General features: G+C 37.4%; 2 protein-coding genes and 1 pseudogene across 2 annotated transcripts; all 3 read right to left on the bottom strand.

Moving 5' to 3' along the window:
- Nucleotides 1-11,776: 11,776 nt before the first annotated feature.
- Nucleotides 11,777-13,207, bottom strand: LOC132065785 (small ribosomal subunit protein uS3m-like; annotated as a pseudogene).
- A 22,168-nt stretch (nucleotides 13,208-35,375) lies between these two features.
- On the bottom strand, nucleotides 35,376-36,178 carry LOC132030337 (UDP glycosyltransferase 9-like). Its single transcript, XM_059419923.1, has one exon. The coding sequence runs from the start codon at nucleotides 36,127-36,129 to the stop codon at nucleotides 35,413-35,415; it is 717 nt and encodes a 238-aa protein (XP_059275906.1). The 5' UTR covers nucleotides 36,130-36,178; the 3' UTR covers nucleotides 35,376-35,412.
- Nucleotides 36,179-42,653: 6,475 nt separating this feature from the next.
- Nucleotides 42,654-48,560, bottom strand: LOC132056556 (integrin-linked protein kinase 1-like). The gene is made up of 11 exons (XM_059448820.1): nucleotides 47,888-48,560; nucleotides 47,012-47,086; nucleotides 46,832-46,936; nucleotides 46,043-46,128; nucleotides 44,811-44,931; nucleotides 44,461-44,540; nucleotides 44,263-44,325; nucleotides 44,037-44,155; nucleotides 43,757-43,842; nucleotides 43,395-43,516; nucleotides 42,654-42,789 (listed from the first exon to the last, which is right to left on the bottom strand). Exons 1-11 carry the CDS (start codon nucleotides 48,326-48,328, stop codon nucleotides 42,654-42,656), a joined length of 1,434 nt encoding a protein of 477 aa, XP_059304803.1. The 5' UTR covers nucleotides 48,329-48,560.
- Nucleotides 48,561-72,089: the final 23,529 nt, after the last annotated feature.

The raw sequence follows: 72,089 nt of genomic DNA, 5'->3' as shown, positions 1-72,089 counted from the left end.
CGTGAAATCACGATTACAAGACAAAAGACAAGTTAATTCACGAAAATCACGGGCTTAGCCAATTATATCATGTTCATGTTTTTGGGAGTTGCACGAATTACCGAGAAGGCTCGTATAGCTCGAAACTACGTAGCCACCGTAGGAAAAGGATCGCCCGCCCCGCTAGGGACGATACCTTAATTTTACACCGAACGGATCCATCAAACACGATACCACCCTCATACCCCCGGCAAGGGACGGGGGCTGGCCGGGTCCGGCGAGGTACCTTCTCCTCGTACCCACGTACCCACGTGGTGATTTACTACCTTATACTCTGGCAAGGTATGAGGGCCTGCCGGGGTCCGGCGAGGGTACCGCACTCCACGTACCCACGCGGTGATATCACATGGCCTGGCGCATGAAACGCTCTCCCTACTTATCATGTTTTACGTATGTTATATCTATATATGTATCCATGCTTATACTCATGCTCATGTTCATGTCCGTGTTTTCGCCGCTCTATCATGTTATTTCATTCCGCTTGCTTTACATACCGCACTCCTAACGTCGACGTCCCCTTTATTAAACGGGGGTTCGCATTTCACGTACTTATGCATCGACAGAGGGCGTGACCACACATCCGCTCGCAGGCCGGGCACGTATCACTATTGGTGAGCCCCATCTCATTCGTGGTTTAGTCAACTTTTTATTTTATGATTAGTTATAACATCTAAGGTATACTGGGGGCCTTGTCCTGTGCATATATGTTTTCTCCAGTCAGACTCATGATAGAGGTTTCATAGACTAGACAAGTCGGGCTTATGTTATGTCAGACATTCGGAGTCGTATAGCTATTTTGGCTCATTCATGTTATTTCCGCACTTATGTTTAAACAAGTATTTTTATTAAGTATTATGACTTACTACGTTTTATAAAGGCTCATCATGCATTCACGTTATATTCGCTCATGTTATGCCTCATGATGATTCAAACAAGCCATGTGGTTCGCTCGGTCACATGCAAGTAAGGCACCGAGCGCGTGTTTTCGCCCTGTGCCATGGTTCGGGGCGTGACAAAACTTGGTAAGAGGCGATTCCTTTGGGAATGTGTAAAAGTGATCGCAAGGTCGCGGTTCGAAGCTTCAAGTAGAAAGTGTGCAAGCAAGCACCCTTTCACACAATACTTCAGTGTAACATACATGCATGGAGGGGCAACCCGCAGTGGGCCAGGTCCTAGACACCCCTGTGGATCCTCAAACACAAGCGCACCGCCAGACCTCCGCCGGGAGTGCGGTCGTGATCGCAGCCATGCCGGGGGTACGGCAGTTCGCACCTTAATCCTGCTCGGCTGCCGCTACGGGGTATCGGGCCGGAACCTCGAGGCTCCTTTACATACTCCACCGAGATCGCCTCTTACCAATTGAGCGGCTCGGTGGTAAGAGGCGATCTCCTTAGGAGTATGTAAAGTGGACTATAGTTCCGGTTCGAGACCCCCGTAGCGGCGCAAGAAGGAAGAGGGATTATGCGAATCATTGCATTCCCCCGGCATGCATAATACCCGAGTATAGCCGATCAAGACTTAAGTGAGTCGTCACATAATCTATGGTCGAAAGTACGTTTAAAAGTGTAATGAAAGAGGGGTTAACCTAAAAGGGCAACAAAAAAAAAAACAAAAACAAGGAACCCTTTAGCGCAAGAATTTCATCGCGCTAAAGACTTGATGGTGGTTAAGTGCTTTAGCGCGGTAAAACTACTGCGCTAAAGCACTTAATGGCTCCGTCACCTTTTTTTTTTGTTGGGGTATTTTAGTTCAAAAGGTTTTTTTGCGATCATTTTGGTTCCGGCCATTAACACACGCCGCCCCTCCCCCCTCCAGCCCCACAAACCCCCCTTCTTCTTCATTTCCTCCACCCTCACGCTACCTTCAAACACAAATTAGAATTCAGAAATATATAATCTCATATGTTTCTCCATAAGAGCATAAGTATATTAATCACTAAGACATTAACAAGTGAAAAGCGAACAACTCTATTTGTTTTTCCCTGTTCAAGAATGAAATAGGAAATAAGGTACACAAAATATAATAAGTAAAACACAATCTCCATAAGACAAAATTTGACCAAACCACATAAGTCAACCAAGTTCATTCATTTCTACAATCACTTGCATCATAATGTAAAATAAAAGAGAAGAATGATTAGAAACTAACTCGACATCAGTGGTTGACCATTGCCACCCAATTGGAAGTCAACGGCAGCAAGCATTCTACCGTGGCATCGACTATCATGTTCTTTCAGTTCATTCAATACTGTATGAACTCTACCATGCCCACCATATTTATGCTTCATATTAAACACTACATTATTACTTTTCCCTTTACTACCAATACCAAAACTAATAACAATATCAAACACCCTTTCCCCTCAGATCCATTATCAAGAATTGTCAAACAAAAAACACCCACTTCCCAAAATCCACTTTCTAGGTTGAGGTGGGAAATGAAGAAGAAGGGTCTGAAAATTTTATAGCGACGAAAAAAAATAGAAGAAATTCTCTTGCTGGAGAATGGTGAAAGAACGAGGAGCTTCAGTCCGGAGGCGGGGTAGACAATCTTCTCTCAAAAAGAGAGAGACCAGAGATGACAGAGGAAGGTATTCGGTTCAAAAAAGATACGGCCGAATGTCGGAGAAACCCAAAATTGACTAAGGACATTTAAGCAGTTACAAGCCTTAGCAACCGCTTTCCGCGGACCTTATGTAAAAAAAAAAGCCGCGAAGAAAACCGTACACTAAGTTGTTGCGCTAACTCGCTAGCGCTAGCGCACTGCGCTTTTCGACTCCCCGCAGTCCTTTCATTCCCTCCGCCTTACACGGACAACAAAGAGTACCTAAGGCGGATTAGTGGTTTTTTTTTTTTTTCAAAAGGGATTTTCATCGTAGCTTTTAGACGCCCAATGCCTAAGCCACTAATCATACGGCCTAATAAAATCAAATCGGTCACTACCGAGACAAATTTCATAAAAGTCATTTCAGTTCAAGGGCTAAAGCTTCTCTTAGGAGAATCCCTTCACTACACTCGACTTAAAGGCACCTACGAGCTCACTCATAAGGAAACTCATCAAGTAGGTCTTTCGAGTCTTTCAAGTACTGGCGAAGCTTTAATTGAAGACCTTTCAGTGCCCTTTAATTTAGTCCCCTGGGTACCTTCTACACACTTACAGGTAAGCATTTCAAGTAGATAAGATCATAAAAGAAGAAATGGGAAGGAGTACTGCTATTATGTGCTATTATTTTCATCCGAAAGTAAATCATTCCTAGCTTTGATATGAAGGTATGGGGGAGATCAAAAGGGAGTATGTTAGTCAAATAGAGGACTCTCACGGGGGTGTAGTCCACGGCTTTAGCCTTTAGCTAGGTTGGGTTGTAGTTCTTGCATTGGGCAACCCAAGCGTTAAATAGCTCCGTTTAGTGACGTGCAGGGAGTAGTCGTCTTGTTGCTGGTAGGTGCGACTACGTGAGTCAAGATATCTTTCTCTAAGGCTAAATAGCTAAATAGAAGGCCTATTTAGCGCCTTTCCAAAGGTAAGCGGTTAGGTTGACTTTGGAAAGGCTACCGAACCTGACAGACACATCTTTTTCCTTTTGGGAGGGTACTCGGAGTAGTGGGTACCTCGTAGGACCTCGACCCGCTTACTCGGGTCTTGTATGGATATGCAGGAAGGGGTGCTCCTAGGTGTGTGTAGGGGTTGTGTTTGTTCGCGAGAAAGGATTCCTTGTCAAGTAAGTTTGAGGGGTGTGGACACACTTGCGCGAATTCGGGTAGCGGCTACAAGGGAGAAATCGAAAGGAAACTATACCCGACCAGGGAGAACACGAAGAGGAGTCAGCCAAAAAGAAAGACCACCAAAAGTTAACCGACAGTCGATGAAGAAAAATGCTTCAATTATGGACATCCCAGTGGGGCCCCTAGGGGGAAAGAAGAGTGGGCATGTGGGCTTCTTTCACTTTTTGGTAGTCGAAGATAGAGTCAGGTTCCGAAGAAAGAGTCTTGATTGGTCATATATACTGACCAGATAATCTGTGCTTTAGTCTAAACTTTCTCGAAAGCTTGCTAAAAGTGATTTCCTCGAGAGAGCTTGCAAGTCCAAGATCAGCTGTTCAATGAAACTCTGCCTTTAAAGAAGGGCATGAAGCTTTGGCTTTGATTGGTTCCAGCCATCCCCAACCAACATGAATGGAATATGAAGGGGTCAGTCAAGCGGTTCGAGTTTTCGGTCAGTTCTCGTTCGCCTCTCCCCCCTCCCCAGTCCATTAGTGGGTAGGGTAGTTAACTACCGAGCAGGGGCGGTGAGCGAGGTAGGATAAAATGGTATTTGAACTAGGCGGGCTCAGGAGGCCCTATTGGGGATTCTTTTACGGAGCTTTGGGGGTGCAAATATTCGGCAATGTCCTCTGTCACATACAATGACGTCCCATATAATACAACTATCAATAGGAGGTATATTACCTATCCATCAATAATTCTTTTTTCCTTCTCTCTTTCTATTGCCTTAAAACCAAGACTATGGGTAAGAAGAGTCGTCGTCCTGATCATATACCCGCACTGAAAGCAATTAAGAAAATAAAAAGGAGCCCATTCATTGTTGCCGATATAGAGGCTGCTCTCCATGACGATGTTCATGTTCCTTGCGCAGTGGGGTTCTTAGTGGTTAAGCCGGGTAAAGATCTTGCTTCCAAGTCTGAATATTACTTCCTGGCGAGCTCTAATATGATCCGATTTATAAGTAAGCATCACTTGTAAAATATGAGCAACCCCAAACCCTTTACAGAGCCCAAACCTCCATTTCTCCTACCCGCCGTCCCCCCGTTCGAGAGCACTTTTTTTGTTGAGAATTCCTTTCCTTTCGTCCGAATTCAAAGTAATTCAAAACTCGTGTCTTATAGTGATATATAATCACCGAGCTCTCGATGCCTCTCGCCCATCCTCCGATGAGGATGGTACACACTCAAGAATAAGTGCCGTGCGGGTTCACTAGGGGTTGGGAGAGTCCAGAACGGCTGGTTGGCAATCGGCTTCGAATCGGTAGAGGGAAACTACTTCCAAATAAATCACCAAATAAATCGCCCACCGGCCGCTTCCTCCGCCCTCACCCGATCCCGGGGCTGAGTCCCCGCCACCGAAGTGAGCCATCATGTTTTTTATTAATTCGGCCTCGGCAGTGAATCGGGTCCTAACAAGCCTAAAAGAATGGCGAAGGTCGAGACCTCCGCATCCCGAGTGGGGGCGCAGAAAAGGAAGATTGAGCAAGGCAAAGCGAGAAAGGAGTTGTCCCCTCTTCTCCGGTAACCCGCCGCCGCATATGTAGAAAAGAAGGAGCGAACAGAAGAACAACCGTTTGACTTTTGGCAATACGAGGTGGCAGGTGTTTGGCTAGGTAACATAATGGAAATGTATCGGACTATAAATCCTGGAATGACGGTTCGACCCCATCCTTGGCCTCGAGGAGTGGTGAGCAGTAACCTTTGCCTCTATCTCTACTTCTGGGTCTCGATCTCGAACTCAAACTGATGCCTAGCTATTATTCTGGATGCTGAGATGCGGCGACATGATACTGACGGCCGGGGACCGCTGAAAGATCATCTGATCTATCTTCCCTTTACTTCCCCCTTATGCTATGGAGGTCGTTAGCGCTACCAACCAGTGTATTTGTTCTTCTGCTTGTCCTATATCCGGGGAGAGAAAAGAATGCATCGAGGCGGCGAACAAGACAAGTCTTTACTCCAGTACCTTTTCGCGAACTCGTGAGTTCCATTCTCTGAAATAATGGATTTAGACAGAGAAATACTAACTCCGAGTCTTTTCCAGTAAGAGGCAATACTCTCTGGCTACCAACTCATCGAGATGTCTTTGGGAGCAGCTAAAGAAAGTGTTTAAACGCATCCAGGGAAGATGGTTGGTCACCGGGAACTTCAATTGGTCCTTTCTCTCTCCTCTTTCACCAGTGAGTGGTGAGTTTCCCTTTTTTTTATAGGTAGGTACCTCTTGGATTCGGACTTTGTTCCAATGTGGGTACCGCCATACGTGAGAAATAGGTGCTTTTTCTACGTTGTTTACCTTAGTTACTGGGGGGTTTCGGGGAAAACCTATGTGGGGCACCTTTTGGGTGTGGGATGCTCGTTTAACCTCTGTATTCATCTTGTTCCTTATTTACCTGGGTAAGGTCCTGCCTTTAAGATTCAGATAAGAAAATAGTTTCAAACCTTTATGCTCCGTACAAGTGCTGCTTATAAGTTCCGGCCAGGATGATTGAGAAAGATTCAACCAATTTGAACCGCTCACATCACAATAGCAGTAGTGTATAGGCCGTAAGTCGGGGGGCGGCCATAACATAAGGCTATTACTTTCACACCTCTCTCTCTATCTATAGAGGGCATCGTTCTACTCCTTTTCTTCTTCCCCAAGAGCTTGAAAATGGGCTCGCAAAAGGGAGTGAGCTGTGCGATGAACCTGCTGATATCCGAATATATGATTTCTCCCATGCTGCTTTCTCGCTCGTGGTTCTGCAACTCGTCAAAAACCCATAAATCATAGTAGTCATCGGTTCCCGTAAAGTCGTTCATTCTTACCCCTACGAAATATATTCTTATGGCCGTTCTTTTTGTTTATAGATAGATATATAATATACTATTATCTATATATTATTATTATATAAATAATATTAACCAAGCGGCCCTTTCGCTACTCAAACAGCCGGTACGCTTTCCGGCTCAAATGGGCGAGGGCTTTCTATTTGCTTGCAATGCCGGCTGTTCGCCTTTAGTTGGACGGGGTCGAGAAGACTTAGTAGCTTTAGAAGATCAGCCCGAAATTCATTTTCTATTGATCTTTTAGTGCAACTGAGCTAGCAACTATGAAATGTTAGCTTCAAGCGCGAGGAAGAGAGAACCCCCTCATCTCGTGGCTAGGAACATCTATGTAGATGGGATTGGATTTATAGTGCCAGTTAGGGGTAGGTATAAACCTTTATTCATCTTCTTCGATCTTCCTTGGAATATCCATCATCTTGGTCTCGACCTTGTTGAGCTCTCCCTGATCGAAAGTTCCTATTTTGCTGTCCCTTTACTCCATAGGGCCTTCTCTAATAGGGAAAAGCCTTCCATTTCCGTCAAATGACCCAGCCTCCCTTGGATCTTCCACCGTCTGGGCTCTCTTTCGTCCCTAGCCGCCGTGCCCCAAGCCCCTCTCCCCCTTACGATCAAGCGGGTTTTCGACTCCTCGACTCGGCAACAAGAGTCGGTTATGGAATGTATTCTACTCGTATCGTAGCATGAGACCCTCTCAGAAGTAGTTGAAAATCTAAATTTGAAATCCCGGGCTAATTGATTCTGTGGTATGCTCCCCCGCTGCAGGCCTACCACGCTTCGCGCCTGCGGCATTTTCGCCAGATGGTCTTTGCTAGTAGTGCCATCCTCCCCGCTGGCTGTATGGGCGGAGGGAGTGCTCGTTATCCTGACTTTTCTCTCTACTGGGGCCCTTCCATTGCTATAGCCATAAGCTATGGCAGGCCCACCACAACCGTGGGGCCCGCCCTCGTGAGGTCGAGTGTCCTCTACGATACCTCCATTCGAATTATGTTAGGGGGTCTTTTCGCTTGCCGCATCTAGAAGGAAAAAGTTTAAAGAAGCACCGAGGGTATCCCCCTACAAAGAAGAGTAAGCGCACGGAACCCATCCTTTAACTATGGCGGATGAGAGCAGTAAGGACAGTATGGTCTACCACCAGCTGTAAGAAGTAGACTTCTTCAAAGACAAAGGAACTATCAACGCTCCACAGTTCTAGTAACCTTGTTAGGATTCTGGGCATTAAATAGACCTGTTCTCATAGCTATCTATTTGTGCTTTAGCCATAGTAACAGCTGATCCAGTCGATTCATAAGTTTGAAGCCCCTTACTAGATAAGGAGATATCCACCAACCCAGCAACAGACCTTTCAGACCCACCTCTACTAGATACGTCAAATCAACCAATGGTTGGATTGATAGCTAAAGATCGGGATAGGGACGAAAGAGTGGTCTTTCAGGATTGGTTGTTGTGTGTCACCACCTCCCACCTATCTTACACATTCGATTAAGGTTGTCACTGTGAAGATATAGTTGAGGTGCATGGGGTCTTACCGTCTAGCCGTTGGTACTCCGCATCTTCACGGAGAATTTAATTTCATCGGGTCCATGTCGGAGACAGCGGGGCAGTCGTTACACCATTCATGCAGCCTTGCCTAAAAGGAGAGAAACAAAGCTTCGTCTTTGTTTTTCTTCAAACCCCCAATCCGCTCTCGCTCGCCGCTACTAACGGGGTCTCGGTTGATTTCCCTTCCTTTAGCTACTAAGATGTTTCAGTTCGCTAAGTTTGAAAAGTCCAAAGAGTGCAGACTAGCCATGGAGCTTGGATATGGTTTCCCGATAGAAGATCCGTGGCTTTTCGCCTCTGAAAGCGTCCTTCCTTCTCAATGCCTGGGCATCCATCCAATGCGTTCCCTTCAGATAAGATGCACCGTAGGCCATCCTCAGCAAGAAGCAGAACTTGTCTTTCCACGCCAAGGAGGGTTGAAGGGATCGATCCCAATAGCCTTTCACGAGGGGAAAGACCCATTCTTTATAGCCGTTACGAAAGCTCCCGAAGAGAAAGAGGTCTTTGCTGCTTGACTGCGTGAACCAGGTCCAGGTCTTGCTTTTGGCATTCCCGCTGTTGACGTCCCATCGAGTTAGCTAGTGTTGGGTGAAAGGGATTTAGGAATGAATAGCAGGCAAAGTCCTTGCTAGGAATTCCGGGTAACTTTCTGTATTCCTTAAGGTTAGAGGTGAAGCTTACTTCCTGCGGTAGCCCCTTGGACCTTAGCCTCTTAAGGGTTGGGTTCTAGTGGCGGGCTCTTGGGTCGTCCGGACCCATATCTGGTAAAAGTGGTGGCCTGGTTGTCCCCACACCCCCTTATCATGCGTGTCTGTGGGAGCAGTTTGTGCTAGCGTTTTGTTTCTTTTTTGTATCGGAATGCCCGCATACTAGAGTGTTGACATTTCGCTCTTTCTTAGTTGTTCTTGTTTGATGATTATCTTGACCGTTGTTTTCGTTTTCTTTGTTGCCCCCTCGATCACGAGGAGAGAAGAGCGGACCATTGAAAGTCTCAATTCCTATCCGCCCAAGGTAGAGAGTTCGATTTCAAATCCAACGATTTATTGACCTACGAATCTGCTATTACGCAACTCAACCCTTCTTCGCAAACTCTTTCAGTTGTTGGAGATACCAAAGACAACAATCCCTACATTCTCATTCTCAAGATTCAAGGCTATTCCTTTCACACCGCTGGAAAATTCCACCATTTCCTCAGCTTGAATATCGTTCAATCCATAAACACATGCAATCCCATCTCCAACTGAGACCACACGACCAATTTCATCCACTTGAAAATTTGTGTAAAAGTTGCTAATTCGACTTTCTAATCGACTTGTTAGTTCAGCAGCTCGGGGATTGGATTGCCTGAATCACGAGTCTTATATATTGTGTTATGATCACCTTATATTGATAAAAAGTCCAGGGAACAATTTTGGTTGAAAATCAAGAAAGAATTTCTGGTCATAAAAACAGAAAGGCATGAATTGCGCAAGATTTAGATCGAAATGGAATCCCCAAAAACCAGGGCTGGAGTATTAGACTTGTTCTGCTTCGATAGAGGCACTGTAACCATAAGTGGAATAACAATCATTCGGCCAATTTCTCTTACTCATATCCTTCCTTCGCTGACACAAAAGAGAGAGAGCAAGAGCACTCCCCAAGCCAAGGATGAGTGCCAAAGAGAAGATGCGCAAGCTAGTCTATCAGAAGGAGAAAGCGAGGGAGTGAGATTTTAGGTTTCATTAGGGTAGACTGAAGACCAAGCCAATCTCGAAACAAAAAAGAAAACTTATTGCAACTACGAACGTGAACAGATGCTTTCTCATTAGACTATTTTAACCGATTATTTATGTCGACCCTACGCTATGATTCTTCTTCTCTTATTCAATTTCTAGTTAGATGAACAACAAGCTTTCTGTTGCATGACGGAGTGATCTTTCCCTCTTATGAAAGCCGGTAGATCTCACTTTGAAAGAGAGTCTCGACGTGGCGGTGTACCTAGCTCCAGGCCGGGCTAGTCAAGCAGAGGGCGCCCGACCTACCGGATCGTGAGGTACCGAGAATGTTATATAAAAAGGACCAAGGAAGATCCTATCCTAAAGTAGAAGGAAGAGGAGTAGGAGCTCGCTTTGGGGGGGGGGGGGAATCGAAGCGAAGAAATTCGTTCATGCCACGACAATCTATATGGGCGGCTTTGTTGATCGATTTCTCGAGAATGAAGGAAGAGAGATCTTCTTTTTCACAGGAAAATTTGGTCACGTAGATATTCTATTTCGCCGAAATTCGTTGATTGCTCCATACGAATTTACAATGGAAAACTCCGAGTCACGTAAGATTACTGAAGGAAAGGTTGGTCATAAATTTGGAGAGTTTGCTTCTACACAGAGACGAAGACCTTCGAGAACAAATATTGGGCCGGGAAAAAAAAAAGGGGAAAAAGTAAAGTCTAAGCGCATATGGCATGAAGAGGAAATCCTATTTCGGTAAGACTTGATCTGAATCGTAGTTCAGATTCAAGTTGGTCTAGTGAGAGCGACCGCGAAAGTCACCGAATGGGTCAGTCTTTTAGTTCTCCCAGATTAGAATATCAAATGAGGACGTTGCAGATGCGCAGGGCGGACACGACTTCTTCCAAGGCTAGAAGACCACTAGAAGACACCCAGGACTATAGCATGTCATGAAAGAAGCACACTGGACGGGCTTGCTTCGACTGTGTCTCCGGGACACAGTTGAATATAGATATCATGAACGCGAGGTGCAGGGTACTAGGCCGAGAAACCCGAGCAACCCTTCCCCTATGTGCCAATCGCTAGCGCATCCAGGCCCCGCGCCCACTTTCAACCGGGAGAGGCCTAGCCCGATCCGAGAAGTGCTAATTCGGTTCGGATAAACTTCATTCAAATAATGCCACCGCCCGGGAATCAATAAGAAAACAAGTGTGTCGTTTCGCACGTTGAATAAATCGAAAGGAAAGAAGAGACCTTTCGCTCGCCGTGCTTAAAGCGCACTATGCTCCGCTTCAACTTAGGAGAGTTTTCGGTGGAACCGGTGAACCACGCGAGCCGGTTAGATGCTTGGGACAGAGGGCTCGTAGTACTGCTAGCGCGGTACGCGGAAGGGAAGGAGCCTAAATCGACCCCCCTTCTTTTTTTTTCAAAGAAAAAAGCGAGGAGTAAGGAGATTAAACTCTCGGATGAGACTAAGCGACTACCGACCGTTCCGACGCGCCCTTAACCTATTTTGATGTTGACCAAAAACCTATCTCTAAAGTGGAGCCTAGTTTAAGTCGTCAAACAAGTAATGATTGAATGAAAGAAAAACCAAACGTGGGGATATGGATGAGTCTCACTCAAGAAAGAGAGTCGTAGGATTCGTAAAATAGGAGAAGAGCCTTTACTTTCAAATGATAATCAGTTTCTTCCTCGCTAGGAAATTGGCCTTGCACGAAACCAAACCGCCCCCGCCCGATCAAGTACTGTTGCTTGTAGGCCTACTTAGGTTAGGGTTCCAAAAGTTCTTACCAACCTCCGGTGTGTAATCTATATCTTTCTAGCTAGAACTCGATCGAATAAGAATCATTGATTCCCTCTGCTGTTAATTTCTTATTCATTGCGTTCGGCCGGTGCTCCTTTCTCATCTCAAATCATAACTAGTCTTCACGTTAGGGAAGATAAGGGAAGACCGCCTGAGCAAAGCGACCGAAGGAACTTGACTTATCTGAACCGAACGATAGCGGCTTAAAGCGTTGCCTCTCACGATCAGCCTCGCTCCTTGATCGGCGGGGAGGAGCATCTCAAAGTATGGGGCAAAGGATGTTGCGTTTTGACTTTGCCTCTCGGGATCCACCACAGGTTGGGTTTGAGAGCCGTGTGATGGGTGACTATCCATCACGGTTCGGAGAGCACTTTGATAAACAGATTTGATCTTGACTGATTCAATGTTGGTATTAGTGTTGGTATTATACAACAAAGATCGCATTTTTTTCACTTCATTCAAATAATAGTTGTACCCGTACAAAATTCTTCTGTTTCTCAGTATGATCTCTATCATCATATCTATTTCCCTTATCAATTCTCCTATCCTATTTAGGTCTATGAATTTCTCTATCAATTCCATTACCTTATCCTTACCCATGAGGTTCCAACATTTTCTCGCTAATTGACCTAGGAGTTATTCCCGGGCATCCTCAAAAAAAGGTTATTATACACCCCAACCCTATCCCTTGGAAAAAAAAAAGATAGCACTGAAGAAAGGAAAGAGTGAGATGGTGGTTTTTGTTGTTCCCGCGAAGCGAAGATCATTCGCTTGGCGAATAAAGTGGGTCACCCTCTTTTTGGCTTCGGCCAAACACTTTTTCTCGCTGGTCGAGCTTTGTACAAAAAAAGCCATGCAAGAATGTATTCTTTTATCTAAGCTTCTTCCCTTTGCATTAGCTCCCCCCATCGTAGCTTGTTCAGCCACGCCCGGTGCCACGAAATGATTGAGAACTACGACGGGGTCGAAATGCATTTTGTTCTTTGTATTCAATAAGTATTGCATGACCGAATAATTCAAGAAAGGGCGGACCGCGGGGAGGGTCCTTTAAGTAGATGACTCGTCGGGCGGTCGGAGCGGGACTTCTTTGGGAAAAAGAACTTGAATAAGTTTATTTTTCTCAAGGAGTCGTCATTTTCTATCGAATGCTATGTCATTTTCAATCCCGGCGTATTTCGGATGCTTGAAGGCCCCGCTGACACGAAGTGATTTATAAAGATTCTTCTTTATCGATGGTGATCGGTCATGGTATCCATAGCCTTGCTTCTTTTTTGGCCAAATTCGAATTTCGTTTTGCTTCTCCCGATCGTCAAGCCTGATCGACTTGACTCTTTTCCCTGCCCCCCTACCTCACACTTCATTTCGTTCTTCTTCTGTACCGTCGCTTGAATGAAGCCACCTGATCAGCCCGACTTTCCCAAATGCCCCCCACCGGTCCTTCTCTTTTGAGGGACTGGATTTTTTGCGTCGTTTCAGTCGTCGTGGTCGACGGGGAAGAAAGAATGAATGTCTTGCTTGAGAAATAAGCATTCAGAACACTAAGACTTCAAAGGGGGCTATGTTGATACATCAACTTATTAATTACACCGGTGAAACACAACCTATCCAGGAATCTGGACCAGAACCCACTTTCCCCATATCGAACTCGATAAAACCTATTCAAGATCACTGCAGTTCTTTTTCGAGCGGCTGTAGGACGGTCGCCTATAGGTGGTAGGGTAGGGTGGGTGGTACCGCTCTGCGGCCAATCTTCCTAACCGCGCGCGAGCCGGGCTTAGAGCGCGTGAAACTCATCAGTACCTCGTAAGGATGTTGAGACCATAGCATGTTACACGAAAGCGGCTTTAGGCTGTGCCATTCTACTTTCTTTGCTATCTATCCTTGATGAAGGAAGACAAGTCAGTGGTCAGGCTAGTGCGAATATATAGAGTCTCTCCCTTGAAAAAAATACGCTATTTTCATTCATTAGAAGTACTTCGGTCAAGGAAAGACATTTGCGCTGATATCTCCCCTACAATCAGAAAGCCTTGTGATAACCTTACTACTAATAGAAAGGGGAAAGATGCGCTCAATCCCTTGCTTCTTGCTCCAACTTAGGAGTAGGGGTTGACGAGCTTTTTCTGCAGGCTGCTATACTAGTTGTAGCGCGATAGCTCTTTACTAATATAAGGGGAATTCATGAGTATGAACCAGAAGAAATCAAAGAAGGCAAGAACTCGATTATCGACGCTCTGCTAATAGACCTCCTCCTTTGAACATAGATCCGAACTCCCACTCAGAATGGTTACTGGACAAGGATTGGTTGTCTTTCGAACATTGGATCTTGAGTACAAGCCAAGGAGCAACAAGTTAGACTTTGACACTTTCCCGAAGAGAGTTCAAAGTAATAAGATGAAAGATGGGATGAGATGCTAGCCTTAGCGCAGAAGATAAATCATTGAACCTTAGGCCAATACCGAGCAGCAATGTAGGATCATAACTGCCTGTACTGAAGTAATGACATCGTACCGTACCCCTACCCTAGAAAGGGTAATGTGATTAGCTTGCTTGAACGAATCCGCTCTCTTTGCTGTGAACAAGAGGAAGCTCTGCAGATGAAGCAGGCAATGGATAAATGCTTTTTTTGAGTTCGAATCCTACTTGGGGAGATTTTGGAGTTATCACATTTCTGACCTAGCGCTTGCCTCTGGTGGTGTCCTTCTCCTTTGTTTCTAAACTAGCATAATCGTGGGACATCAAAAGCGGTAAGTTGATTGTTGGTTTTTATTCCTCACTCTCGTATAGGTTAACTTGGTTCGTTCCATTCTTAGGCAAGGATCCACTGGAAAGACTGGAGTGGTATCTTCATTAGCCGGAAGGAATTAGTCTCCACTAGTGTCATTCGAAGAACGAACAAGAAAAGTCTTACTGTTTAGGATAGATGGATGTGGCCCAATCTTCGTGTTCTATTGATCAGAAGCATCCAGCAGCGCCACGCCAGTAGAAAGAGTGTTGCTTGTTCTCTTATCTGCTGTTGCCATTCTTGTCGGACTAACAGCTTTTGGTGGTACGATCTGGTACCGGGGATCCTAGTATGTAGCCGTTAAGGAAGTGTTTATGTTGTTCGCAGTGAAAATGTTAGTTATGCTAGCAGTCCCCTTTCGTTTAGTTGGTGAAAGCTAAGGTGGAAGTTGGTGGGCGCATAAGTAAAAGTGCAATCAAAATCATCATCTGCCCACATCAACATCAACAGACTAAGCAGCAGGTAGGTATTCAGCTGTGGGCCTACCTTAAGGTAGGAGGTGATTGAAAAAGGGGAAGCCGGTCCCCTTACATAGCCATGATAGTCAGTTTTTTCGAAGTAGCTGAACAACCGCTCTTGCTCGAACTGGAAATTGCATGAAAAGTGAAAGAACTAATGAAATACTGCATTTAAAAGCCCATTTACTCTGTAATTTAGACAAAAATGGAATTGTGATGCTGGGATCTTGGGTAGAGACGGGTGATAATTTCTCTCCCCGTAAAACCCTCTATCCGCAAGCTCCTTTACTAGGTTGGGCAAGCTTTGATGCCCCTACTCCCAAGAAGTTGCTAGTCGAGATCATGGAACTATCGCTCGAGAAGTAAGAAGCTGATCCCGGGCTCGATCTGGTTTAGTATCAAGGTGATTCTTTTTCTGTTCCTATATATATGGGTCCATGCAGCATTTTCACGATATCGTTATGATCAATTAATGGGACTTGGTCGGAAAGTGTTCTTGCCTCTATCATTAGCTCGGGTAGTCCCCATTTCTAAGCAAGTTCAGTGGTAGAAACCTCTGTAATCGATGGAAACCTCGAAGCTGTCTGGGGCAGGAGAAAACTAATATGTTTCATTGCCCCAGCATTAACTGGTACAAGACGATAGCGAAGATCAATCCATCTTTTAGCTTGTGTGGAGGCGAGATCGTCCTTGTTAGATCAGATCAGGACTCATAAGTTTGAGGATGCTCAGTTGAGCAAGATTCGAGATAGGGTTCTAAGAGGTAAGGCCAAGGAGGCCATGATTGATTTTGAGGGTACTTTAAGGATTAGGGGGCGCGTGTGCGTTCCTTGCATTGGTGACTTGATTCATTTGATTTTGACTGAGGCCCATAGCTCTCGATATTCCATTCATTTGGGGGAGACTAAGATGTATCGTGATTTGAGGCAGCATTACTGGTGGCACCTGAAGAGGGATATAGCCGATTTTGTGGCTAAGTGTGGTGATTGTCAGCAAGTTAGTATGAGCACCAGTGACCCGGTGGTGTACTTCAGAGGATGCCCATTCCCGAGTGAAAGTGGGAGAGGATTGCCATGGATTTCGTTGTGGGTCTTCCGAAGACCCTGGGTAAGTTTTATTCGATTTGGGTGATGGTTGATCGGTTGACTAAGTCCACTTATTTCATTCCAGTTCAGGTTTCTTATACCGCGGAGAAGTTAGCCAAGTTGTACATTCGTGACATTATGAGATTGCATGGGGTTCCCATTTCTATCATATCTGATCGGGGTACTATCTTCACTTCCCATTTCTAGAGAGCTTTTCATGATGAGTTGGGTACCCGAGTGGATCTTAGTACAACTTTCCACCCCCAGACCGATGGCAGTCCGAGCGGACTATTCAGGTGCTCGAGGATATGTTGAGGGCTTGCGTTATAGACTTTAGTGGTCATTGGGATCAGTAATTGTCGTTGGCAGAGTTTGCGTATAACAACAGTTATCACTCGAGTATCGACATGGCGCCTTTTGAGGCTTTGTATGGTAGGAGATATAGATCTCCATTTGGTTGGTTTGATACCTTTGAGGTTCGACCTTGGGGTACGGATCTATTGAGAGAGTCTCTTGAGAAGGTGAGGGTTATTCAGGCCAAGCTTTTGGCAGCTCAGAGTCGACAAAAGATGTATACAGACTGGAAGGTCCGAGATTTAGAGTTCGCCGTTGGTGATCAGGTTCTATTGAAGATTTCACCCATGAAGGGTGTTATAAGATTTAGGAAGAGAGGTAAGTTGAGTCCGAGGTATATTGGGCCATTTGAGATCCTTAATCGTGTGGGCGATCTTGCTTATGAGTTGGCCTTGCCACCAGGCTTGGCATGCGTTCATTCAATTTTCCATGTGTCTATGCTGAAGAAGTATCAAGCCGATGGTACTTATAGTATTCGTTGGGACTCAGTATTGCTTGATAAGAATTTGACTTACGAGGAGGAGCCTATTGCGGTTTTGGATAAGCAGGTCCGAAAGTTGAGGTCTAAGGAGATAGCTTCTGTGAAAGTGCAATGGAAGCATCGTCCTGTTGAGGAGGCCACTTCGGAGACTGAGTCTGACATGCTTAGCTGATATCCTTAGTTGTTTGCCGATTCATGTACTTTTCTGTTCCTTTCCCTTCGTCGCTCGGGGACGAGCGATGGTTTAATTGGTATATGATGTAACAACCCGTTTGGTAGTTATAGGCTTTTCGTTGCTTTTGGCCCTTCCCTGAACTTGTTTGGTTGTTATAGCCTTTTCGGTACTTTTAACCCTTCCCCAAGCTTGTTTAGCTCACATTTGACCTGAGGGGACCGTTGACACACTTCCCGAGGTCTTTGGATATGATTTGGGTGACTTTGTGGGAAATTTAGGCTTAAAGCGAAAAAGAGTTGACTCAAAGTACTTTTAGGTAAACGGAACTTTTTCGGGAACTCGTCCATTCTGAAAGGTCCGGATGGTCTTTTAGAACTTGTGTGTATATTCGGTTCGGCTCCCAATACACTCGGGCGCATTTTGGGACTTGGGTTGGAAAATTAGTTTTGAGATATCGGGGGTTGACTCGGTCAACGAGACCTCCGTTGGGAATTCTAAGGCCACGAGTGCGTTCGTAGCGTGTTTTTATGTAGGTCTGCAAATATGGCTTGTGAGCAGATGGTCTCGGGTGATAGTCGGGATTTCGGGTTGAGTTGATGAAACTTGGGAGTTTTTGGTGTCTGGTGCCTGCTATGGCGGCACCAGGACCGCGCGGTGGTACCGCTTAGCGGGTAACCCTTCCGCTGTAGTGGTATTGTATATTGGGCATGGACGGCAGAAGCGGTCATGGGACTGCGGAATCGGGACCGAAGCGCCGGAGGGGCGGAAGCGGTGACGGCGATTAGATTCATTAAATGTGTGTTAAAAGCCCTAAGTCCTGCATTCAATACCACTCCGAAAATAGAGCTATTGGGAGCATTTCAAGGCATTTCTTAGGGGAAAATCATTGTGGTAAGTCCTTCCATCTTCATTGCTATTCCATATTCCATTAATCACCTTAGGAATCCATTAATCATGCTAGTTTCATTAAGAGCTTGAGGATTAAAAGAGGGTTCAATGGGTTCTTCATTATAGACTATTAAATCTTGATTTATTGATTGGGTTGGCTTCATGAAGCATGGAATTAATGATTAGAAACTATTATTGCATGTTTCATTCCTTATTAGTGTGTAATTTATGAAATTGGAAGTTAGGGTTTATACTCTAATTTAGGGGTTTTGCCTAGAATCCAAATTTAAGTAAATTGTTAGTTCTTCTAGCTTATAATTGGTGGGAATTGATCACCTAGAACATTAATTTCATGTTGAGACCTATAGATTCCTAATTTCATCTTTTTAGTTCATAAACCCCATTCCATAAGTTGAGATTTGGGTCTTGAATAGTAGTAAGGTTGAATGATGTTTCTTCTTGATTCTAATTTCATGATTCGGATATGATTCGATTTCCATTATCTCGAGGCTTAAAGGAAGGGAAATACTAAGGTTTGACTATTGGAGACTTTCTTTGTTCGGCTCTCCAGGTAGGTTACGGTTTACCTTATGGTGAGACTTCGATTAGCGAAGCGTAAGTTTAGATGATATTTTCAGAGAATGCATGTAAACCTTCGGGTATGAAATTGGGTTGGATATTATCTTAGGTTGGGCCTTGTTGTGTGATGTGGGGGCTAGCCACCCCGTTGCGTTAATTGACTTATCTTGTTCTATTTACTTATTGGCTCGTTGCCACGTTGAGACATCGGATATTGGTGATTAGTGATATATCATGGCTATGATATTGCGGTACTTTACTTGATTGATACTGAGATGAGAATTGTGATTCCATTATGGATTATTTTGTAGCTTTATTATTGATATTACTTGTGTGCCATGTGTGGTATTGTTTGGGATTGAATAGGTTGTTGATATTACATTGCATTGTATTCATACTCATTTCCATGATACATTGATATTGCATGGTTATGGTACTGATGATGATAAGTGAGAGAGTGTAGCCTCCGAGGTCTTTGCCGAAGAGCATAAAAGAGAGATGAGAGTCCGTGATCCGAGGTCATTTATCGGAGCGAAATGAGTGTATGTTGCCCGAGGTCTCTTGCCGGGAACGAATGAGTGCTCGATGCCCGAGGTCTCTTCCCGGGATCGAGAGGCTGCTTGTCGTCGAGGTTGTTGTCGGGATGAGTTGTAGATGGACTTCAGGGGTCTCCCATGGGTCATGATCGCCGAGATGTGGAGGTATTCCGTTCGGGACATGTTATACAAAGACTGCATTTACAGTGCATCCACATTACAAACTTCATTGAATTGCATCTTATTCTTCCATATGCTCGTTGTTGTGATGTTGATTCGTGATTGATTATTCTTGAGACTTGGCAAAGTTGGGCTTAGCTGCTATAACATAGGTGATGACTTGTTGTGATATGATTAGAATATCTTTGGTTTGGAATGGTTAGAACGATACTTGGCACAGTTGGATTTAGATGCTCTTGTATGACCAGACCAAATACAGGGATGGATTTCATTTACTTCCGCACTTATTTATATTATATTTGTGAGACTTACGTTATTTTACTTTCTTCCAATATTTTCTGTCTTTTGTGAATGTTGGCTTAAGGGTTCGCCTACCGAAGTGGGAAAGGTAGGTGCCTGCACGACTTAGTGAAATTGGGTCGTGACAATTATGCCCTTCATGTAAAAGTAAAATGAAAATTTTGAATTATATTCTTTTCTCAATCACTTTATGTTTCCAATTCAAAAAAGTAGTAAAAGTTTATCTCTCTTGTGACAACATTTAGTAAGTTGTCTTTCTAAAACTTTGACTAGCAAATTCATTTTTTATTTTCTTATTCATATCTACCATTAAAAGTTTTTTTTCTTAACTAAAAAAAATTGACTATCTCATAGAGTAAGTTTTTTCTCAGAGGAGAGAGCCTACCTTGATTACTTGTATTTAATGTATAAAATAATTTTTACTTGATGTAGAATAAATAATGTGTTAAATCATATACCATATACACCTTACCAGTAATTTTATTCAAGAACTGTAAATGTAGAAAAACAATGAAAGGCTAACTTGATTACGCGTTTACATATATTTTCTATATTTAATAACCTGTTATATTAACCTTTAATGATATATGTTTAAACATATTTAATTTTTTTAAATCAGATAAAATCGTCTAAAAAATATATAATTAAGCTTTTTCATATTTTCCTCACAGTTCATTAATTAATAATTATATTGAGTTATGGATTTTTCTAAGAAAATGAAAGAAATAAGATTTGGTTTGCTACCTATACTATAACAAGAATTATATATGGAGAAAATAATTTCGTGATAAAACTATAGCATAAGATAGTATAATTAAATTAGTTGAATGCTAACAACAAATTTGACTTAGCTAAACATACATCATTAAAGGATAATATAAGGAGTTAAATTAAATTTTATAAGTACGGTTTTAAACATATTTAATTTTTAAAATTGGATAAATTCATCTAAAATTTGTGAAATTAATCTTTTTAATATTTTCTCACATTCCATTAACTAATATTTTTTTATTTTTTTCTAAGAAAATTGAAGAAATAAGATTTGGCTTACTGCCTATACTATAACAAGAGTTATATATGTGTAGCTTCAATATGTAGAAAATAATTTTATGATATAAATGTAGCACAAGATGCTATATATTTTATTACTTGTATAATTACATTATTTTGGTTGAATGTTAACCAAAATTTTGACTTGGTTGATCCGCCGAATGCAATCATCTGATGGTCAACTGAGTCAACTATAAGAATAGGAAAAACTAAAGAATCAAGACTATAATACTAACTTTTTTGTGATAGAACTACGACACAAGATAATATATTTGATAACATGTATAATGACATTATTTTGGTTGAATTATAACAACAAATTCACAACTTACCCACATTTACTCACTTACGTAGCTAACTCCTACACACAAATTTGTTATCCTATAGTAGCTTATGTCTCGTGCAAATAATGTAGTTACATTATATTTGCTAAATCATTAATTTTTTTTTCATGTACATTTGCGTAAATCATGCAATGTCCTATATTTTTTTTATATTATCGGTTGATATAAATTGTTTCTTTATAAACTTAACTTTGTTAGTCTGCACGTCTAATTATTCAAGCAGATAACTATGATTTTATTAATCCCACTCGATAGATGAAGCTATTCCAGCCCAGCGATAACCAACCCAATTGTGATCACCAGTTCATGTGTTTGAGTCTGGCCCGCGTCACAAAATTTTGTTCTTTATTTTTTTTTTTCAATTTGAACATACATCGTTAAAGAATAATATAAGAGATTAAATGAAATTTTGTAATTAATATTTTAAACATTTTTACTTTTAAAATTCGGTAAATTCGTCTAAAAATATGAAGGTAATCTTTTTTATATTTTTCCGAGGTTCCATTAATTAACAATTTTATTAAATTTAGGTTCTTCCTTAAAAATAATGAAAGAAACAGATTTTGGTTTATTACCTATACACAAGGATTATATATGTAGAAAATAATTTTGTGGTAGAACTATATCCTAAGATAACAAATTTGAATACTTGTATAATTACATTTTTTTAATTAAATGATAACAATATTTTAACTTGGTTGATCAGTCGAATGAAGTCGTCTGATAGAACTAAAATATAATACTAGCTTTTTTATGATAGAACTATGACACAAGATAATACATTTGATAACATGTATAATTACACTGTTTCGGTTTAATTATAACAACAAATTTACTACTTACCCACATTATTCGCTTACGTAGCTAACTTCTACACACAAACTTATTATTGTATAGTAGCTAATGTCTCGTGTGATAATGTAATTATAATAATCATTAATTTTTGCATATACACTTGTATAAATCATCCAATGTCATATGTTGTTGTATATTATGAGTTGATTTAATCCACTTTTTTTATAAACTTAACCTTGTTAGTGTGCACCTCTAATTATTCAAACGGATAAATGCAATTTGATTAATCCCACTCGACTAATTATTCAAACGGATAAATGCAATTTGATTAATCCCACTCGACATATAAAACTATTCCAGCACAGTGGTAACCAGCCCAACCTTGAGACCGCTGGTTCATGTGTTCGAGTCTAGCCTGCATCACAGTTTTTTAAAACTATTTGAACATATGTCATTAAAGGATAATATAACGGGTCAAATTAAATTTTGTAATTAAAGTTTTAAATATATTTAATTTTAAAATCAGGTAAATTCATCTAAAAATGTGAAACTAGTTTTTTTTTTAAAGATTGTTTCTCACATTTCAATAACTAACAATTGTAATAAATGTTGGTTCTTCCTTACAAAAATAGAAGAAATACATTTTGATCTACCACCTATACATTATTAAAAAGAGTTATATATGTAGAAAATAATTTTGTACTAAAATAGTATATTTGAATACTTGTATAATTACATTATTTTTGTTGAATGTTAACCAAAGATTTAACTTGATCTTATCTTATGTAGAGTGATTTTTCTCCTTTATGTAGAAATTTCTTTTCTTCGGAAATACACATCAAAATCAGAGGAAATATTTTCCTAAAACATTTCTTTTGCTTAATGGGTGACTAGTGATTTTTCTCTCTTTCAATTTCTATTTTTCCGAGGATCAATACTTCTTGTATACGTAATTGCGTTGTATGCATAAATTTAGCTCGACATGAACAAAATTTATATTTAACTAATTTTATATTTTTGACATGACGAGAATAACAATTTCTTCAACAAGATAACAACAACATACTGTAACGACCTGTTAGGTCGTTATGTGCCTTTTGACCATTTTACGCCTGTTGACCAATTCCCGAGATTATAAAGCGATTCTAGTGCAAACTGAAGGATTTAGAATCCTTAAGCGAAAGCGTTTGACCAATAGTTGACTTGTGGGTAAATGGATTTTTTTTTAAAATTTTCGTCAATTCCGTGAGGTCTGAAGGGTCGATTATGATTTGGTGGGATGGGTGGTTCGGTTCCCGAGGCATTTGGTTGCGTTTTGGGTACTTGGTTGGAAACTTAATTTTATCCATTTGGGGATTGACTTGATCAAAAAGACATCTGTTGAGAATTTGAGGGCACGGGTGAGTTCGTAGTAGGATTTTAAGTGTCCGCATGTTTGGTTTCCATCTGGAAGGTCTCGGATGAATGTCGGGTTTTGGGAAGAATTGATGGAAAAACCAAAAAATCTTCTGGTGTCTGGTACTCGCTGCGGCGAGGACCAATGTGCCACAGTGGACCCGCCAAATCGTGGCCTGGTCCTTTGGCGCAGGACTTGGGAAGTTTTGGGGCATCCGCTACAGCGATAGTCTTCCCACTGGAGCAAGGTTGCCATAGCGGACCACCACTGCGATAGCAGGTCCGCTGCAGCGGAACTTGGACCGCTGTAGCGGATTACGCGGACCAGAATCATTTACTTAAGTCTAATTTTCGTGTCTTAAGTCCTATTCACCAAAAACCTAATTCTAAGAGCTTGCGGAGGTAAATATTGAAGAAACTTGGTGATATCATCTTTGGGGGTAAGTTTCAACCCATTATCTTGCTTATTTACCTTTCTTCTTTGAGTTCCATGGTGGTTTAAGGTCCAAGAGTGACGGGTGATGAGACCTAGGCTCTTAATCATGAAACCCTTAGTATAAATTGATTATTGTTGATTAACTTACTGTTTATATCATCTAGAAGTGTAGATTAACACATTCTAGGGTTGAATGGCTTGATAGTCCAAGAATCTAATTATGAGATTTAGGGTTACATCCAAATTTGGGGTTTGTGACAAATTGATGAAATGGAAGGGTCTAATGTGATTGGAAACCCATGAATTTAAGGATTATGATTGTTGAGACTATGGCTAAGGTAACTTCACCCTTAATTTCACGTTTTTCCCTCGTGACTCATTAGGGGTATTTTGGGTATTTTGAGTAACCTTTCCCGAATTGATTTCTCGTTCGATTAGTTAGTTGTCATGGTCATTTACTTACTTGCGATGTTATTTACTAGACTACCCATCGTTCTGAGGCATTTCGGAAATAGAAGACCCGTGTGGAGTAGTTCGTGGCTCTTGTTCTGCATTTGAGGTAGGTTACGGCTTACCTTAGTTAGACTTTGATTAGAAAAATGCATATATTGTGCAGAATTGACGAGAGAAAGCATGATTAGGTCTTCGTACATGATGTCTGGTTGGATATTACCTAGGTTGGTATGACTTCTGACCATGTGGGCTTGTCGCCGTTATTTACGCATTGTGATGGTGTATTTGTATTTGTACTGTGGTGATTTGGGATGACATTCTATTAGGTTGGTTGATTGTGGCTTGTTGCCCTGTTATTGTGATTAGGCTTGTTGCCCTAATTGCTGTGTTGTGATACGTGTTGCACTAATTTCTCTCTTGTTGTGTCATTTATCATCGGAGAAAGGAAGGATAATGAGATTAGGCTTAGATCGTGTTGTATAATTATGATGATATCATACATGGCATACATTCTCATTTCACATGTATATTGATATCGAATTATGACTTGGTACTGATGATGATACATGAGAAAATGGAGCACTTTGGTGACACAAGACTTAGTTGTGGGGTGTACTTGTTATATTTGGAAGTAAAGGGTATCATAGACTCTTTATGTTGATTGAGATGGTTTGTATGATTCATTCCATGGTTGAGCTAATTTATCTAAGTCCTGATATGGCTTGTCACGACCCAACCCCGTAGGCCGTGACTAATGCCCGCCTTTTCTGTTTATATTCTGCCCTATGTCCCTATTTCCAATCTCAAATTCATCTGATCCTTTTTCCAATTCGCTTGGTATACTGTACCATATCCATGTCTTTTCCTTATAATTTATGACTTGATTATCCACGTACGAAACCTTAACCAAATCACAAAGCGACGAGAACCTTTCTATATATAGTACAAAATCTCGTCTGATAATCTGTACTCGAGTAATGCGACCAATGTAGCAACTCATCCAAGGCCACATTTCCACTTACTCCAATCGATAATTAATTAGTACTTGTAGTCGTTCCAATCTCAATTAGGTAGCACTTATATTCCGACGATAAGTGTCCAAAGTCCTCTTGTAACATTATCTTTATCCCAACCTATATCATCTGTTTCCTTTAATAATAGCTACCATTCTAGTATCCAGATGGCACCGTATGAGGCTTTGTATGGCAGGAAGTGCAGGTCGCCTATTGGTTGGTTCGATGTTGGTGAGACTAAGTTAATCGGCCCAGATATGATTCGACAAAGCCGTTGATAAGGTGAAGCTTATTCAGAAAGGTTACTAGCAACCCGCAGTCGACGGAAGTCATATGCGGATAATCGACGTCGACATTTAGAGTTCCGGTTGGTGATTGGGTATTCTTGAAGGTGTCACCCATGAAGGGTGTAATGAGATTCGGCAAGAGAGAAAGCTTAGCCCGAGGTATATTGGGCCTTATCGATTATTCGTAGGTAGGCAAGGTTGCCTATGAGTTGGACCTACTATCTGATTTGAAAGCAGTGCATCCAGTCTTTCACGTATCGATGCTTCGCAAATGTATTGGTGACCCTTCTAGAGTATTCCCCGTGGATAATGTCCAGGTAACGGAGGAGTTGTCTCACAAGGAGAACCCTATAGCTATACTTGATCGGCAGGTTAGAAGATTGCGTACTAAGGATGTGGCTTCCGTCAAAGTATTGTGGCGAAATAATAATCGGGAAGAGATGACCTGGGAAGCCGAAGACGAGATGAAGAATAAGTACCCTAACTTGTTTCCTATGCCGGCAGGTAATTTAAATTCCTCACTTGATTATATTGATTGGTAGATGAGACTACATGTTATAGCAATGAAGGAGACTTCCCTGAAATTTTTATAAGACCTTATGGGACTGGTTTAACATTCGAGGACGAATGTTCAAAAGAGGAGAAGGATGTTATATCCCGTATTTTTGTACGATGAATTATTCGTAAGCTACTCGAGATAAGTTCAAGGACAAGATTATTTTGGGATATGAAACGAGGACTTTTAATCCCCGATTTTAATAAGTGCACGACTTGCTTGCAAATTTCTATTAGTGTAGAAATATTAGTGGAGATTAGGGATTAATTAACCATGATTAGATTATTAAGTGGGGATTAGAGATTAATTAAGATTAAGTAGCACTAAGTGGGCCCCACTACAACATAGCCAAATCTGATTGGTCCATGCCATAGTGGGACACATGTCATGGTGGCTGGACACATATCAACATGGTAGGTAACATATATATAGATATGTGATGACTAATAAGTCATACATATTCATCTTCACAAAACACATTTGAGAGAGAGAATCAAGAACAGCCATGGATGCTACTGTTCACGACCAGCTCCAAGCCCTTTTAATTTTTTTTTTTTTTGTAAATCCCCAAAGTGTTCTAATCATTCAAAGGAGGCAGCAACATAGGGATTTAAATTGAGGAAGAAGAAGTGGTTCAATTGGTGCAAGAAATTGTAGAATCTGTCCTAACTAAGTTGAGGTAAGATTTCTTCCTCTTGTAATTTAATTGGAGTTAATGGTGTTGTAATGGAGAGATTAATTTGTATTAGATGAAATTGGAAGTAAGAAAATTGCATGATTTCGTTGGTGTTGGGAATTGGACCTCGAATTGAAGTTGTTTAAATTAGATTGGGTTGATTGTTGTTGTTATTGTTATTGATTATGTGTTAAAAGTGAAGGAATCTTGATACTTAGAGTTGTAGTTGTTTATATGAGGTTGTTGGGCTCTTCTTGTTGAGTTAAAAGATTAAAGGTGTAGTTATAACTAAGTAATTGTATTGTTGATGTTGAGGTGCTGTTTGGGGCCGTGTAGGGGCTGTTCTAGTTAATAATGGTGGACTAATTTTAATTAGTGTTGTCGTGTTGTTGTCATGGATTATATGATGGAAGTGAAGGAAATTGATGGTTAAAGTTGAAGTTGTATTTGTTTTGTGGGCTGTTTTAAGAACTTGTTGAATAATTGATGTTGTTGTCGTGTACGAATAATTGATGTTGTTGTCGTGTGTTGCTGATATGATTCACAAATTTGGATAAAATAAGCATCTAAGATATCGTATATGAAGGTATGTGGTTTGCTTGGTATGTTCTTAGGTGTTCGTAAGATTATCGGGCATTGTTATGTTAATTAGGGGCTGTTTTGGGGCGTGTTGTTATTCTTGTTGAATTGGAGGATTAAGTATAGTTAAGACCTTGCATCGTGTTGTTGTAATTGTTGGACTATTGTAGGGTCGTTTCGATGAAGTGTGCTATAGATTATTAAGAGTAACTTGAATATGTCGTAGTCGTTATGTTAACAATTATTGAATGTCGTAATGTGTGGGCTGATTTGGAATGTTGTGCGAGCTGTCTCGAGACATTCTTGAATCTCGTTTTAGCTAGTCTTGATATAGTACTTGAACGTGTGGTTGTTGATGTTGACTTGGTTGTTATGTAGTTGGTTTGAATATAAGGGAAATGCCGCCTAATCTTCTAGAAATGAGCTACTAATGTTGGATTACGTTTTGAACCTTCCCGTAGCTTAACCATAGTTTTTGACGTCTTAATATAGGTTGAGACACTTCGGGCCGCATATACGTATTGTGTTGCGGATAAGCGTTAAAGGTATGTAAAGCTATCCTTTCTTTCTTTTGGCATGATTTATATGAAACGAACAAACGACGAATGCATAAGCTCCTATTCTTAGAGACACTAGGATGGCTAATGTCCTTGACTTCCATAAGCTATTTCATGTTATCTTGATACGTGTCTATGATTCCTGAGGCTCTATTTGATATAGTCCATGGACGTTCAAAGGGTACTTAACATGACTATCGCCTTTGATACTTGAGTGTTAGTTTATTCTACTTATTCTATTGAGTCTCGGATGATGATTTAGTTTACATATGGTTGCTCACTACTCTGCTCGTGCATACTGTTATTGTATCTTTCACCGAATCCCGGGCCAGATATGTTATCGTGCACAGTTTTACTGCATTGTTCACCGAGTCCCTCACTAGAGGGCCGGGTACGATATATATATATGATGATATGATGATGTGATGATGGCACCGAGTCCCATGATGGGCCGGGCATGGTATACATGTGTACGACTTATTCACCGAGTCCATAATGGGCCGGATATGGTATATGATATAGCTATGCATGATTTTCATTTCATAAGGCATGTACGGTGATTCCTTGATGGTCATACTTGCCTCCCGAAATCTTTATTTCGATTATGATCTTCCTTATTGTATTTCATGCTTTATATATGCACATATCCCGTACCGACCCCCTTTCTTCGGGGCCGCGTTTCATGCCCGTAGGTACGGATACTCGATTTGGTGATCCTCCAGCTTAGGACTTCTACTCAGCTGTCTTGGAGAGCTCCATTGTTCCGGAGCCTAGACTTTTAGTACAGATCTTATGATGTATATTTATGTTATACAGGGGTACGACGGGGCCCTGTTTCGTCATATTTCACGACTGATACTCTTAGAGGTCTGTAGACATATGTGTGGGTTGTGTATAGATGTTGTGCAGCTGTGTCAATATGACTTATTTTGGGATGTTCCCGTACATAGTGGCAGCCTTGTCGGCTTGCGTATATATTTGGGATGTTCCCGTACATAGTGGCCGACATTGCGTATATATTTGGGATGTTCCCATACATTGTGGCAGCCTTGTCGGCTTGTGTATTATGTTATCTTTGATTCACCGTGACTCCTCGAGACAGTTATTTTTATATATATATATATATATATATATATATATATATATATATATATATATGTGACGTTCTAAGATAACGTCTTGTCTTTGCAAGCTTCCACATTGTGTTTAGTTTCGGGTTGACTATATCTAACAGGTACGTATACGAGTGTCCAGCTCGGGCACTAGTCATGGCCCATGGGGTTGGGTCGTGACATGGCTTATGGCATTTTGACTCGTACTTTCATTGGCATTTGATTTCATTGATTTATCACGCTTTCTTTTGAGTTGATTTTTCATATTGGGGTTCTATACTTGAACCATATTTTGAATACTCATTTTGCATACAATATATGTATATAAGACATATCTGACAGGGGGTAAGGATGTGGCCTATCTTGTGATATATATATATATATATATATATATATATATATATATATATATATATATATATGACACATTTGACAGCGGGTGAGGATGTGGCCTATTTGTGAACTCGTGATCCGAGGTTTGTTCCGGAACGAGTGGACTCGTGATCCGAGGTATATTCCGGAGAGAGGGGTACATGGATTTCGCAGGTCCCCCATGGGTCATGATTATTGTGCGAACAATGCCTTTAGCATGTGTGTACAGGTTGTAGACATGTGATTTTTGACCCTCCTAAGATTTTTTCGCTGTCTAATTTTCCTTTTTGGGCCAATCATTGACATTTCTCACTTAATTGTTTTTCTTATAGTAGGTTTTATTTGTGAAAATCGACAAGGACAAAAAATATTCACCATTGTTTAGAGTACAAGTTTTGTGTTTTAAAGTAAGAAAAATTACAAAAATAGGTTTCTTTCAATCTAGCTTTTTTAAGTTAATTATATCTTTTGGATTTTTCCTTAGTCTAGTTATTTAATTTTTGCTTAGTTTCGGTTTAAAAGTAGTTGATTAATATATTTATTATGGTATTTTATATATCCTTTTAATGGAAAAGAAAAATAAAAAAAATGGAACCAATGATAGCCCGCCGCTTGGCAACATGCCACCCTATCCACACAAAAAAGTACATTCCATTTTGGGAAGAGAATATTCCTTTCCTCTTTCAAGATATTATTATTCGTATGAGCATTTTGAGAAAAAAAGAAAAGAAAAGAAATAACACACTCAAAACCCTATACTAGACACCCTATAAAAAGCTAAATATAGAAATCTAATGGACTAGACAACTAATACACTACATTCAGCTGTAAGACCGAGACATACTAATCATCCTAACATAGCTACACATCAAAAACAATCCTAATTCCCCATCTACACAACTCAGCCGTAGCCAAAGATGAAACAAAAAAAAATCTAAAGAGCAAAAAAACCTCGAGGAACGAACAGCTAAGAGAAAAGATAGCCGCAGCTAAGAGAAAAGATAGCCGCAGAATCTTTTTCATCTTTTACCACGTAAACCAGCCCAAAAACTCCATTAAAATAGCCATGTAACTCCATTAAGCCTCCATAGATATGTCAAACCAGCCATGACCACCACAAAACTCTATCAAGACCACCCTTTTCCGCCTTAAAAATCAGGTCATAAATACCATAAAACGACCGAAAACAACAGTGTCAAAGTACCGTTGGAGGTTGCCATCGGATTGTCGAGTAGTATAGAACTGAGCTCCGGTCCGGGTTCATTTCCAGTCGAGGTTGCTTGTAAAGCTACAGTCTTGTTTCATTTCTCAAACAACTAGTCATTTGCTGGCGGTATTTGTTAAAGTTGAGGTATTTTTCTAATTAAAGGTCCATTTTCTCTCCTTAATTCTTAATTCATTATCTGCTCATGAGTGGTTTACATATCTTGCTTCTCGTTAATTTCCTTAACGTTTTGGTGCTTCCATTTTCTGTTGAATTTGAGTTAATATTCCATTGCAATGATTAGTGGAACGTTGTAGTCTTTTGTTACTCTGTTTTGGGAGTAATTGGAAATACAAATTTAAGATTAGTCTGCATTGTATATTGGACTAGAGAACAGTAGATGATCTTAAATCATAAGATTGTGCATGATATCATGAATGAATGCTGAATACACTTGAATGTTAACTGATAGGATTAAACAAACGGTTCAGTTTGCTATTCTTACATTTTTGGTTTTTTTTAATGGACCACCTGAGTTGAATAAAGAAAGGCAGAGAGATTTGAGCGAGTTGATTTGATTCAATGGGTGCCCTTGGTTTAATATATTGTATTGATACTTTCGTTTTAAATTTGATAAATTTTTAACTGTTGATCTTTTTCTTATTAAGATGTTAGAAATTTAAGATTTTGAGTGTAGCAACTAAAATAAATTGGGTCTCGGATGGTTGCTATTGTAATGAAATTGGGCCGACATTAGTAAGCCTGATTAGTTAACTGATTAATTGAGAGCTTGAGCGAGGGATGCGAATTTATTTCAAATCCCATTATAAAATCAAAAGGAGGAGTGGGAAAACCAATTAGTGAGGGAGCGAGAGTTGATTGCGAATGACTCGAAGACCCGTTGTCAAAAGAATTGCTCGAAGGAGAGTTTGTTGGGTTACGGCCCAAATCAAAATACTTTAGAAGTTAATTAATTAATTTAAGTAATTTTCAACAATAAATTCGGAAAGCGTTGCTGCCAATGAGTCATTTCAAATAAAATTACTTACCATATTCGGAGCCGTATTAATTGGGGCGAAAATACTTCAAGTACGTTAGATGCTTATCTCGGCACGGGAAGCGGGAACGTCCATAAATGCCTCAAAGGCGCGAGAAACAAATTCAAATTCGTGGTAAGGCTAAAAAGTGCTGCTACCAGTATACCATACATTAATAAAATAAAACAAGTTCAAAAGCGAATAAAAGGCGGGCCATAAGCATTTCGAGGCTCACAAGCATAATTTTATCCAAAAAATTAGTTAAGCCGGATATTAGCCAATAAAAGCAATCGTGCTAAAATCATGGGACTCGGGGAATGCCTAACACCTTCTCTCTGGTCAATAGAATTCCTTACCCGAATTTTTGTTTTCGTTGACCAATAATAAAAGAGTCATTTGCTTTTGATTAGGGATTCATAAGGTGGCTTGAAACACCAAAACTCAATTTCAAGTGGCGACTCTGTATAAATAATTAATCCCTTCTCAAAATGTCACTTCAATTGGAAAAACCCTTTAAATTAATAAAATCCTTGTGCATGTTTATCGCACGGACCCAAAAAGGGGTGTGACACAGGTTTGAGGTATTTGGCCAGTGCGTTGCATTGCGCATCATTATATTTTATTCTGCATCATCATACGGCTCTTCCCATCTGATTTGGTATGGCTTGTTTGTATCGTTGTTGTGGTATAGATCGGATTATGGACTGGGTCAAATTGCAAATTAGTGACTCTGTCTAGGTTCAGAACTTGGACTTGTGTTTATCGTTTGAGATTGTTGAGACTTGACGGACTTATGGTTTAGAAGCTTCATCTTAGGTTGTGATTAGGTTATGGGATACTCTGTGACCATGGTTTGAATATTATGTATCTATCTGCTTATCTTATTGATTTTATGCTTATATGCGTGAACTAATCTTAGTCGGCCTATGATGCTTACTCAGTACTTATTGTTTGTACTGATGCTACTCTTGTTGTACTCTTCTTTGAGTGCAGATTCTGTTAAAAGTTCCAGTTCCCTTCCTCGAGGGTGATCCGAGTCTACTCGATAGAGATTCCAGGGTGAGCTTTTGGCCTAGATCCGTATTCGGAAACTCTTCTTGTATTTAACTGTCTACTTTGTATTTTTGAGACAACATTGACATTTGAGATTTGTACTCCCTATCAGACTTGTATTTATGTAATAGTGGCTCTTGTACTAGTCCAGATCAGATCTTTGGGGTTATTCTTATTTCCGCACTTATCATTTATATAATTTGAACCTGTTAGCTGAATCATTGTTTATTTCCGCATAATTCTTATACATGATTAAAATGATTTGGGAATGGTTCGACTACATGGCGGACAATGTAGGTGGCATCACGATTCCCGAATTGGGTCGTGACACATACCAGTATAATCCTACAAGTGGGGTCTGGGATTACATAACAACTACTTTCAATTTCTTCATTTACTTTCAACTATATCTCATATATTTAAATATTTTAATTCAATGTTAGGTTCTTGAAGATCTTTTTCCGTGAAAAATATTTAGTTTTTTGAAACTTGTCCTCTGTTTAATTATTGTTAAACTTAAAGAGAATAAAGTTTTTTTTTTAATGGAGGAAAGACAAGAATATGATGAGCAATTAGATTTAATTGAGTTCTTTTAACCATCTTGCGTCTATTTAATTTCTTTGGTATCTGTTATAGCAAGTAAATACGCTCGAAAGTATGGTTATAACCAAAATTAGGTAATTCGGACCGAGATAATTCAAGTAAATGAGAGTCGGCCATTTGAAAAAGTTCCAGGTGTGAATAAATGGAAATACAGGTTTTGAAGCTAAAAATTAAGAGCATTCAACAGTTAAAGTGTACAAGCAGTGCTGTATCTGTGTAACATTCTCTGGTAAATCTCCCATAAATTATCCCTAGGTGAAATAGCGGCAACAAATTCCTCAGGTAATTCCCTAGGTACATATAATCCCCAGGTAAATTCTCATGAGATAATCCCCAAGTAAAATCGCAGTGACTAAATCCCCAGGTAAATTCTTAAGTAATATAATCCCCAAGTATATCTCCAAGAAATATTCCTTAGATAAATCCAAAAGTTTCGTTACCTGGGAAATTTTCTATGAATACACAAAGAAAATAAAACTTTCATATTTTTATCGCTTACCTGCGGAATTACCTACGAAAGTGATATCTGGGGATTATTTTCTCAAATAAATTCCTAATTAAATTTTTGGCGCTAAATTGCGCCAATATTACCTGTCAATTTACCTAGGGAAATCATATCCGCAGGTAGATATTCTACAATTTAGGAACTTTTAGATTTTCTCTTGAAAATCCATAGGAATTACCTGCGGAAAAAATCCCCATGTAATTCAAGCTTTTCTAGTAGTGATGTGGATAAAGTTTTTTTATAAGAATTGATATGTTTTGATGACATAACATAAGGAACCAAATACAATTAGGTTCACCTGTCTGAACTTGGTTAACCTTACGATATCTCATATGCTGCTATTCTAACATGCTCCTTGAAGGATCAGATGCCTAGAGGATTTGCTCATATATGATAGACTAGATATGATTTATTCAGAAGGACTAGATGGGATTAGGTCTCCAGCCTGCTCAGCCAATGGCACAGCTGTAGAACTACTGACAGTGTAGCCAGTACTTATAACTTGTTCGAAGAATAGATGAGGGACCAGGTTCCTCCAGATAAAGGTCCTGGTCACTGAAGCATTGAAAGTCCAACTCCATATTTGTAAGTGTGTCTTTCTTGAAAAGTACAATGAAATGACAAGAACACCTTACAAAGGCCAATTGATTAACAGTTCAGATTTCATGAGTTGTCACCTCTCTCTCTCTCTCTCTCGTTGCTTATAAAGACATCATCTTCCAAGAGAAGACTTATTCTTGCACAGTCCGAAAATTGCTCCATCCTAAGTGCAAGTCTCCCCATTTCAAGGTGTTCCTCAAGAACAGAGCCTCAGCAACCTGAAGGATCAGATCCAGTACTGAAGATGCTTTAGGTCCTTAGGTTATTGAGTCTTTGTTCTTTTGTGCTTAAACTGTAAACCTACTCTTCCAAAAAAAGAAGTTGATTGTAGGTGTTTTGAAGTCTTAAAGGGTGCTTGTTGGAAGTGTGTTTCCTCAAGCCTTTGAGTGGTACACTAGGCTAGAGTTAGCATAGTTGTATTACTGTATGGGTGGCTAGTGTTAGTCACAGTGGTGAATTCTTAAAGAGTGCCTTTGAGTGGTACGCTAGACTAGAGTTACTCTAGGCGTATTAGTTATATTCTCAAAGGTTGCTTGTTGGAAGAGCGTCTTCACAAGAACTTTGAGTGGTACACTAGGTTAGAGTTAGTCTAGGTGTATTAGTGTGCTTGGCTAGGGGTAGTTAAGGGCGAGGGTTGCACAAGCGTTATTATAAGGGTGAGGGGTTATGGGAGTTAACTTCTAACTTGCAATAAAGTTGTAACCTGAGTTTGCTCGGTTAGTGGAGTTGAAATCCTACTGGGTAGGTCGTGGTTTTTAATCCCTTGAGCAAGGAGTCTTTCACATAAAAATCTTGTGTCGATTCTCATACTGCACTGCATAAGGGAACTCGTACATGACCAGATCCCTCCATATACTGTGTTTGGTGGACGCATAGCCTGAATCAGTTTTCTCTAGACATTTCTGATTTATCATGTCTTTCCCTACGTATGTATGTCATCGACAGCGTACCATCATAATTTAGATCTTGAGAAAGGGTGTTCTTGATGCAATTTTATCAATTTTCAATTGAGGACGATTTTTTCTTACTCTTTCTGTCTCAATTTATGTGGCACAATTTGAATTTCGTGAATAAAATTTCTTAATTTTGACCGTGAAGACATAGCATCTTTAAAAAAATTTAAAATAAAATTTACATATATGAAAATTGCATAAAAAGTACTATACTCACAATAATTAACAAATTAAAATATTTAAAATAGCATATGAACAAATTGTGGTCAAAGAAAAACTCAAGCTACCACAGAAGGGATGGAGAGAGTAGTTAGGTACTCAATAACACGTGCCTAAGTTAAAGAGACGTGACTTTTGAAATGAATTCTTCTATATTCTTACGAGAACTTCCACCTTCAAACATTGATTGTTTGGCTAAATCTTTCCACTTAAGAGCATTTCTCTTAAACTCCTTTCCTCTTTTCCCATGAACAACTTCATCAATACAAGTACTAATTTCTTCTCTTGTGACAATTTCTTTTTTGTTCAATTTAGGTCGTACTCCAACTTTCCACACATCTTCAATAAACTTTGCATGAGTCATTTGGTCAACAAATTGTGGTATAGCTATCATTGGCACCCCCATACTTAATGCTTCGAGAGTAGAATTCCATCCACAATGTGTCAAGAAACATGCAATTGCCTTATGATTCAAAATATCAAGTTGATTGCACCACTTCACAATAAGACCTTTTTCTAATGACTCTGACTTGAAATCTTTAGGAAGTTTATGTTCTTCAGAATCTCTCACAACCCACAAGAAATATTGATTGATTTCCTTTAAAGCATATGCAAGTTCCTCCATTTGTTCTTGTTCAACTCCAGCAGCGCTCCCAAATGATACGTAAATCACCGAGTTATCGTCTCTCTCGTGTAGCCATTTCATGCAAGATTCATAATCTGGTTTGAATAGATGGATTCGAGAGTCTTCTTTGCCATTATCATTGTGAGTTTTGGTTAAATATGTTGAGGGAATCAAAGGTCCTATTGTCTTGATTGGCCATTTGCTTGCCATCCACTTTACCACCTAGCAATATGTGCAGAAAGAAGATTTATTTATTTATAAATTGTTTTGTGTTACAAAACTATATTATTGCTCCACATACATGAGTTCTTTTTTAGGAAGGTGCTAATTTTTTTACTTGTTATTAGTATTTTGCTTGGAGTTTATTTTACTGAAATCCAGGGGCAGCTCAACGGATCTCGTGGCCTAAGGCGAAATCATATTGAGAGGCCGTTAAATTTATTCTATAAAATTTATAGACTAACAAAAAAAATTGCCTTCTTAACAACAAATAAATTTAAGGTAAAAAGAATAGCAAATTTAAGAAAAATAGGAAGAAGAGAACAAAGAATAAAGTGGTGGATTTTCTGATGTTGAGGTCCAAACTCAAAGTGAAAATTTTGATTTGGCTATCATCACAGACAAGAAAAAGAAATGAACATATATAACGTAATAGTTTATGTTTTGAGCATTGGATGCCAAAAATACTTACACCTTCTGATCAATTTTAACGATAAGTGTAGTTCATTCTATTAATTAAGTAGCATTCATGGGTGAATATCAATAAATTGTAAATAACCTAATATATTAAATTACACTAAAATAAAATCCGTTTGTGAATGTTTTTTTGTCCATGCAGTTTCAAATAAGATTTTAAAAGAAATTCATTATGTTGTCTATATAACTTAATTCCTATATAAAAAGGATAAAATTAAAATTGATGAGTAAAGAAAATATACAAATTAATGTGTGAAGAAAATTATCATAATTTATGAACTTATTGATATAGACTAACCTTAATCAAATAACAAAAAATATACTTTAACAATTTATTTATAATAATTATTTATATAAATTATATAGTATGTAATGATAATAATAATAGTTTTTTTTAAAAAAAATTGGGGCCTTCAAAATGTTGGGGGCCTAAGGCAACGACCTAAGTGGCTTAGCCTTAGAGCCGCCCATGACACAATCAGGTCATTAATGTATAATTACAAGAACATTTCCATGATAAGCATTAACTGACAATTTGATAAAAATGATAGCTAACATGCTATATCTTGTTATTTTACGTATAATAATGATGTAAAAAGATCTTGACACTATCGGTGTATATAACTTAAATATTTTTCTGTCCATTTACTAAATATTAGCCCATTTTAATCTGCGGGTGACCTTTTAAAAGGCTGGTTAACCCCGTTAAAAAAATTGTGTACGTTTGCTAGGAATTCCTTCCCCCCCTTCTCTCCATTTTTTTTATATGTGTACTAGAAAACTGAAGACTCATTACTTATTTGTGATTATTTCCGATTGGTTGTCGAAATTTTTTGAAGAACACCATTGTTGGGTCTATTGACGTCTAAAAGTTTGTGTTGAATCTAACAATTGAAAATTCTTGCCGACTAGCACTAAAGGCTGAATTAACAAATTAAATTTGGAATATTTGGAGTTGATTTGGAACAATTTGAAGCAAAACTATGTTGCCGGAATTTCTACACAACAAGATGGTGATGGTCTGGATGTCTGGCAAAATCCTAACGAATTGCCAGAATTTTCAGCCACATACACAGAAAAGATCCTCCTCTTCCGGTTGGTCAAATGTGTCACATAAATTGAAACGAAAATCGTTTAAAATTAAGTTAAATTACCTCCTCTTCCAGCTTGTCAAATGTGTTAAACAATGCCCAATCTACCTCCTGGATATTAGAGAACTGATTAAGAAGAAGCAGCATAACATCTTTTGAATAATCCTTAAAGTATGAAAATGAAGGCAAATCTTTAGTTCCCATCAATGGAAAATTAGGCACTGATGAAACTAAAGAATCATCATTGTTCATTGTTCCTAGCATCATATGATAATAAACAGCAGTAACAGAACAAGATTGAGTGAAAAATGAAACTCCAAATAAACCATATTCTTTGGCTATATCCAAAGCCCATGGAATAACAGAATCATATAAAAGAACATTCACAGCTTGGCTAGAATTTCTTTTTTCCTCAATAATTTCAACCAAGCTAGGGGAAACTTTTGATTGGAATTGTTTAAAAAATGCCACGACACTATTATCTTGAATATTGCTTTCTTCAGTGCCATCAGAAATTGTTTCAATGTTAATTAAACTGTTGGCTGGAGCATATTCCATGGATTTGGTGATAGTATTTGTAAGAAGTAGGGTGATTTTGATGCCATAATTTGTGGCTAAAATTGTACAGAATTGTAACATGGGATTTATGTGGCCTTGTCCTGGTAATGGGATGGCTAGAACATGAGCTTTTTTTGGAAAAACTTCTTGTATTGTTCCCATATTTTGTTTCTTGATTCCTTAAAATCCCTTTCCCACATATGTTTGAAAAATGTGACACATTGAAGTGGAAATTTATAAGGGAGAGAAAGCATAAGAAAACGTTAAAGTGTCGATACTGAAAATTGCAAAAACAGAGAACGAAAACCAAAAATTGAACAATTTGGACAATTAATGACTAAGAATTCAATGGCTTTGGACTTGGTTATTTTCGCTCTATATTGTCTTTGGCAAGGATAGTCACAAATTACAAGGAAACCAGCTAAGACTTTTCTCCTTGTTTCTGTTATGAAGATTCTAACAAGAATATGAGTAGAAGGTCAATTTTGAAAATATATGATCTTCTTTTATTCTTTCCATTCCTGACGAATCCACAGAATAAAGTAGTACCCTACATAACAGCACAATACTTTTGGATAATTGATCTAAGTTTACAAAATAGCCAACAAATGTATAGGTTTTGTATATTTATACTTGAATATACATATACTATACATATAATATAGATATAATATACAAATCAGTGCCAGTAATTAAGTTTGGCTGCCGGTACATTTAACCGTTCATATTACTAGGAGTCCACAAACGTTAGTTTCTTATCCTATAACATTGTTCTAACTCTTTCATTTCCTTTCTAGAATTTCTGGCTGCTGACAGCTAATAGTCATTTAGCCTTTCACTTGAGCTATCCTTCAAGGTAGAGATATATTTGTTGATGATACATGCTGTATTGGCTTGGTGATAGGACTTACTGTAACACCTCGTATCTTAGAACTCATGTTAGACTCGTAACGTTAGAGTTTTAGAGAAAATTTGAAAGTTTGTACGTATTACGAAAGTGGTTGACCAGCCTATTTATTTCTAAGACCCGTGACTCCTTTATTAGTTGATAATTTGAGAAAACTTAAAACATGAAAGTTGTAGCCCTTTGGAATAGCTTTCCAACGGTATCTTATGGAGCTCAACGGGCTCTTGTCCTAAGAGTTATGCCTGTTTTACTATCCTTTGGTCGGAGCAGAATTTTCGATTTTGAGTTACGTTTTTAGCCTTTTTCCTACTCAAATTGGGACTCCTTATTTTATAATTGTATGAAATAAAAACGTCCCTAACACTATTCTAAACACTAAGAGACTATTCTTTTTCTCTCTACCTCCATCCCTAAAGAACCTGGACACTTCAATCTTGCAAGAAACTCATTCTTGAAATCAAGAAACTTTCAAGAATTTAGTTTCCTAAGGTTTCCTCCAAGGTAAATATTTTAATGAAGAACCTTTGTATTCTACAAGATTTATCATTTATAAAGATTAGAATAAATCCATCCATCCGGTTACCCTATAAAAATCAAGATTTGTAAAAAGTTGGAGAAAACTCTAGTATTTTTCTATTGAGTTTCATTCCGACCAGCCATATTAATTTAGTGTTTCCCGATAATCTAACCGTTGGATCAAGCCCAAATTTTAACTGAGTGTTCATAACACATAAGTCTAAAATATGAACGGTGGAGATTGGATTTTCGGTAACAGTACCCTTTGAGCCACGAACAGTAGCTACGAAAATCAGTGAAAATCCTCTCAAGGTTTCCAAATTCAAAGCTTTTGGAATTCTTCTTCAAAGATTCAGACTTTTCTTCAAGTTTTGGAGCGATTAAGGTATGTAGAGTTACTATCTACGTGTGGGAACATCATTATTCTTCCCACGCCTCAAAATCCATAAATTATGATTCTCTGCGAAAACTAGGGTTTCTATACCATGTTCATGATATCCCTAGGTCCATGTCCATGATTATATTATGTATGAATTGTTATAATTCCATCATTGAGTTCTTAATATTTCTTTATGATTATTAAGAATCGTCCAGTAATCCATGAAAGCCCATATATCTCATTCCATGGGTTCATGCATGCTAGTTTATGATATAGTATGCTATTTTCAAGAAAATACTATACATGTTTTACAAGTTCATGCCAGCAAGCTATAATTCATGATATCCATGTACAAGCAAGTTATATTCATGAAAACCATGGGCGAAAGAAGTGCCACTTATTTTACATGTTCAAGTTTTGGGAGTTGCTTTAATTGCGGATAAGGCTTCGGATAGCCCGAAACTACGTAGCACTTAGTAGGATGAGGATCGCTCCACCCATGTCCCGGACGATCTCTCATAATGATCGGATCCTTTCATATTTTATTAAATCTCATGTTCCCCTGGCAAGGACCGAGTGTTCGCGGGCGGGACGCAAGCACCGATCATGGATCGGTTATAAGTTATTGCTCTCCCTACTTATGATATTTTTACTCATGCTTTATATATATATATATATATATATATATATACCCATGCTCATGTTCATGTCCAGGTTTTCAGTTTCACTTTCAGTTCTTATCATGTTATTCCATATCCCATGTTATTTCTTTCAGTTGCTTTACATACCAGTACATTCAATGTGCTGACGTCCCCTTTCTATTGCCCGGGGGCCTGCATTTCACGATGCAGGTATTGATTGACAGGACAGCAGATTTGCTCATTAGGACATTGCTCGTATCAGCTTTTGGTGAGCCCCATCTCATTCGGGGTTGTGTCTTTACTTCTATTTATGTCAGTTATGCATTTAAGGTATGCCGAGGGCCTTGTCCCGGTGAAGAAGGTTTACATGATTCGTGTCGAGGTTTCATAGACTAGTCAGTTGTCATGTTCAGTTGAGTTGGCCTTAATGGCTACATTACCATAATTCCGCATTCAAAATATAATAATAATAATATTTTCAGACTTATGATTATTGAACTTCATGTTTTCACAATTCATGCATGTTTACTTTATATTCCGCATCAGTTCATGTCCCATGTAGACTCAGCAAGTCATGTGGTTCGCTCGGTCATATGCAGCAAGGCACCGAGTGCCGTGTTATGCCCAGGCCATAATTCGGGGCGTGACACTTACTCAGGTTGAACTTCAGATTAAGGAACTGAAATTCTGGATTCTAAAGTGAAGGAAACCATAAACTAAGGAAAATTAAATTCAATGGGGAAAGTCAGATCAGTAATTACTCACTTCTTTTGGTTTTTTATGTGTAGGTAGCAGAAGTGCAGGAGATAATATAGACGAACAGAAAAGGCTAAAAGTGATACATTTATACAATAGTTGCAGAATGAATTCTCGTCAGTTCGCTTAACATATCAAACAAGAAAAATATAGGATAATATCTTTCCTTTTTCCTTATACAGCCAGATACAAGTTGGTCCAGTGGAAGCTTATAAATAGACTAAGAAAGAAGCTTAAGAGATGATATATCAGAGTTCCAGCTTACTCAAACTAGAAGAAGCACTGTGCCTGAAGTTTCAATTCTTATTCCGATCACTCACACCCTGCGATCTTCCTTTATTTGGTCCAACAACACGATCAACGATTCTTGCAAAGACTGCACAAGGCTTACTATGATATCATAATCTGCCACACATCCACATTATATCGAATAGTCACAAGAATCTTGTGGCAATATTCTCCACCGGATCTTAGCTTTTTCCAAGGTCAACGTAATTTGTTGCACTCTATAACCTGCACCAAGAAATTCATCTAAGGATGTTCCTACGATGGAAAACCAATCTTGTAATATACCTTAAATGTCTCATCACAAGGTAATGCACTCAGTAAAAAAATGGTAAAAGAAAATAATCAAGACGAATGTGCAAAAGTGAACTAAAATATGAAGTTTGAAGTTGTTCAGCCAAAGTTTAATTTTGGCAGAACTTCTATACAGAACTAGTACACTTTATATTTCAATGGGTGACTGGTTTGATAAAGTAAGACGACATAGTATGCTGGAGTAATAATTAAGAAAATAAATGTGTACTCTCTCTAACAACTTAAACTTTTAGACCAGATTATCATACATTTCAACTAGCAGAACAAACTTTCTGTTGTCGGGTTTCTTGAAAGTCAAAAGCTGCTTTGGTCTACAACTTCATAAGCTCGTTATATAGTTCACTGGTCGCCACTCAAGTCAGTTATGCTTTGCACATGGATATGTTGTTACAATTTAAATTAAAAACAGAAAAACTGGAAGTGTGTGAGAATGTAAAAATTCTAATGCTTGAAACACCGGGTGGAAGCAATTTCAATTCTTGCAGAAGTTATCCACAGTGCTAAATCTTTTCTTCTTGGTCCAAGGACCTTTGAATATTGTAAACAACTGAAAAAAGATTCATATTACGCAAAATAGTGCAGTGGAAGCATTACCAGGGAAGCTTTAGAGTATCTTTCAACCATCCGTGTTTTGAGCAGTTTGCAACAATTTTATTCATGCGCACAATGATCTCCGAAAATGTTGGCCGTATAAAAGAATCCGGATGCCAACATTCTTCAATCAACCTAGACATTCAGCAAATTTAGTAAAAGAAACACGAAAATCATCACTGAACTTATCCTAAAGTAATAAGATCAACAAAAGTATTTTAGATAGACAGAGCCTTGCAAAATTATGGTGGGGGAAGAAGGCCTGATTATGCACAATCTTCTTGTTATATTCTTTAAGATTGGTAAAATATAAGGAAATCTAAAATAAGGTAATGCACATTTGTAAAGTTGGATATTTTATCATCAGATGGATGGACAGAGGAAAATAAATCATCGTCCACTTAGAAATGCCAAGATCTTCAAAGAGCTCTGGTAGGAAAAGAACGTCAAATCGGAGAATGCAAGTTTAAAGACAAACGATAACACATAATACTGGACTAAGCAGCCAGATAGAAGAAACCAAAGAAAGTTGCACATTACTTCTGTAAAACACAACAGCTAACAACAATCGTTTTCTGAATCCTTTCACAAAGAAGTCATATCCGTTAGAACGGTTACGACTATGACATGGAACATCTGCTGCATTAGTACGTGATGTTGCTACTCTATAACTGCATACATACTGCAAATGACCAGATTGCATTCAAGAATTAAAAATAAAAATGAATAGCTGCGCTTACTCTTTAAGGTCCGGCAGATACTTAGATTTTGACTTGAATGATGGTCTTTTACCCTCTTTGCACATCAACCTAGCAGCCTCTTCAGGTGACTTAGGATGAAACGGTAGTATTCCCTCAATCATCTGAAGCATACAGAACACAATATTTGAGGAAGACTGATCATTCATGTTTTAAGTGTGCCAGCAAAGTGGAAAAACAAGGAATCTACAATAGTTCTGATATGGTAGGAAAAATTGACTAGATTTTAAAAAAAAAACCATATAAGAAAAGAAGAATGTTAAAATTTACTTCATAAAACACATGTCCCTGTTAGCTAAAAGAAATGCAGCCATAAGTTAAATGATATGAAATTGAATCTTTACCTCATAAATTAGAACTCCAAAAGCATATACATCCACACTTCTATCAAAAATTTCGTCCTTATAAATCTCAGGTGCTATATAGGGACCTACAAGTGACAAGAAAGAGAATGCTGTAGTCAATAGGTATTGTAGTTACAACTGCTCGTCTCATGAAATAAGAACACACTTAAGTCCATCACCTGAATTTTGAAGTGGTCACTAATTATCAAACTAGAAGGCTCTTTTTTTGTCTATTATTAGACTGTGATTAAACTGTATGTGCTTGAATTTAAATGCTTACTTGCACGGTCAATGGCTTGAGGTTGCAGCAACTTTGCTTTGTCAGGTGAAATGTTTGACAATCTAATCAAACCAAATCCTGCAACTTTCAATAGACCACCATTGTCCAGCAAAATATTTCTGGCACCTTACAAAAATTACAAACATTAAAAGAAGTACATATTGGGACGATTACATTGAAATGGTCATTTAATATATGAGAATCATGAAGCATTTAGTTTTCTTACTTTGGCATTAGAAGACAATGGATGATTGGGTCCGGTTTACATTCATGAAGATAATTCATTCCCCTGAAAATAAGTTCATATGACGGAAACAGGATGCAACCAAAGAAATTAGAACATCTTATCAGCATACACATAAAAGATCTCAGATGTACTAATAGAGATTTTGTTTTCGGTAAGTATGAAAGAGATCAGACTTGCCTGGCAATATCCAGAGCGAATCTTAGAACCTTAGAAGGAGATAGACGTCCCTTCTTCTGAAGATAGCTACGTAGGTCACCCTGAAAAATCAAGAATACATGAATACATTACCCATTGGAAAGCTAAGCCAAGAAACAATAGAGCGCATAAAATTGATAAGAACGAAAATACATCAGGAGAGAACTCACAGCACAAAATTGAATGTTCTTTTCATGTAGGAGCTGATTGAATACTTCTCAATATTTTGTATGCATAATAACATACAATATTGACAATAGCGTATAGATGGATATGAGTGAAGAAGGGAATTGGGGGGAGGGGGGTGAGATGGAAAAATAGAGAGAGCTTACACTTGGATGATACTCTAGTACTATCATCATTGGTATATTTTGTGTAACAGCTCCAACAAACTGAACCACATTAGGATGCCGTACTTTCTCCAACAAAGTTAATTCATGCTTGAAAGAATTTCTGCATGTCAAGGAAATGGAATTAAGGCGATCTTAGCATCAAGAATAAAAACAGTTCACGGAAAAATAAGAATTGACAATCCTAAATAACAACAAATTGATTTGTTGAAATGAGAAGCCAAAAGAACATAATGAAGGAAAAGAAGGTTCTGCTAGGAGAAAAATGTGAATTATGTGCAAACAGCAGCTTTAAGCATTCGATCTCAACTTCAAAATACTCTCCCCACTTACCAAAAGTTCTCATCAATAATTAAGACAAAGATACACCTCACAAGATAATCTAAAAGATCTAATAATCTTGAAGTAAAACTAAAGTTCTGTCCCCTCAGGAATCAAGGCACTTGGAAATAAAGCATCTCCCCTGAATCACTTCAATGACTGAGCGAAAATTTGCGGCAATCGCACAAGTGAAGATTATAAAGTTTTTTAATTTAGACAGGCACCAGAAAAAAAGATATAGGTATCAGTTTCCCTTCGAAGAACCCTGACAACCACAGCAAGTGGTAGTAACTTAGGATGCACAATTATGCATCGTAAGTTAGGATGAAAGAAGTAAACTGCGCGAGGACGCTACCACAAACAACAGATGTGAGCATCGACTTATTATGTATTATACTACAAACCAAGGTAGAAGAATCCACGTCTCCTTAACTAGGGAGTAGAAAATTGCAAAGAAGCTTATACAATTTTGCATTCATAAATTCTGGTTTCAGAGAAATGTTAGGATGAAATTGGGGGAAAAGCCTAACAAGAAGGCCTCCAGAAGGACCAGGTGTGATCCTCAACTTATTCCATATTACTACAAATTAAAGTTCAACATCCGTCAACTCAATCTTCCAGAGAGGAAATATATAAACCGTTGTTTTCTTCAAAATCTGACAAGGCAACCTAAGCTGCATAAATCATCCACCAAAGCTGCACAACTAATTCAATATCCAGATCAATGTATCATGACAAAGCTTGCTAGTCACAGCTAATCAGGCAACACGGTTACTAGTTGAAGTCCAAAATACGCATGTCCCTCTGATAAAGCATATTTCTAAATCCAATAACAGAAATGTGGCCTATGGTCAAGAATTAGGAGATCAAAAGAAAATACACTGACAACATACATCGTTTCAGGGTCTGCATAGCTATCCTTGTCAAGTATCTTGACAGAAACTTTTGTCCCATTCCATTTAGCAACTTGATACGAACCCTGTTGAAGGCCAAAAAAAGAGTCGCAGCAAAGTTGTTAAGAGAAGATTGAAGAAGAATTAGTGCGAAATCAAGCACAAATTGCTTCCGGGGGGGGGGGGGGGGTAAGTCAGTGCAGATGTCTCATAGCTTTCTTCAGGAAGCAAAGCAGGAAATAAAATGTTCAAAAGTTTGCAAAAGTTGAAAATTTAAGGTTAGGCCTCCTATGAGGTAATGTTGATTTTTGTTAATCTTAACTTGTTGCCAAATGAACTACAGTTGGTGACATAATTGAATTAAGAAGTTTCACCAATTCAGCAAACTGAAAATATAGAAGTATACCTAAAATTTAGAGTTACGACAAAGTACTCACTGCAATCATCACAAGTTCAAGAGGAGAACTAAAACTGATTTCAGATAAATTTGTGCCAAGATGATCTCCTGGTTATGGATAGATATGGACCGAGCATAGTAGCAGTAGTCAATCTTTTCTATAGAAACATCGGAGCACTGTCCATTTCAATTTTGTTTCACGGAAGAAGGTTGTATCTTTGAATATCGGTTCTAACGTAGTGTATAGTTCTCCTAGTGAAGATCAAAGAGCTAACTAGTATAACTTTTGAATTTTGCTTATGCTGACTGCAAACCTGGCATTTTAATGCTTTCATCATTTACCAAAACTGAAACATCCCAATGCTTATTTTGAAAACATAGAGAGACCTTACCTTCGAGATTCCATCCCGTTTCCGGATTTGAAGCTCCAGTGGATTTAGTTCGTATTCTGGAACTTCTCGAGGATTTGCTACAGTCATTGGTGTGTTTCTGAGTTTCTAGCAACGTGACAAATACTCAGCGCCATAATATCATAAAGCTCACTTTAACCAGAAAATTATCTTCCCACTTACCGGGACTTTGGCCCCCCGGGCCTTTAAGATATTGTAAACTTCATTGTTTCCATAGTATTTCGCATCAGCTGCAGCCTGCCATAATAATAAAGGAAGTTCAAGGGCCCTTATAAATAGTATATTACCCAAATGCGAAAAAGATGAATAAAAAAATAAAGAGATACATAGTAGTCTGTAAATGTCACAAGTTTGCATTTTTCGATATCACCAAAGCCATTTGAACCCTTTAGATTCTATAAGACCTAAGTAAGTTCTTTCTTATCTTCTGTCACTTAAATTTTCTTCTTTATCTAATCCTTCTAATGATTCTTCACAAATTACAGAAGAAATTCGCAGCAGAACTGTTTCCCAGACAAACCAACATTCATTCACAATATCTTCACAGTTTATCCAAAAACTTAGCTAAAAGTTTCTTCAGAATTGTTTACCAGACAAACCAACTTTCATTCACAATATCTTCATAGTTTATCCAAAAACTTGGCTAAAAGTTTCTTCAGAATTGTTTTCCAGACAAACCAACATTCATTCACAATATCTTCACAGTTTTATCCAAAAACTTAGCTAAAGTTTCTTCAGAATTAAAAGTTTAGTTCCAGCTCCCCTCCTTACATATTTTCCCTCGGTAAAATTAGAATTACGATTTCACCATATTTACTTGTACTTAAATTTCAAAAATTATCAGGGATAGCATATCAAGGAGAACAACAAACAACAATAAGAAACATTTGTCATAATTCGGGTTCATTGGCGTAAAATGGGAAAAATAATTACTTTTGTCTCGAACTTCTAAAACGACACATAATCTGAAACTACTATTTTTAAAAATCACGACAAACAATACAATTTTACGAGCCAAAAAAAATCGCGAAAATTTACCGTGCTTCCCCATCGATCACGAGCATCAATATTAGCTTTCCTACTTAACAAAAGCTTAACAACTTCAACATGTCCTTCACAAGCAGCAATGTGCAAAGCAGTTCTTCCATCTAAATCAATACTATTAACATCAACATCATCATTATCAAGCAATTCCTTAACACCATTAGCATCACCTCTACATGCTAAAAACAACAACTGCATGGTCGAATCTAAATTATCTGGTACAGCAACTGTTTCATTTTCGAATGATGGACATCTACGTATTGGATCAAGTGATGATTGTCTTCCAAAACTGAAACGCATGTTGTTGTTTCTTGGATCCATTGAGTTTTGTCTTTTGAAACTGAATTTACCGCTCATTCTTAATGATCCTGTTGAGAATTGACGTGATATTCCTCGTGTTAGACGTGATTTTACGTCCATTTTTGTAACGTTCATCTCACTTTTTACAATTAACTTTTAAACGAAATGAAAAACTATAGTAATAGTTTTATCATCATCAAGAAATGATGAAACATGAAGAGAGAAAGGTTTGAAGGTGAATATTTTTGTTGTGAAAGAATTAAAGAATTAAAATTTGGAATTGATAATTCTGGATTGATAGAATGAATTTGAGAGAGAAAGAGAGAAATTGAAGTTTTTTTTTTTTTTTTTTTTTTTTTTTTTTTTTTCAGGTAGAATGTCCACACAGTTTCCCGGAAAATACGTTACGCTGCTGATGTGGACTTGAGACAAATGGTCCACTTGTTTTCTTTTTTCTTATTGTTAGAAAATTAAGTCGATCCATTTCATGTGAGTCAACAGTTTTTTTTTTGTTCCTTTTTTTTTTTTGTATGTCGATCCATTTCATGTGAGTCAACAGTTTTTTTTGTTCTTCTTTTTTTAGTATGTCGACCATGAAATTAAACTCAAAAAATGATTTTATTTACTTTATTTGTCAATTTTCCATGTTACTTTTACCGATCTAATGTAAAAATGGGCACATACTAAAATTATATTTGTAATGAGGCGCCAGAAGATCGATCTCTCCCCGTGTGAAAGACTTTTACCAATATAAACTATCCGTCTGTCTCAAAATAAGTGTCGTTTTATCTCATTTCACGTCCATTAAAAAAAAATACATAAGGTATAAATTATTAAGTTACCCCTATTTATTAGATGTTTTTTTTTTAGAATTGAACACTATTAAGAACTTATTTAATATAATGTATAATTAGAAACAATTACTATTTTTTGTCTTAAATTTCTAAAGCAATACTTATTTTGGAACAAACTTTTTTTACTAAAACGATACTTATTTTGGAATGGAGGGAATACTAATGAGGCGCCACAAAATCGATCTCTCCTCGTGTGGAAAATCTTCAACGAATATCACTTAACTAAAATAGAAAAAGCATCCCCCTCCTCGCTCCACATACAAAATAAAACTAAAAATTCCTCTTTCTTTTTTCTTATACATTTTGCCGCAAGGTTACAATTTCAAAAGTATATCTTAACTCTCAAGGTAAAAGATTCATCTATGTTTCTACAATTTCTTGGGTTAGAAATATAAACTTTTATTTATTATTATTAGAAAGAAAAATGTTCAAATTTATTATTGTCCTAAATAAAAAATGAGCAATTTTGCAATTGGCTACTTTGAATATCACCCCACTGTTTCATTTTGTCATTGATCTCTAAAGGTACTCATATTTGAGAGTAATTTTAAATCACATCATCAAAAGTTGAGGAGTACATGTAAACCTTTTTCTTCGAAAAAAATGGACATATGAAGTTCACTCATTTCTTGTTGAAGCTCGATTAATGGTAAGAAAAAAAAAAGAGGCAATTTGCTAACGACAAGGTATGATTTTATTTTATTTTTAAATTTGTTTTTATTACATGGGGATAGGAGGAAGGGAAAATGGGGAAGGGATTACAGCGTGGGGATTAGAACCCTCACGAACAAGGTGAAAATACGGGTAGCTCAACCAATCGAAATGCATTGCCCAGATCACTGTATTTAATGAATTAGGAGTAATAAAATTGAGCAATTATAGATAGGATGAATTTTTTTTATTATTAATAATAATATTTTATTATGGATATTGTCGTCGTTGTCATCTACGGATCATGTTGAATGGTCTACAACGTATTGCTTCAATGTAGATCATAAAAGCTGGCTTAAGTCGTGGAGTTGTATTCTCCAGCTAAGATGTTGTTGCAGTCACCTTGCAAGTTGAAATTGTCAAACATGCTTATTAGATGTTGACTTCAAGAATCATAAATATCCTTTAATTTACAGATAATCCCAAGGTTCCATACCCCTATAATGATGCCGACCTTTATTACCATTTGTTAGATCTCTAGTTACATTAATGAAATAGAAAAGCATTTTTAAACAAGATGAAACCATCAAATATTTCTTTTGGTTGAAATTTGAAATCTCACTTTTGTTTGACTAAGCACCGTTTCATTTAACGATTTGATTCTTTTAGTTATAATTTGACATTTTCGATATCAGTTCCTATGTCATGAATTACCATAAAAAGTATAAGTTAAATTTATTTTCAAGTTTAAAAGCTTTGGTTTTTTCCAACGAAATAAAAAGGAAATGATATCACACTAAAAGAGTAACTATTTACCTAAAGCTATGTAATATTGCAAAACATTTATGCTACTAGAATAATGTATTATTTAATTGTTACGTATTTTCGTATATTGCCAATATCAATTTAATAAATTAAAGACGATACTCCCTCCATTTCAAATAAATGAATTTCTAACACATTTTTTATTAACCAAAATAAATGAATTTTGTAAAGTCGAAAAATGTATTAATTAAATTTTTCAAAATTACCCTTCTCTCTAATGGTTTTTTCAACCCCCAACTTTAACTATTTCAAGTTGTTTAAAAAGTTTGGAGAAAGTACAAATTAACTTTTGATTAATGTCGTTAATTAACTTTGTTAAGGGGTATGCCATTCCCATTTACTTTTGGAACGGAGGGAGTATAAACTTTCAGTAAGACATTGAAATTAGACATGTTTATATTAATCTTGATCTAATCATTCTTAGCTAATAACTCCATACTTGATTCGATCTTTGATCCTCTTCCATAAGGGAAAAAACAAAAAGAGAGATTAAACGTGGAATCAAATGAAAGGGCCACAAAGAAAAAGGCGATAAAGACATATTGTTGCTGAATTTGAAAGACAGATATGGTCCATCACGATGATGCCTGATTAAAAAAAAATATTAAAATTAAAAAAGAAGAAGTTAGAGGTTACTCTATTAAAAAAAAAAATGGATACGGTAGGCCCGCAGTCATGTTACAATAATCCACTTATAATTGACTCCACTAAAAATACTAGTATATGCCTCGGACTACATCCTGTCACTCTTCAGTTGAGTGATAAAAAGTGTCCAGTCAGCCAATTCATTTGACACATTGCTAATCCCACCTAATAATTGTTTTGTTAATTTAATACTCTCATAATAATTGTCATCTTAATAAAAAAACACGCATATTAAGAAATCAATGATGAAGTATAAAGTTTATCAAAATACCCTTATATATAAAAAATTATTTTTTCTTCTTGATGATTAGAGCATGCTCAAGTAGTTCATCTTTTGACATTGGGAATCCAATCATCATCATTTAACATTTTTTGTTCAAAGGCAAAGATGGAAAAAACTAGTCAATATATGCATTGATATTACAAGGTGATCTTTCTTTTTTCTTTCTTTCTTATTGTTTTGTTTTCTTTTGTTCGAAAATTAAGTCGATCCATTACATGTGAGTCAACATTTTTTTTTTCTTCTTCAATTTTTAGTATGTCCACCATGAAATTAAACTCAAAAAATGATTTTATTTACTTTATTTGTCAATTTTCCGTGTTACTTTTACCGATCTAATGTTAAAATGGTCACATACTAAAATTATATTTATAATGAGGCGCCAGAAGATCGATCTCTCCTCGTGTGAAAGACTTTTACCAATATAAACTATCCCTCTGTCTCAAAATAAGTGTCGATTTATCTTATTTTACGTCCATTAAAAAAAAATATAAGGTATAAATTATTAAGTTACCCCTATTTATCAGATTTTTTTTTTTTTTTTTTAGAATTGAACACTATTAAGAACTTATTTAATATAATGTATAATTAGAAACAGTTACTATTTTTTTTTCTTAAATTTCTAAAGCAATACTTATTTTGGAACAAACTTTTTTACTAAAACGATACTTATTTTGGAACAAACTTTTTTACTAAAACGATACTTATTTTGGAACGGAGGAAATAGTAATGAGGCGCCACAAAATCGATCTCTCCTCGTGTGGAAAATCTTCAACGAATATCACTTAACTAAAAAGGAAAAAGTATCTCCCTCCTCGCTCCACATACAAAATAAAACTAAAAATTCCTCTTTTGTTTTTTCTTATACATTTTGCCACAAGGGTACAATTTCAAAAAGATATATCTTAACTTTCAACGTAAAAGATTCATCTAAGTTTCTACAATTTCTTGGGTTAGAAATATAAACTTTTATTTATTATTATTAGAAAGAAAAACATTCAAATTTATTATTGTACTAACTCAAAAATGAGCAATTTTGCAATTGATGTGAACACCTAATTTTTTACCGAACTTAAGTTTTACACCATTTTAAGCGTTTAAGTATTTCTTTTAGATTTAGTTAAATATTTTGATTTTTAATTTATTTTTAGTAAGCCTTACTTTTTAAAAAAAATTCAAAAAAACTACAAAAAATAGAGTTACATTTTAGGATAAGTTTAGTTTTCATTTTTTCAAAAGAAAAGAAAATTTACAAAAATATGTTCTCTTCTAATTTGTGTTTTAATAAATAAGCTAGTGATTTTTAGTAGTATTATTAGTTACATCTTATTTGCACTAGCTATTTTCTTATATTTGTTAAAGTTTAAAAATATTTAGTAAATAATAAATTATCTTTGAATAGTTTTTTATATTTTAATTAAAGAAGTAAACAAAAACAGAAAAAGAAAAAAAAGTGAAAAGATTTCCTAGAAACTAACCTAAATATCCCAACTAAATCCCCCCTTACCTGCACGTCTCTGCTCCACAAACTAATCCTAAATTAACCCAAACTAATCCCCCTTAAAGCTCTCTCCATCAACGTGTCTTCCTCCTTAAAAACTCTCAATAAATAATTATCCCAAAAACTCCTACTCCCTCCATTCTCTCTTAATCTATATATAAATACACACCTATACCAACAAAAAACAACACAGATATAACACACACAAAAAAAATAGAGGAAAAAAAAAAGAAACAGAGAAGGAGTAAAAAAAGAAACACAATATACCAAGAAGAAAAAAAAAACCCTAGAGCAATTTAGGAGTTTCAAAAAGGTTTTGTTCGAGTTCGGGGTTTTCGTTCGCGGTTTCGAGTTCATGGACTTGAAAGTTAGCTATTGTTAACTTGGAAATCAGTAGATTGTAGCCGTTTCCTTATTGTAATCTTCGCAAAAGGTAACTCTCAATTTTCTTTGTATAGTTTAATGTCACGGGCCATGGTTCCTGAATAAATAAATCATTTTCTTTATCCTTGCGGATTTCCGAGTTAATTGTTCGTATCACTGTATTGAAAATCTTGGCTTAATAAAGGTCGATTCCTTTTATTTTTAATTGTACTATTTTGATATCTGTGAAGCTCCTCAAATTTGTAGTTAATTTATTTAGTGGTTTCACCGAGCTTTATTATGAATCCAGTGTATATTAGTGGATATTGGAATTTGTTTATTATTAAAACTTGGAGTTTTGCATGAAAATTTATTTTAAGAGATAAAGCTTGGACACAGTGATGGTCTAAAATTTGCTTACGTATTGATTAAAAAATAAAAAGGATATATTCCAATGGATCACATCTATTTTACATGTTGATTCCTTATTATTACAAAGATAAAAGGCTCTAATCAAGATACAAGGAAAATTAATATAGCATCAAGTTAAATAGTCATATCCTGCTTTAATTGACTCACAAATGATCTCTGTATGTTAGACGTCGAGGCATATTCAGTTCCTTTAAATGTGAATGTGATGTCCTTTGCATGATGCTTACAAGGATTTGAAAATTTAATGATCCGCATATTGTGCATTTGTGATTATAATTAGAAGAGTTTTTGAGTTTAAGTTAAATAATAGTTTCGGACCAGATTAATATTAATGCCTTTTTAATTCAATGTAAGGGAACGAGATGAATTGCGAATTCGCTTCAACACCCATTATCAAAGAGTGAAAAAGGGACAAAATAATTGTCTTGGATTAGTTACACGTCTTGAATTAAGAATTTAAATAAAGATAATCATCATTGTTTAAGTAAGGCGAGTAGGCTCAAAATTCTAGGTGTGATACGCAAGTTAAGGTCGCGTTTACGCGTCACGGCTGGTGTATGTCGAGGTTGAGGTCGCAACTACGCGTCTTAGTTAAGACTAATAAAGGTTCAACAATAATTTAAGCGAATCATAGGCATAGCTAAATAAATACATTTTAAGCAAAAATAAATTAAAGCGGAACATAAGTTGATAAAGTGACCGTGCTAGAACCGCGTGAATCGGGGAATGCCTCACACCTTTTCCCCGGTCAACAGAATTCCTTACGCTGACTTTTGTTTTCGCATACCAATAAAAATAGAGTCATTTCATTTTGATTAGGGATTCATAAGGTGACTTGGAACACACCAAAACTCAATTCCAAGTGGCGACTCTGAATAAATAAAATAATCCCTTTTCAAAACGTCACTTCAATTGGAAAAATCCTTTTAATAAATATTTAATATAATTTGTTTTTATATAAAAAAAGGGGGTGTGACAAATGCCTACTCAGCTGGGGATAGCCAGAATTTGAGCTTTGTATATTGACTTATGTTTGGCTTGTGTTATTTATTTTTCTAGGATATTTTGTATATATGGGATTAATGTGCTCTATGTCTGCTTATTCACTGCTTTGATGTTGTTGAACTGCAATATAATTGTCTTCTCTCGCGCACCCCTCTGAGTCTTCAATAATACACTTTGCCACAAAAATGGGAATTGCAACTATGCACCCCCACTTCTGCTGAGATAAAGCCAGTGGGCCCTTGGTCCCTGGTAAGAGATTTATAGTTACACATTATTAGGATGGGGATGACCCACAACAAAGCCGGAAACCGCTACTATCGGTATGTTGTCTCTCACCCGACTCGAGTTGTCCGCTCATTTTACAGCTAATCTAGATACCTTTTTCTATTAGGTTTAACCTTAGTAGAATTGGAACACAGACATGGTATCCCCAGTAGGCCACTCTTTTGTTTGCATGACTTGCATTTGACTTAGTGGGGCTCGGCACAGGGGCTGAGTCCGTCTAAGACAAGTACCCGTTTCTTTTGAACCAACATGCGCATCATATGTGCTATTTGCAATATTATTCGGAATGACTTGTTGACCGGCTTTAGGGTGATTCGTAAAACAAAAGAAAGAGATTTATTATATATCCATTTACAATAAACAACCAGAAAGAGTCTAATTTTGTCTTTCCACAACAGTTTCCCAAAGAAAAAAAAAACAACGAGTCTTTAAAAGAACCTTTTCTTGGAGTAGTCTTCAAGAACTTTGCGCATCTGATTCTCATCACAATGAGATACGTAGACAGCCCTTCACTGGTTGTGTATTCCTTATTCAAAAAGAAAAATCTAAAAAAAAAAGAGTTGATATATATATATTTCCTTATCCCAAAAATAAATAAATAAAAAATTATTTTTATATTCTCCTGAACTACGTCTGACCTGATTCTTGATTCAACAAGATACGTAGGAAACCCTTCTCTTTTGGGTTCGGTCCCACAAAAAAAAAAGGAATAAAAAAATCTCTTGACTTGGTTGGTATCAACATATTTAGGAGTGTGTATAATAAAGAAACAAGTGTTAAATAATTTGGATGATAGAGAGGACCAACTTTGTTGTGAACCATAGATTCTTTTGGTACCTCTTGATTATACCTAAGTGACACTTGAGAAATTCTTTTGCTAAAAGTTATATATGGTCAAAATTAATCAGACCTCATCGTTTCATGTGCATTGCGTGGTGAGCTTTAGATTGAAAATTCAATGACATTGCTTTGTTGATCTAGAACTTGGCCCGAATGTTTGTTGAGGCAAAATATTGAGCAACACTTGGTTTGAGAAAGGATTGTAGGCTTTCTTTGACCCGATTGTGTCTTTCAAGCCTACCAAATGATATATGATCCCTAGTGTTACCCTTTTGAGCATAAAACATTTTCTGTGGATAAACCAGAATTTAGCCTATATCCTTTCGAGTGCATAAGTGCACTATCCCTCTTTTGGCCCCACCTCCCTGAGCGCACTAACAAAATCTAAGCTGGCAAAGTAGAAAGGTGAAAAATGTAAAAGTCCAAGTAAATTACAACGACAAAGGAAAGACCTGCGGAAAAAAAAAAAAAAAAAGCTCCAAAAAAGGAGGAAAGCTCAAAACAAAAAGAGGAGAAAAGTCAAAAAAAAAAAAAAAAAAAGTAGCAGCAAAGCAAATGATGATCAAGTGCGAAAATGCAAATAAAATTGAAGTATAGTGTTATGCTCAAGGGGAAAATAGTCACTTTATCCCAAATAAATGTCCTACCCATCTATAAGCATACATTACAAGCCAATAACAAGTCCTACTTGATCCCAATCTCAGTGTCCTCACATTACTGGATACTTACATGGAGGCCAAGCATATGGTATCTTAATTGTATGCATTGAACATCCTTATGAGTGTGAGTTTACTTCTTGAATGTCCTAAGATCTAAATGCTTCTATTGAGTGTGAATTACTAAGATCTAAATGCTTCTATTGAGTGTGAATTAGGACTTTACTTGTGATAAGGGCACTTGAAACATGAGGATAGGAAGAATTCAAAACCTCTAATTGATGTAAGATGAATAGATCTTGTCAATACTTAGGTATAACTGAGGTACCATTTGAAACTATAGGAATCACTTCTAAGTTGACCTCTAGTTCGCCCGAAAGTAATCAGTGATGATTTTCAATGCACAATACTAACAATTGATAGGCTAAACCGACTTGATTTCTCTATCTTCATCCTTTGGTGCTCCTTACAAAAGGCACCCTTTTAAAAAAGAAAAAGAAAACAGAAAAAAAAAAAAAGCAAAAAAAAAAAAAAAAAAAAAAGTTGTAGCTTTCTTATGAACTACGATTGACTTGATTCTGTAACGACCCGTTTGGTCGTTATAGTTTTTTCGGCATTTTTGCCCTTTTCGAGCATTTGTTAGCTCACTTTTGACACGAGGGGATCGTTGGCATGCTTCTCGAGGTGTCTAGATTTGATTTGGGTGACTTTCTGGGAAGTATGAGCTTTAAGCGAAAAAGAGTTGACCCAAAGTTGACTTTTGGGTAAACGGACCTTTTTCGAAATTTCATCAATTCCGAGAGATCCAGATGGTTGTTTAGAACTGGTGTGTATATTTTGTTCGGTTCCCAATGCACTCGAATGCATTTTGGGACTTGGGTTGGGAAATTAGAAATGAGGTATCGGGGGTTGACTCGGCCAACGAGACCTCTATTGGAAATTTCGAGGCCACGAGTGCATTTGTGGCATATTTTTATATGGATCTGTGTATGTGGTTTGTGAGCAGATGGCCTCGGGAGTAATTCGGAATTTCGATTAAGACTTAGAGATTAGTTGGGTTTCTGGTACCTGGTGTCCGCATTGGCGGCACCAGTGTCGTCCCAGCGGCACCGTTGTTGCGGCGGTATGGCCGCTAGGGTGGCCAAGTGAGAATTGGCCCAGGCCGTCCCAGCGGTCTGTGGGGGCACTGGGGAGGCGTCGTTGTTGCGGCCCCGTTACCGCCATGGTGGTAACGAGCCTGTTATTTCATTAAGTGTGTATTAAATAAGCCCTTAGTCTATCATTTATTTCCATTACGAAAATTGAGCTCTTGGGGATTGTTTTAGAAGATTATTGGAGAAAACTCTTGGTGGTAAGTCTTGCTAATCTCTTTACTAATTCTTTGTTCCTAATCATCATAGATTTCTCTTTCCTTAGCAATTTTTTATTAATGGGAGATCAAAGTGGAGTTAATGAATGTTCTATCTAGGCTTATTAATGATGAAATTGATGGAGTTTATGCTAGATTTTGATGAATCTAAGGTTGCTAATCATATATCTTCCATTATTAATGTTGAATTCTTGAATCAAAGAGTTAGGGTTTATACCAAAATTGAGGGTTTTGCTTGAACTTTGAAATTAGGCGAATCCGTGAGTTAAACTAGCAATTAGTTGTTGGGTTATGATCACCTAGTGCTTAATTTGATATTTTACTCCCGAATTTCCCGTTTTGGCCTTGTGGGCCCCGTTTCCCCAAATTCTAGGGTTGGATTTGATCTAAATTGAATGATAGCAATATTAGTATCATTCTTTATGATTTCTAATCTAGATTTCGATTATGCCTAGACTTCTTTAGTTCTGAGGCTCAGCGAAAGGGCAAGGCAAAAAAGTGATTGTTGGTGTTTGCAGTTCGGCCATCCAGGTAGGTTATGGCTTACCCTTGGTGAGACTTCGTATAGCGAAGCATATATTTAGATTATATTATCGGAGAAAGCATGTAAACCTTCGGTATGAAGTTGGGTTGGATATTGACTTAGTTTGGGCCCTGATGCGTGATTGGGGTTAGCCACTCATTGTGTGTGACTTGATTGATCTGTTGTGTTGGTGTGATGCCATGTGTTTTTAATAGATAGCGGGAACTGTTGTTACATCTTGATTGTGGTATTGTAGTACCTTACTTGTTGACGTTGATACGAGCATAGATTTTTGTATGACCTATGTAGTCATTGATATATTGTTGGCATACCCATGTTGGTACTGTTGACACCTAATTTTCACCGCATAAAATGTATATTTTAATTTACATATTTCCCGAGTCCAAGATGGGGTAAGGATGCCCTAAAAAATTAAAATTTAAAAATTCCGAGAAAGTTGCAAAATTGACATTCAATTGTTATTATTTCTTCTAAAATTTAGCAATTACAAGAAAATTACTAGTTATTTACTTTCGCAAAAGTGATTTGAAAAGAGGATACACATACCGTTCCGTCTAACTCGGAAAAATTGTTAATTAAAACAACGTATGAATTACGGTACTGTTGACTGCATTTTTCACGTTTTTAAATATTGCTCGAAACTATGTCAATATTGGGCTCGTTTTAAAGCTTGCATTTTTTACTTTATGAGTTTTAATTTTTATTTTAGCCTAAATGATTGATATATTTAGCTATTATATACATTTATAATATATAGTCTATTAAATAGAAAGAGGGGTTAATTTAAATGTTCCTAAAACTGGGGGGGAGGGTTTAAGGGAGTGGAAGTTTATTTTAATAAACTTCCACCCCCTCCATTATTTCATTTCACTCCCCGACCCTCTCTCTCTCTCATCTCAGGCGATTTACTTTGTTTATTAGTGTTTCGCCGACGATGGCTTTTTCAGGCCAATCCACGGCTGTTCTTCGTCGGATTTTTGAGGGATTTCATCCCTTATCACTAGTCCGTGTGATTTCCATCATTAAATTTTGTTAAATTGCACCCCTTTTTAAGGATGTTGCTCGGTTACCCATGGGCGGGATGGGGGCCCGGGGTAATTTCCCATGGGGGGTCTGTTGGTTTGGGTACGAATCCGAGGGTTTTTATCCTTTGGGTATGATTATGCCGTTATATTTTGTGATTGTTTGTCCTATATGTGACTAGGTGTACTATTCGGTTGGTTGTTCCTTAATTTTAGGGATTTTTGAATTAGAATGGGTTGGAATTTTGTTTGTTTGTGTATTATGTGCAAAATCTGAACTGGAAATAGTACTATTTTTGTACAATGCAGATTGTTTTTTCCTAGGATGCCTAAATTTCGAATTGTTTTGAGGTTTTGGGGTGAAAATCTTTTTGGGAATATTCGTTCCTATTTTTGTCCCCAAGCTGGCGGTATTGCCTATATATAGTAAGTCTCTATTCGTGTCAAGAGAGATTTTTTTTTTTTTTTTGGATCCTAAAAAAAAAAGCTAAGTTCAGTATCATATACACTACAATATATAATACACACAAAAAAAAAAAACGACAACATATCAGAAAAAGAAGAAGTTATTTTCGAAAAAGAAGAAAGGTGTTAAGGTCTTGTTGGTGTTGAAGCTTGGATTTCAATCCCCTCATTTGATCTTTAGGTTGCCTTTGCAAAAGATAATATACTTGTTCCATTATTTAAATCAATTCAGTTATCATATGAGTTCAAATAAATGCCTTGTTATTTAAATATGTGTTTGGAACTCTATTTCACTAATTTAGACGTATTCCTGCCTTAGTTTAGTTGGTAATATAGTGTTAATGATGTTTAGTTGTAATAATGTGATTGAGTTCTGTTTTCTGAACCATGTTGAAGTTTTTTGATTGATGTTTCTCTTTCTGGAATTTTAGAACTAAATGGGATAAATAATAGAGTTTGGAGTTTGGTTTCGTTGTATTAAGTTGTTTGGGGTTCCAGCTTTGCTATATGGTACTTCTTCATTAAAAATTTAAGTATTTAGCCTTGTTCTTGTGATTTCTGTTCATCATGTTGTGAAGATGGTTCTGTGTGTTAATCATGAATCCATTTTGTCTACTAGTTTAATTGTTTGATGTGGTTTTTGATCCTAGATATGGTCTCAGGTTGACTCTGCTATAAAAAGTTTAAGTTTCTTCCTTTAGAAACCTGTTAAAGTCTAAGTCTTGAAGGTCAAAGTTGATCCTTTTCAGCACTTGTTAATTTTGAATCACCTATAATGGTTTAACATCCTTTAAAAAAGGGTAAGGTTATGAAATTTCCTGGGGGTGGAATCTATGAAGTCTTAAACTCACTTTTTGAATTTGTGTGTATTGCCAGTGTTTACCTAGATTCTGTTATAAAAGGAAAGAAAGAGGCTGTTTTGCTTAACTATATTGTGTGTGGATCTCTTTTGTGATTACAAGTCTTCTCCCTTCTTGTTGGCCAGTTACCTAGGTCTGTTGCTGTATTCTGTAAGTTTATTGGTTGCTTTGAAGCCAGAGTTGGGAACTTGATATATGTTTGATGTTGGAGTACCCTTTAAAGGTGTTGTGACCTTGAAAATGATCTTAAAACCTGGAATTATTTCTTGTTTGAAATTCTGTGTTTCCTTATTTGATACAAACCTTCGTTTGTCATACTCATGTTGAGCTCATCTTCATAATCTGAGGCTATTGTTCTTCCTACTTGTCACATGAACTTGTAAAATGTTTTCAAACCTTCTTTTTAAAATTGGTATGTTGAAGACTCTCCTTTTTTCCTAAAAACTGTTTGCTTGAACATGGAATGTTGATGTAGAAACTCTGCTAGTTCCAAGAATCTTTAAAAGGTATTTTGACCTCCTTGTTCTTGACTCTGTGACTTTAAAGGATTTGGGAAGAGGAACTTATTGTTTTATGGCCACTATTTGTTTGACTTATCTTTGTGATTTGCTCATTTGAATCCTGTTAGCTATTTGAAATCTAAGGTTGACTTCCTTGAACTAGCACAGTTGTATGATGAGATTGTTAAGTTAGGTACTTGTTTGAAGTAAGGGTCTAAAAGACTTATAACTTGTCTTGTTAGTTTATCTTATAGAGTCTAGATGGCAGCCTGTTTGTCATGTTGGTAGCCTGTTTGTCATGTTCATGTTGGTTTGTCATTAGCAACTTGCATTTGATACTTATATTGCTTATAGTCTGCCTGGTTCTCTTTGACTGGTATGATCACATAATGGCCTAAGTGTGGGGATTTTAAACTAATGCTGAAGCTGTTTCAAAGGATTGAGTGTGACACTTGCTTTTGTGATACATTTCCCTCCTGACATTTGCCTGTGTAGCCTGAGACTGCCTATTATGTATTTTTGACCCCTATTTACTTGTTTTGAAACTGAACCATGACTGATACATTGTTGAAAGACCTAAGATAGTATCATGTTCCTTCTTTAATGATTTTGGAACTCTTGAACTAGTAAGTGCCTTTGTCTGAACTTGTCCCTTTGGCCATAATTAGGCTTAACTATACTTGATGAACCTACAAACTTGTCCTTTGAATATTTGAACCTGCTTAAAGCTTAAACTAGCCTAAAATAACTCAGTACCTTGTCTCTTGATTCTGTAACTTGCCTGAGTGAGAAATATGGCTAAAAATGACCTCTAGAAACTGATTTGAATCCCTTTTGGTAAAAAAAAAAAAAAAATGAATTCTTTAGTCAGGCCAATCCTCTATCCTGCTTGTTGTTGCTCATTGATTCTGTTGAAAGCCAAGTAGGACCTAGTGTTATGTCTTGTTGACCATTTGTACCTCATCTTTGCACTAACTAATATGATTGTTCTGCACTTCCTATTTGCTCATTGTTTCTACTTGCTCCTATGCCATTTTGACACTCATATGGCCATATAGTTTAAGTCATGTTGCTTAGACCTGTTGGGATATCTGTATTATTAAGCCACTGTTTTTCTTCCTTCCTTGAATTATTTGAGTCAAGTCTTCTTCAACTTGTTCTTAGGGATGGTTTCAGAGTTTTTAGTTTGAGTTAGAGGATTCTTTGGAGTCCTTATGAGATTGACTAGACCACTTAGCAGCATTAATGTAATTTTGGAAACTTGATCGACTTTCAAACCAACTAAAAGTCTAGGATCAAGCTTAAAATTGAAGTGTTTGGAGGCTTTGGTGTAGTTATAGCTCTAGAAATAAAATTTGGTTAGAAAAATGAAGTATATATCAAGTATATGGATGGTATGCAACACTGTTTTGCTCTCCTAAGTATGTATATTTGAGGTATATCTTGTGTATAACCTGGGTCTTACACTTAATTGGAAATCTGGAAAGTTGTAATTTGGGCCTCTGATTCTGGGCTGCATCTTCTTTGGTCCGTTAGACCTCTTTATGTGTTTTTGCACTCAGTTTTGGGCTCTGCTTTGGGCTTCTCTTTTACGATATTTTTTATAGCTTTGGTTGTTAATGTGGGCTTGGCCCAAGTCAATGTAATTAATTTTTTTGGCTTTGTAATTATTTTAGTTCTTAGCTATGTTGATTAGTATACTGATATTGTGCATCCGAATTTATTTTGTCCACCCAAACCCATTGGTGGGCCCCAACGAGGCCCACCGACGTATCTAGATCGAGTCAACCCAATCCGGGGCAAAATGGAGCATACGTATGGACTTAGGGACAAACGTGCATAATACCTTCGTTTGGGCTTGGTCGGCGCAAACCCTTACTCTTTACTTTATGCAATTTAGATTCATATTTGCGCCTTTAAATTCAAGATACTGGAACCCTTATATGATTGCCACATAATTTAGAGTTGCCAAAACTGATTTTTTACTAATTCGAACTTGTGTAAAAATTGGATAAAAATGGACTGAAACTGTTTTGGACTTAAAACGCTGTATTTGGGAAAATTCTTTGGACTAAATTGACATTATTGAAATTTTGGAGACTGAGACTGCCTGGGACCGTTCTGGACTGTTTGAAACTTATGGGCCGATTCTGGATGTATTGAAACTTGTGTAAATATGTATAAAACTCGTGCAAAATGGATTAAAATTTCGCTAAGTATAGAATATAGCTGGTAGACTAAAATTTTTAAAAAACTTAGTATAATCAATTATGGTATATATACGTAGTATGTTTAAAACTATTTTCATAAACTTAAAATGCTTCTTTTTTCAAAATCTTTTTTGGGTGGACTTGCGTGGAGTCCTACCTAGGCTAAGAGCCTTCGGGTATTAGCTTAGATGTTCAAGTCCGACACCCACGCTCAATTTTGAGCAGAATTATACTTCGATGATTTCTTAAAAAGGGTATTTCTTGCATGTAAATGATACTCTTTTATTGCGAAAATATAGACTTAAGCAATTTTTGTCAAAAATAATTCATAATCATAATGTAAACTATTAGAACCTGTAGGTAAACCGTGATTGAGCGGATCTTTAATACCGGGGTGCCTAACACCTTCCCTGGGAGATCACCAGAACCCTTATCCAGACTTTAGTAGTTTAGGTTTCTTTTAGGATAGTCATAAAAATAACTATTTTAAATGAACCCTTTTCGAACTAGTTTTCCTAATTCCCTAAAAATTAGGTGGCGACTCTAAAATGTATCCTTTAGAGCACCATTAAGTGGTTGGCGGGTTTTTTCCGACTTTCCCTGTACGATTCACAACCGTACTTCCCCGGGGCACCTCCATCCTTTTATGAGGTATGTGCGAGTCAGTTAAACTTAGAATTCCCAACGCCTGCTATAGGTACTTGTGACATTGATATATTGTTGGCATACCCATGTTGGTACTTGTGATATTGAGCTGACTCTTGATGTTGACACATGCATTTCACTCATTCTCATTCTTTATGACATACTTTTGAGACACTATTGACACTTGGTGAAACATTGTGATGAGCTTGGCTCGGTTTGTAAATGAGAGTGATGTGAGAGTCTGATATCCGATATTAGTCCTGGAATCATGGATTGAGTGAGTGCATGGACTCCGCGGGTCCCCCAAGGTGGTGTCAGTGAGAACCCCGTGGGCAAAGATCCGGGTCTCGTCTGTTGGGCAAAGATCCGGGACGAGTAGCACTTAGACTTCGCGAGTCACCTGGGGTTGTGCTACCGAGATGTCGATATATCCGTCCGGAGTACACGTGTACAGAGCATTTGCATGGCATTGCATTGAATTCATACATTATTGCATTGCATTGCATTCACGGCTTACTTTGAGATGATTTGGAATTGTTACTTGTGATGTTGGTTTCGGATTGGACATATTGAGACTTGGCACATTCGAGATTAGATGCTTTACTTAGGCTATGACGTGTACTTGGTTTGATTATGTTTGACTTATGCTAGTTGGTTTATCTGCCTATCTTGCTTTATTGTCTGGATTATGTTAGCTATATTTAGTCGCCCTATGATACCTACCAGTACTGTGGTTTTGTACTAATCTGCAGTTGCTACATTCTTTTATGAATGCAGAGTACCAGGTTGGGTCATCCTCCGTCTCCCGTGGCTAACAGTCGCTTCAGCGTTAGCACCGAGTTTCCAGGGTGAGCACGAGACGTTCGCTGCCTTGAAGACTCTTCCTATTTATGTCTTACTATTTCTATTTTGAGACATAGATAGATTTATGTATTATTATTCCAGACTTGTATATTTTCATACATGCTCTTGTATGACTGAGATCATACCCTGGGGGGTGTTTCCTTATTCCGCACTATTTCTATTATATATTACTGTGAGACTTACGTATTTATTCTTTTTCACTTGCTCGATTTATTTATTCATGTCTTTAATTATCGTAGGGTTGAGGGTTCGCTTACCGAGGTGGGAAAGGTAAATGCCCGCACGACTTAGTCCAAATGGGTCATGACAGATTCTTGCTACGATAGGATACGTAGGCAGTCCTACAATGGGGTTCGATCTCGCTTTATAAAAAGTCTCATATCCCTAAAAGATCAAAACTGGGACATTTTTTTTTTTTAAATAATAATAATAACTCCATTTGAAAACAAAAAGGCAAAAAAAAATCAAAAAGAGTTTCAAAGTTCTCAGTTTCAAAACTATGGCATATTTTTTTCTCAAAAAAAAAAAAAAAAAAAAAAAAAAAAAAAAACTTTCTTTTCATGCTTCACGGGGTACGACATTCCTTGGCTGCATTTTAGGGAATCAAAACCCCTATTTCTTTATTCATGACTTCACAGGGTACAACATTCCTTGGTTGCATTTTGAGGAGCTAAAGTTCCTACTTTTTTTCATGTATTCACAGGGTACGACATCCCCTGGTTGCATTTTAGGGAACAAAAATCCCTATTTCTTTTCATGCCTTCATAGGGTACGACATTCCTTGGTTGCATTTTAGGAAACAAAAATCCCTATTTTTTTTTCATGCCTTGTGGTACGACACCCCCTAGTTGCATTTTCGGGAATGAAAAACAGCTACTTTTTTTTTCATGCTTTCATAGGGTACAACATTTCTTGGTTGCATTTTAGGGCACAAAAATCCCTATTTCTTATTTCATGGCTTCATAGGGTACAACATTCCCTTGTTGCATTTTTAGGGAACAAAAATCCCTACCTTTTTCATGACTTCACAGGGTACGACACTCCCTGGTTGCATTTTTAGGGAACAAAAATCCCTACCTTTTTCATGACTTTACAGGGTACGACACTCCCTGGTTGCATTTTAGGGAATAAAACCCCTAGTTTTTTCATGGCTTCACAAGGTACGATAATCCCTGATTGCATTTTAAGGAACAAAAACCCTACCTTTTTTCATGCCTTTACAGGGTACGATATTCCCTGATTGCATTTTAAGGAACAAAATCCCCTACTTCTTTTTCATGACTACACAGGGTACAATATTCCTTGGTAGCATTTTAAGGAACAAAAACCCCTGCTCTTTTTCATGACTTTACAGGGTACAACATTCCCTGGTTACATTTTAGGAAACTAAACCCCTACTCTTTTTCATGACTTCACGGGGTACGACAATTCCTGGTTGCATTTTATGGGACAAAAACCCTACTTTTTTCTACCTTCACAGGGTACAACAATCCCTGGTTGCATTTAAGGGGATAAAAATCCTACCTTTTTTTCATGCCTTCACAGGGTACGATACTTCCAGGTTGCATTAGGCAACAATAACCCCTACTTCTTTTCATGCCTTTACTGGGTACGACATTCCCTGGTTGCATTTTAAGGAATAAAATCTCCTACTTCTTTTCATAACTTCACAGGATACAACAGTCCCTGATTGTAATTTAGGGAACAAAAGACCCTACTTTTTTTTTTCATGCCTTCACAGGATACGACATTCTCTAGTTGCATTTTAGTTTAAAACAAAAAATTTATTTTATTATTTTACCGTGCTTACATTCTTATCATTCTTTTTTTTTCGATGGGAGTAGTTAATTTCTAGTTTTTACCAATAACTCACAAAAATTTCTTAGTGCAAACTGGGGCAGAAATTGTTTGTTCGTTTTGTTCGTCTTTGATGGCTTGCAGGTTTCCCACAAAGCACAGATTTTATGTCAAATGGAGCTCCACCACTGATTAGAGAAAAAGAAGAATGCTCAATCGCAAGGACGGTTAGAGTCAACTTTGACATGTAAAGCGGCCCAACGTCTCAAGATTTATCTTCTCAGCTTCTAATCAATAAACATGCATCCAAGAATATTCCATGAACTGTCATTTGGAAGGGCATCCACAACTCACTCCAAGTTGCAAGTTCAAGTCTCAAATTCTAACTTTAAGACCAAACTTCGAGATCAAGGTACCCACCAAAAGAAGGGGAGGTGAAAACTGAATCCAAGTGAAAGCTTAAAGGAAGGCTCGAGACAAGTTATAGATAGGACCTTGTATTTCCTTTCATCATTTGTTGTCTTTTCCATTTTATTTTTGTAATAACAGGAGTCACAGACCTGAACCTTGAAGGAACCTCACTCGATTCTCCAACTCATCATTCCACCCTTCTACCCACTTGAACTATACGTGACTTGATTCCCTTACAACTCGGGATAAGTAGGCTGTCCAAAATCAGGACTCGGTCACATCTTTTATTATTATTATTATTATTATTATTATTATTATTATTATTATTATTATTATTATTATTATTATTATTATTATTATTATTTCTTTTCGCCTTTCGAATAATGGTCAGGTAAAAAATCAGTCACAGTCTTCACTTCTTTGCCTGAAAACTCTTCATGTTTCCAAGCAAAGAGGGACATTCTATGAACACCTAAATTTTTACCGACCTTAAGTTTTAAGCGTATAAGTATTTCTTTTAGATTTAGTTAAATATTTTGATTTTTAATTTATTTTTCGTAAGTCTTACTTTTTTAAAAAAATTCAAAAAAAAAAATACAAAAAATAGAGTTACATTTTAGGATAATTTTAGTTTTCATTTTTTCAAAAGAAAAGAAAATTTACAAAAATATGTTCTCTTCTAATTTGGGTTTTGATAAATAAGCTAGTGATTTTTAGTAGTAAGTTACATTTTATTTGGACTAGCTATTTTCTTATATTTGTTAAAGTTTAAAAATATTTAGTAAATAAAAATTATGTTTGAATATTTTTTATATTTTAATTCGCAATTGTATATTGACTTATGTTTGGCTTGTGTTATTTATTTTTCTAGGATATTTTGTATATATGGGGCTAATGTGCTCTATGCCCGCTTATTTACTGCTTTGATGTTGTTGACTACGATATAATTGTCTTCTCTCGCGCACTCCTCTGAGTCTTCAATAATACACTTTGTTACAAAAATGGAAATTGCAACTACGCACCCCCACTTCTGCTGAGATAATGCTAGTGGGCCCTTGGTCCCTACTGAAATATTTATAGTCACACAATATTAGGATGGGGAGGATCCACAACAAAGCCGGAAAGCACTGCTACCGGTACGTTGTCCCTTGCCTGACTCGAGTTATCCGCTCGTTTTACAGCCAGTCTATATACCTTTTTCTATCAGTTTAACCTTAGTAGAACTGGAACACATACATGGTGTCCCTAGTAGGCCACACTTTTGTTTGCATCACTTGCATTTGACCTAGTGGGGCTTGGCACAGGGGCCGAGTCCGTCTAAGATTGGTACCCGTTTCTTTTGAACCAACATGTGCATCATATGTGCTATGTGCAATATTATTCGGAATGACTTGTTGACCGGCTTTAGGGTGATTAGTAAAATAAAAAAAAAAGATTTATTATATATCCATTTTCAATAAACAACCAGAAAGAGTCTAATTTTGTCTTTCCACAACAGTTTCCCAAAGAAAAAAAAACGAGTCTTTAAAAAAAATCCTTTCTTGTAGTAATCTTCAAGAACTACGCACATCTGATTCTTATCGCAATGAGATACGTAGGCAGCCCTTCTTTGGTTCGGTATTCCTTATTCAAAAATAAAAATCTAATAAAAAAAGAGTTGTTATTCTTTTACAAATATATATATATATATATATATATATATATATATATATATATATATATATATATATATATATATATATATATATATATATTTCCTTATCCCAAAATAAATAAATAAAAATTATTTATATATTCTCCTGAACTACGTCTGACCTGATTCTTGATTCAACAAGATACGTAGGCAACCCTTCTCTCTTGGGTTTTGTCCCACAAAAAAAAAATGGGAATAAAAAAATCTCTTGACTTGGTTGGTACAACATATTTAGGAGTGTGTATAATAAAGAAACAACTGTTAAATAATTTGGATGATAGAGAGGACCAACTTTGTTGTGAACTATAGATTCTTTTGGTACCTCTTGATTATACCTAAGTGACACTTGAGAAATTCTTTTGCTAAAAGTTATATATGGTCAAAATTAATCCGACCTCATCGTTTCACGTGCATTGTGTGGTGAGCTTTAGATTGAAAATTCAATGACATTGCTTTGTTGATCTAGAACTTGGCCCGAATGTTTGTTGAGGCGAAATATTGAGCAACACTTGGTTTGAGAAAGGATTGTAGGCTTTCTTTGACCCGATTGTGTCTTTCAAGCCTACCAAATGATATATGATCCCTAGTGTTACCCTTTTGAGCATAAAACCTTTTCTTTGGATAAACCAGAATTTAGTCTATATCCTTTCGAGTGCATAAGTGCACTATCCCTCGTTTAGCCCCACCTCCCTGAGCGCACTAACAAAATCTAAGCTGGCAAAGTGGAAAGGTGAAAAATGTAAAAGTCCAAGTAATTTACAACGACAAAAAGAAAGAGCTGCGAAAAAAAGAAGAAGAAAAGCTCCAAAAATGGAGGAAATCTCAAAACAAAAAGAGAGGAGAAAAGTCAAAAAAAAAAAAAAAAAAAAAAAAAACAGCAAAGCAACTGATGATCAAGTGCGAAAATGCAAATAAAATTGAAGTATAGTGTTATGCTCAAGGGGAAAATAGTCACTTTATCCCAAATAAATGTCCTACCCATCTATAAGCCTACATTACAAGCCAATACAAGTCCTACTTTATCCCATTCTCGGTGTCTTCACATTAGTGGATACTTACATAGAGGCCAAGCATACGGTAGAACATCCTTCTGAGTGTGAGTTTACTTCTTGAATGTCCTAAGATCTAAATGCTTCTATTGAATGTGAATTAGGACTTTACTTGTGGTAAGGACACTTGAAACATGAGGATAGGAAGAATTTAAAACCTCTAATTGATGCAAGATAAATAGATCTTGTCAATACTTAGGTATAACTGAGGTACCATTTGAAACTATAGGAATCACTTCTAAGATGACCTCTGGTTCGCCCGAAAGTAATCAGTGGTGATTTTCGATGCACACTACTAACAATTAGTGCCAATTGAAGTCAAGATAGGCTAAACCAACCTGATTTCTCTATCTTCATCCTTTGGTGCTCCTTATAAAAGGCACCCTTTTAAAAAAGAAAAAGCAAGCGTAAAAAAAGAAACAAAACAACAACAACAAAAAAAGTTGTAGCTTTCTTATGAACTACGATTGACCTGATTCTTGCTACGGCAGGATACGTAGGCAGTCCTACAGTGGGGTTCGATCTCGCTTTATAAAAAGTCTCATATCCCCAAATGATCAAAACTGGGACTTTTTTTTTTTTTTTTTTAAATAATACTTCATTTGAAAACAAAAAAGCAAAAAGAAAAAAAATTCAAAAAGAGTTTCAAAGTTCTCAGTTTCAAAACTATGGTTTATTTTCCCTCAAAAGAAAAAAAAAACTTTCTTTTCATGCTTCACAGGATACGACATTCCTGGCTGCATTTTAGGGAACCAAAACCCCCTATTTCTTTTTCCATGACTTCACAGGGTACAACATTCCTTGGTTGCATTTTGAGAAGCTAAAGGTCCTACTTTTTTCATCTATTCACAGGGTACGACATCCCCTGGTTGCATTTTAGGGAACAAAAATCCCTAATTCTTTTCATGCCTTCATAGGGTACGACATTCCCTGATTGCATTTTGGAATAAAAATCCCTATTTCTTTTCATGCCTTCATAGGGTACGACATCCCCTGGTTGCATTTTAGGAAACAATAACCCCTACTTCTTTTCATGCCTTTACAGGGTACGACATCCACTGGCTGCATTTTAGGGAACCAAAACCCCTATTTCTTTTTTCATGACTTCACAGGGTACAATATTCCCTGGTTGCATTTTGAGGAGCTAAAGTTCCTACTTTTTTCATGTATTCACAAGGTACGACATCCCCTGGTTGCATTTTAGGGAACAAAAAATCTCTATTTCTTTTCATGCCTTCACAGGGTACGACATTCCCTGGTTGCATTTTAGGAAACAAAAATTCCTATTTCTTTTCATGCCTTCACAGGGTACAACATCCCCTGGTTGCATTTTCGGGAACGAAAAGCCGCTACTTTTTCTCATGCTTTCATGGGGTACAACATTCCTTGGTTGCATTTTAGGGTACAAAAACCCCTATTTCTTATTTCATGACTTCACAGGGTACGACATTCCCTGATTGTATTTTTAGGGATTGAAAATCCCTACCTTTTTTATGACTTCACAAGGTACAACATTCCCTAGTTGTATTTTTAGGGAGCAAAAATCCCTACCTTTTTCATGACTGCACAGGGTACGACACTCCCTGGTTGCATTTTTAGGGAACAAAAATCCCTACCTTTTTCATGACTCTACATGGTACGACACTCCCTTGTTGCATTTTAGGGAACAAAACCCCTAGTTTTTTTCATGGCTTCACATGTTATGATAATCCCTAGTTGCATTTTAAGGAACAAAAATCCTACTTTTTTTCATGCCTTTACAGGGTACGACATTCCCTGATTGCATTTTAAGGAACAAAATTCCCTACTTCTTTTTCATGACTTCACAAGGTACAACATTCCCTGGTTGCATTTTAAGGAACAAAAACCCCTACTCTTTTTTATGACTTCACAGGGTACAATATTCCCAGGTTGCATTTTAGGGAGCTAAACCCCTACTTTTTTTCATGACTTCACAAGGTACGACAATTCCTGGTTGCATTTTAGGGGACAAAAACCATACTTTTTTTCTGCCTTCACAGGATACGACAATCCCTGGTTGCATTTTAGGGGATAAAAACCCTACCTTTTTTTGATGCCTTCACAAGGTATGATATTTCCAGGTTACATTTTAGGCAACAATAACCCCTA

This window comes from Lycium ferocissimum, chromosome 1 (assembly GCF_029784015.1).
Source record: "Lycium ferocissimum isolate CSIRO_LF1 chromosome 1, AGI_CSIRO_Lferr_CH_V1, whole genome shotgun sequence".
NCBI lineage: Eukaryota > Viridiplantae > Streptophyta > Magnoliopsida > Solanales > Solanaceae > Lycium > Lycium ferocissimum.
The sequence above is the reverse complement of the archived record's forward strand: the minus strand, read 5'-3'. Positions and strand labels throughout refer to the sequence as shown.

Coding starts and splice junctions, on each gene's coding strand:
- LOC132030337 (XM_059419923.1), bottom strand. CDS start 36,129: ATGGCAAGCAAATGGCCAATCAAGACAATAGGACCTTTGATTCCCTCA.
- LOC132056556 (XM_059448820.1), bottom strand. CDS start 48,328: ATGAACGTTACAAAAATGGACGTAAAATCACGTCTAACACGAGGAATA. Junction 46,937..47,011: donor CCCGGGGGGCCAAAGTCCCG/GTAAGTGGGAAG, acceptor TCACGTTGCTAG/AAACTCAGAAACACACCAAT. Junction 43,843..44,036: donor TCAAGCCATTGACCGTGCAA/GTAAGCATTTAA, acceptor TGTCACTTGTAG/GTCCCTATATAGCACCTGAG.